The sequence below is a fragment of the Aquila chrysaetos genome, chromosome 6, assembly GCF_900496995.4.
Source record: "Aquila chrysaetos chrysaetos chromosome 6, bAquChr1.4, whole genome shotgun sequence".
In the NCBI taxonomy this organism is placed as follows: domain Eukaryota; kingdom Metazoa; phylum Chordata; class Aves; order Accipitriformes; family Accipitridae; genus Aquila; species Aquila chrysaetos.
Window position 1 is genome coordinate 39,443,196 of NC_044009.1, and position 70,875 is coordinate 39,514,070.

At 46.8% G+C, this 70,875-nt stretch overlaps 1 protein-coding gene across 3 annotated transcripts; it reads left to right on the plus strand.

Moving 5' to 3' along the window:
* The first annotated feature begins 660 nt into the window (after window positions 1–660).
* MRAS (muscle RAS oncogene homolog) lies at window positions 661–42,215 on the plus strand. Of its 3 annotated transcripts, XM_030018216.2 has the most exons (8): window positions 661–741; window positions 1,020–1,194; window positions 1,828–1,907; window positions 23,473–23,683; window positions 33,138–33,291; window positions 36,624–36,723; window positions 38,056–38,135; window positions 41,284–42,215. In XM_030018216.2, the coding sequence occupies exons 4-8, from the start codon at window positions 23,491–23,493 to the stop codon at window positions 41,381–41,383; spliced, it is 627 nt and encodes a 208-aa protein (XP_029874076.1). In that variant the 5' UTR covers window positions 661–741; window positions 1,020–1,194; window positions 1,828–1,907; window positions 23,473–23,490; the 3' UTR covers window positions 41,384–42,215. The 3 variants fall into 3 exon arrangements, with proteins under 3 accessions (XP_029874076.1, XP_029874074.1, XP_029874075.1); XM_030018214.2 differs by lacking the exon at window positions 1,828–1,907 and having other exon boundaries at window positions 23,470–23,683; XM_030018215.1 differs by lacking the exon at window positions 1,828–1,907.
* Window positions 42,216–70,875: the final 28,660 nt, after the last annotated feature.

The following is a 70,875-nucleotide window of genomic DNA, read 5'->3' on the forward strand; positions in this document are numbered from 1 at the left end:
TCAGTATGAATTTAAGTATGTGTGTGCGCGCATGTAGCGGCCGGTTCTCCGTGGCACAGCGTGTGCCATGTGGCACGAACGGCGTTTGTATAATCCCGTGCCCTTCGCTTGCTACCCCGTCCATCAAGCAGCGCCCGCAGAGAAGCGGTTCTTTACGTCCCCCACCCCGGCCCCCCCCGTTTGCTGGTGGCTGCACAGACCCCCGCGGCCCGGAGGGTCGCTCCGCTCCCTTTCGGCGACAACCCTCCCCCGGTGCCCGGGGTGCCGGGCGGGGAGAGGCGAGGCACCGGCCGCCCGAGCGGCTTAAGGTGCCGCCGCCCGCTCCCGCCGCCGCGGTCCACCTTAACGCGGCGGCGGCGGCGGACGGGCCCATTGCCGCGCCGGGGGTCGGCGGGACCGGGCCCCCCCCACCACCACCACCGGGAGCCGCGCCGCCGCCCCGCGCCCGCCGGCGAGCGGCATAAAAACGAGTCAAAAGTGAGAAATACGCGGCCGTCACCGAGCCGCAGGTGATGGCGGGTCCCCGCCGCCGAGAAACCCCCGCCGGCGGCACCCGGCCCGGCCCCCGCCGGCGGGGCCGGGCTATTTATAGCAGCCGCCGCGGCGATATAAGGGATGGCCGGCTGCAGGCTCCCCGGCCCGGGCCGGCGGGGAGGGAGGGAGCGGGCGGGGGCCGGCGGGGCTGCCCGGCAGCGGGCGCCTCTCGGCGGGCATGGGCGGGCGCTGAGGGCGCGGCCCCGGGTGAGCGGGGCTGGGGGCTGGAGGCTGGAGGCTGGAGGGCTCGGGGCTGGGTGGTGCTTTTGAGGCGGGGGGGGGAACGGGGACCCAAAAGCAATAAATCGCAGTTCGGTTTGCTTCTCCACACACACACACACCCCCCGCCACGAAGCGAGGGGGTGCGGGGTAGCGGCGCGAGGAGTTGCGGCGCCCCACGCGTGAAAAGCCCGCGGGAGGGGTGGGATCACCGTGACACCCAGCGGTAACCGCGGCGGGGCTTTCCCCTTCCCTCTTTCCCCCAGTAATTCCCGCTGAAATGCGGTGCCGCGCTCTGGCATGAGCCCCGCCAGGAGGAGCGCTCCCCGGGGCACCGCCGCTTTCCCTGGGCCGGAGATCGGTGTCGGGAAGAAAGGGCTGTCGCCGACTGTCGCCGCGGAACCGCCGCTTTCAGCAACGCCAGACGCCGGGCTTGGGACGGTACGGTCGCTTTGGGGCGCGGGTCTCGCTGCGCGGCCGCGGTGGGCTTTCCGTGTCCGGGGGGGCTTCTTCCCCTCCCTGCCGAACGGTGGAGAAAGGGCTTACATAAAGCAATGGTTTGCACCGCCGTGGGTTTCCCGTCTTCTTCGGGGTGCGTGGTGGGGAGGGGGGGTCGCTCTGAGTTACACTGTGTAATGAAAGATCTTAAGCTGAGGGTTTGTTGGATTTTTGTGTGTTTCTGGGGTTCCTCCCCCCCCAGCGGAATCAGAGCCACGCTAAGCTTCTACTTTCCTACCCCTTGCGTGTTCTGATCTGTGTATTGCAAGATTTCTTACCTTATATTAAAACTGCTCTTGGACCACTAAATACTTTGTGAAAGCTTCCAGATTCATGTGTTTGAGTTACTTGCTAGACTTTTAGAAGAAAGAGACAGATGGTGTCTTTAATTACAAAGAAACAAGGAGAGGAGGAGGGTTTGGGGTTTTTTTTGGTTTTATTTTTTCTGTGTTTTAAGAAAATGAACTGAACCACAGCTGAAGGACAAGGACTTTTCAGCTCTTGTGCTTGGGATTGCCGGGGTTTAGAAAGAAAACTTACAACTTTTTTTTTCTTTTTTTTTTTAAACGGCTCAAGAGCCCTAGAAACACTGTTTAGAAAAGCCTGCTTCCCCGACGAGAAACTAAGATAAAGCCACGCTGGCTGCAAGTTGAGGGGCAAGTTAAGAGTTAGACCTTGGGTGGACCACTCTCAGCATCCTGTGCTTGGCTGCTCTAGTAACCCTCCCTGTCGAGCTGGGAGGGTTTATGCAACAAACTGGGACTTCACACCGTGGCAGCTCAGAGTAGAGGCTGGGGTTTTGTTAGAGGAGCAAAGCGCACAGTGGAGTCCTGACCTGTGTGTGAGGCTCTCCCTCAGCACAGGTAGCTGCAGCCCTCTCGCACCCATCAGCGGGCACTTTTCCACATTAGTCGCCTAATATTATGAAAGTGTAAAAATCTAAGCCACCAACTCCTTAGGTATCTTAAGTCATCTAAGTTCAGATCTTGGTAGCAGGCTTAAAGGGATGCTATTGACTGGAAACGTTCTGTTTATGTCTTACCTGGAAACCGTTGTTCATACAATAGTTGGTACTAAGAACAAGCACACCAACTCTGTAGTCATACCTGGATATAGATGTGCTTTCTGACTTTCCACTGCGAAATTATCCGGTTAGCTCAGGCCCTTTCTGCACAAGAGATGCATTTCAAAGGCCTAAAACTGCATGGGTCAGCTGTCATTATTTCTCTTTATGAAAGGTGTTTGTTGCTCTGAATCTGTTAGGGGCATTGCAAAAATGGGGTCTATTAATTTAAGAAAAACTAGAAGATAAGAGAGAGAGCACGGGTGTGGCAAGCAAATTATGAAGTAATCGGTTCAAAAAAACCACCTCTCGGTAGCATAGCTTTGGACTGCCTAATAGAGACAGGATTTCTTTCTACGTACTGGAGTCTGAAAATACAAAGCTGACAGTATCTCTTTAAAAATAATAGTGCATGTAGAAAAATAACAGTTCTTCATATTATAGTTCTGCATCAATTTGTTTGACTTCCTTTGATTTTGGTCCTCCATTCCAGGAGATATCCCATACAATTGAGCGTGTAGCCCAGATTACAGAAGGCCAAACACCCCACCGGCATGACTCCCGAACCAGAGCAGCTGCACCAGGGTCAGAGCTGGCCCAGCATCTGTTTTCAGAAATTATGTGAAAGGCAGTTTCTATTTATTGAAGTTTTGGTGGTTTTTTTCACAAGCTCAAAATTTTTTGCAGAGGAACTAAGAATTACAGAAACAAAGCTTGCCTTATTTATGGGGGGAGTTTTTGGTATGTGTTGTGTTGGGTATTTTTTTTCTTAAACTAGGACTGAGGCTAACAAAAGGGAGGAATAAAACTGTATCATCTGGTGATTAGAGAGGACTTCTTTCCTTCTCTCCGCATACTTTTTGGCACTGAGGGAGACACGGCATTTGGGCACTGGAAGGAGGAGGATGAGCCCTGTACATGAGCCGGTGTTGTCATTGGCAAAGTAGTACACGAGGGCAACATAAGGACAAGTGGATAGAGGAAAAATGAATGTGATGAATCATTATTCTTGACATCATGCTGTGGTTCCTTAGAGCTGCTCTTTAAGTGCAGACAGGAACAGTGTCCGGTACCGGAGACCTGCATGGCCCTTTAGCTTGCACCATGTGCTACGAGTGGTGTTTCACTGTAGATACCATCAGGGCAGAAACTCTACGGCCTTCTGCTCTTAATTCTGGAGAGCTCCTTGAGGAAAGCTGTTTGGCTTCATTCATTCCTGCCCTTTCCTTTATAACTTCCCTCTTTGGGTGTGACATATTTTTTGTGGCTGGGTTCAAGCCAAGAGCCTCCACCTACCTCCTGCAGTTACCAGGGTGGGCATCCCTGCTGACCTGTTGGGTACAGGTGAGTCAGTTCATTAGGATGAATCTGTCTGTCTGAACTATGAAAGTTTTAGGCTCCAGACTTCAACTGGACCAGTCTTAATTTGGTTTTGCCTGTTTGCTTTGTTTGCTTTGCACTTCTCCAGCCATGCTGTCGCTCCTGGTGGCTCCTCGCTCCAGCCTCGCTCAGCCTTTGCAGCCTGCACGGGGCCTCTGGTGCGGTGTAGTGCCCCTACACGCGGGAGCTGCCCTTGCCTCAGCGTTGTAACTTCTCCGTGACTGCGCATCCCTTTATCTCTCTTACCTGCAGAGGTGGAGGCAGGAGGGGTTGCACCTCAGCATGGGAACATGCAGCCCTTGACACAGAGGGTACTCCAGACTCTGGAGATGGAGAATATTAACATGAATCCCCAGGAACGAAGAGGGGAGTGTTTTTGCATGATGGCGGTGTTTGCATAAGCTTTTACTGTCATAAGGAGATCAGGGTTGGGGGGACAGATTCAATATGGAAAATATGGAATTCATTTTCAGGCTTCCAAGACAGTACTATAGGCAGGGCTGAGGAAGAGGAGTGGTGTTAAGATACGGAAATGTGCCTTGAAAGTGACCTTTCCAAGATCATCGATATTATTCTTGGTGTATGAGGCACCCAAGTTTAATGAAGTATAAAGCAGAAGGGCTTGGGAGGATTTGGTCCAAGTGAAAACAGAATGAGCGTGGGACTGGCAGATGGGAGGAATGTTAGCCCACTCCTTGGTGGAGTTATTGCTTCTTTCTCCTGTTGTTGCCTACAGAGGGACTTGACAGAAGATACTTAGTGGGGAGGCGAGTACAGCCTTCCTGTTCTACTTGAACGTCACTGGCTGTATTTTTCTCCATGGGGAAACGAAGGTCCAGTGCTCCAGTGGGTCACATCCTGAGTGTTTGTATCCAATGTAAATCCAGAGCAGGTCCATCAACTTCAATAACATCTGCAATAAGCCACGACTGGCTCTTTCTGAACAGAGAGGAGAAATGAACAGCTGTAACTTCAGATGCTGAATTTTTTTGGCGTACTCATTTTTTTGAGATTTATGACTCTCTTATTCTCCATTTGAGAATGTAGTGGAGCAATTGCTGATCCATGCATGCATGTATATGTGAGAAAATGTCAGCGGAGGAGTAATACTTATGGAAGTCTTGCATAGAGATACGGCGAACTGGCCACCTGTTCTTAGATGATGAAATAATTATACAAAAATATGTCTCCTGAAATAATGGTTGAGGGAAGAGGTGGGGGCAGGGTTGGGGGAGGTTAATGATATTTTTAAGTGGTTTGCTGTACATATAGTACTTACAGTACTTATTACTGACTCTTCTGCTAGTTCTACTGCTTCAGACACTAATTCTTCAGTAAGTGGTGGTTAGTGCTTCACAGACATAGAGGTTTCGTCAGAAAGACCAGTCCAATGGCCGGAGCTAGCGGAAGAGATGAGAATCCTGCTCCCAGGTACCTTCTCTGTCACAGGCTGCCCAAAGGTGGGTTGGCTAAGGTCAGCAACTCTTATAGATACCCATAACTGTGAATCTGCCTCTCACTGAGCCCACTATTCTTCTTTCTAAAATGGCGTGGTAGAAGTTTCTTCTTTCTTGGGAGCATGAATATAGTAAATGCTGGGATACTTCAGAAGGCATCTAAGTATCTGAGATACCCTGGGATTGCATTCCCCTTCTCGCTGCTTCGCTTCTGGCCAGAACTGACCTGCAGAATTGCTCAGTGCTTCTACAACTGAGGTTTCTTATTAATTTTTGGCTAAATCATTTTTGCCTCAGAATTTGTTTACCATTGATGGGCTTGAGATTAAAATCTTGAACTACTTTCTTGTACTTTCTTCTACCACTACTACAGAGCAGCTTAAAAAGCGTGCTGATACCCCTTTGCCTTCTCCCAGACAACATAATGCCTGCCTTGCCTTCTTTTTCAGGTCTGCTTCTGGTAAGAATGTTGTAACAAGTATATAACTTTGTGCAGTGTGGTAAAAATGGTTTATTCTTTCTTCATCCCTCTCAGCCCTCCCCTATCTAAGCCTTCTTTGTTGCTGCAAATTCCACATAGTTTCATACAAAGCCTCTCTTTCGAATGTACAACAGTTCTCATTCCCATATTAACTTGCTAAACCTACCTGAAGTGGGCGCTTCATGTCATGGAGGGGAAAATCTATGTATTTTTGCAAAGGTGGGGGAAATGCCCCCACATGGTTTGCTGATCTCTGCTCTCTCTGTTTGGTTATTGCCAACTCTTGACTGCCTCTGCCTAGTTCTTGGTCTAGAGATGAGTGTCACTGAGGACTTCCTCAGCACTATTTTGCATCTGAATGGTGACTTGTCTGGCCCTCCATGTTTGATCATTACCACTGGTTTATGTAGTGACTGTTGTTAGTCCACTGAAGACCAACCAGCTGCTCCAAGTCTCCATCATCTCCAGTGAAAACAAGTACAACTGCATCAGCTTGCAGCCAGATAACAATAAACCTGCTCCCTGGGCTGTGGGTTAACCCCGCTAAGTATCTCCTGGGGTCAGGTCCGTTACTCTTGTATGTGAAAATAAGTCTTGGTGTGCTTTCTGATTTACTGGAGTGTAAATAAAGCAAGAAGGTCTTTCACTTACAGGCTCACTCATCGGCATATATTAGTAACGCTCATCAGCTTTTGACTGGAACTTTGATGGCATAATTACTCTAAAAGGGTAACTTATTCAAAACTACCTGTGTGACTTTGGGAGTTAGATTCCTAAGAGTCTTAGTCATTATTTTAAACAAGAATCAGCTTTTTAAGCCACACATGCTCCTGGAAGTTTTAAGAAAAGGCTTCTGTTATCATGTCTTTAAAATGATAGTTTCTAGGATGAGTGTGGCAGCTCTGCCACTCCACTCATTTCAGATATTAAATAAGGAGGTTGAAAAAACAATTAGAAAAATACTGTGGAAAATAGATTCTCATGGGTAGTCTTGCTAGAGAGGTCCAAGATGTAAAAATGAATACTCTTCAATCACCTGACAGCAGGATGGATGTGAGCATGTATTTTCAGCTATGTCTTTAGGACGGCTGGGAGGAAGACTGATGTCTCGGCCGTCACTGTAGACAGAGTAGAACATACGTTTCTCCAGACATGATTTGGTGCACTGAATTCAAACAACTTGTGACTGGAACCGTTCGAGTCACCAGGGCAAACATGGTTATCAGAAGAAATGAATAAACTAAGAAAACAGTCTTGCATACTCTACTATTTATGTTTGTGTAGGTAAGACTTAAATTTGCTATCAGTCTTGGGTTTCTTTTTGAGCGTGATGGATTAGTCTTGGTACTTGTGCAATTTTTAAAGCATTCCTGTAACACTTGTAATGCAAAATCCATTTCTTTTGCAACATACCTGTGAGATAGGGACCTACTATTTATCTCACTTGTACAGCTGGGGAACTGGAGCATTCAGTAAAGCTAAACGCAGCACACAGGATCACACAGGAAAGTCTGCGGCAGGACAGACAGGAGGGTGCTGAAACTGGGTCTCAGTTCCCATGAAAACCACCGAACTCTAGTCCATGCTCTTCCCATCAGGTTCCTCCTCTATTCTTCCGAGGCAGCTTGGGGCATTTCTGTAGCTGGGCAAGGTGGGGTTGGGCTTTTCTAAGGAGGAAAGCTCAGGCTTGGTGATGGAGGGAGGAAGATGATGTGTGTCTGGGGGTAAGATGGGGAATGGGGAGCATCTCCCAGCTAGAGATGCTGCCACCACTTCTTCAGAGAGCCCAGCTTCCCTGATGCTGGCACAGGCTGCTTCACGGCAATTGAAACTCCATTCCTCTGGGCAAATCTCTGCTCCTCCTGTGCCCAGAGCCAGCTCTGCTCTTTTTAATAAAGTTGACATGAGTGGCTGGGTTGATGATGAAGCCTCCTGCCCCGCCGCTGGCTCCACATCTGCTGCCACCGTGCCATGTCCCTGTGCTGCCTGGGCTCCCTGATGGAGGAGAGCTGCCTTCGCTCCATCCTGGCCTTGTGAGGGGCACCAGCGTTTCGGTTTTGGGGGAGGAAGCTGTCACAAAGCTGGCAGGAGGAGTTTTTTGGGAGGAATTTTTTGTTTTGGTTGCATGGTGAACAGTAACAATATGAGTTTTATTGCTCAGAATATATCCACATTTATGGGATGCTATATTTAAAAAGGAGAAAAAATGAGTCATGGGGAGCTATGCTAATGCTAAGTATTTATGTCTACCTCTTGTGAGGCTGAAGGCAGCGGGAGTTGAGCAATACTTTTGTGAAGTGTCTAGAGGATTTACGGATCAAACTAAAGCCCGCTGAAGTCAGCTGTAAGTCACGCTGTGCCTCTCTCGGGGCCCGTATCGTTTACCTTGTGCTGGTTACAGTGAAATACTCTTCTTGAAAAACCTGGGAGCGCTCAGTGCTGTCGACTTCCCTGGGCTCGGGCGGCAGCTCGCTGAGCCGCAGGTTGCAACAGAGGTCTTCCCCTGCCAGCGCTTACTGCTCCTCTTCTGGAAAGTCACCCGTCGGTCACAGCCAGGGGATGGATGTCCCTGTGCCTCCCAGGCTGTGCCTACAGCACCGCGTGAGCAGGTACCTGCACCCTGAGCGGGAGCAGGCAGAGCCTGGGCACGTCTCGGCTTCTGCCCTCTCCTCTACAAGAGCTGTAGTCCCAAAGAGAAGTAAGGTCGGGGGTCTGTGGCGGTACACGCTGCCGGAGCTCTCCTTTCAGAGCCTCATAGGGACACAGGGTTGCCAGGGCTCGGATACTTTCGCTTATGGCATGCCTTGACACTAATTCAGTTGGCTTGCGCTTAATTATGAAGTGCAAGTGTTGGGTTTTGTTTGTTTGTTTTATTTAAAAGTTCCTTAATGAAATAGTGTTCTATTTGAGAGTGCCAGTGAATTCAGCTTTCCAAGTGCCTGCTTGCCAGCATGGCTCAGCTCCAGTCACAGGTAGAGGAAGGTCTGGGACTGGGATTTCACTGCTGGGTGGGCCAAGAACAGAGGATGGAGACGGACTCACTGTGAACAAACCCAGACAGCGCGATGTGCCCGGAAAATGCAGATATGGTAACAGCAAGGTGTTCTGCAGCTCCTCTGTTTTGCCCACTTATTTGAGGAGTTTTCAAAGCGAGCAGAAAATAATTATTAAACTGAAATCTTCAGGTTTATTGGGCGTTTTGTTTTGTTGCTAGGGTTTTTTTTAAAGAATTGGTCATATCAGGATGAAAATGTGCGTGTTTAAGCTTCCTTCAATATATTTTTGAGGGCTACACTGGTAAAGAGAAAAGGCTGTAATAGTGTAAGGCTGGTTCTGGTTTGTGGAAACAAATACTTGCTCATCTTGCAAATGTAAGAGGGGTTGAAAAACTTTTGAGTAGGGATCTGTTATTTGCATTCCTGAAAGCACAAAGCTTAATGGTGAGTCCGATATACAATAGCTGGAACAAAACCCCACCCAACCCAAGTTAAAAGGATGTTGATGGACATTAGTGTAGTGGGAATCCCATCCGTTCTTTTCTTGAACTGGCGTTCCCACTATAGCATGTCTCCAGGCACCCAGTCACTCCAAAAAAGCATTTAGAGGATTTTCTTCCGTAAGTTTGTGAGCTTGAGGTATAAGCTCTTTACCAGTTGGTTGTTGTGACACGGAAAGACTCTAAAAAGGTATGAAATGACAAAAAGTAACAGGATGCAGATGGAATTTAATCTTTCAGGCACATCCAGACACTGTTATCGGGTCTGTCATCTGTACTTAACATACCCAGATGGCTCTTGAGTGGTCTGCATAGACAGCTGGCAATTTAGCAGAGATCATGATCTTCAGAAAATACGTAGCTAATGTCTTGTGTAAAACATGGTATGGAAGTATTAGTGCCACCAGTCTAAGTACAGGACTTGCTGGGGGGGGGGGAACATCTATCTATAAAGTAGGACTCCTTGGGAAGAAGTTATTCGGTACTCAGCACTCAATCCCAGAAAGGGTCATGAAGGGCATTCACACAGCTTGTGCTGTGGGGTGATGAACTGGGAAGGGGGAGATCACTGAAGGAATCCCTTTGGCTCAGTAGTGCTAGCAGCTGAGCTGCAGTTGCAGACTGGAGGTTGGTTTGATGGCTGCTGGCGTTTGGTGGGGACAAGAGTCCCCAGCTAACCTCAGAGGAGGAGGAGACATGCCCCAGTGCTCTGGGAAAACCCTGAGCAGTTGCGAATTGTTTTTGTGAAACAACGGTGTAACGTCAAGTAATGCCATCGTAGCTCTCAGAGTAGCGTGTGATCTTGCTGTCAAGGTACCCGCCTAGCCACAAGTCTATGTCTGACATAACCGTCCTCAGAGAACAAGGCAAGTATCGCCTGAGCCCATCCTCTGCATGCCCTGCTTCACTTCCACCTGAAGAGACCTTGGTGGTAGCTGGTGAAGGATCGTAACTCTGAATTAAATGTCCAAAGGTTACGATGAACCGTAGCAATGAGGTGGACTTGAAAGAGTACTTGCAGCTCTTCCCTCAGAAAATATTTTGTAGCTCAAGGGCAGAGCGCTTGGAGAGAGCCTTCTCTGTTTCCTCCACATCCTGTGGATGCTTTCAAATTTGATCTGCAAACAGGCAAAATAGCAGGCATGAGGAGCTGAGCAGACCATTTGCTTTTCTTGAGGTTTGGTCTGGTCTGAAGAGATACTGAATGCTCTGTTAAAATGCTCTGCTGAGCATCGTTTCCTCTGTGCATTCTGCAAAATGGCTCCGTGCAGCACAGAGATACTGATAAGATGCTGCATCACCCCTGTCCTGTGAGCAGCAAGTGGTTTGCTACATGAGATTTACCTGTGGAGTATTAAGTCCATCTTCAAAAGTTTGACTTGGACTGAATGGCTGTGGAGCATGAAAAGTCTTTCATGTTCATCAGCAAAGTTAGCTAAGGGGATATATAATTTCTTATTCTTTTTGCAATGCAGCAAGACTGTTTAATTAAGCATCTGGGATTTGAATTATTAAATAACAGAACAATTTCAATCTACTTTTCTGTTGGTAAAGATCTCCAGCAACCCATTTTTACTCCTTGGATTTTTAAATTACGAGCTTCAGAAACTCTTTGAACCTCGGGAGGACGACTTACTGCATCCAGGAGGGCAGAGAAATACAACTCTTATTCTAAGGTCTCCTGAGCACAGCAAGTTACTCCCTGTTGTTTACATACCAGCCTCACAAGAATATGTGAATAAATGTTAGGTTGTCGAAGCAAAGCAGCAAAATTGTGTTTTCAGGCATATCCTGCGTTGAAGCATCTGTTTGGTTTTGTGCAGTGTAAGAATAAATCCTTTTGCTGCACAAAACACTGGGAGCAATTCTCTGATTTGGAGGTCAGATTGTCTCATCTGTTTGGGGGTAAAAAAAATAGAGAAAAATAAGAGTAGTTGCAGTTTGCATGGGCTTGGGATGGCTCGCAGAGGTGGATGGGTCTAGCCGAGATGTGGGAAGGTACAAAGAGCAGTTGTCTAAGTCGAAGTGGTGAAGGGTTGCTGAACTTGGGCGGTGGGTGGAGGTCTGCCACCCTCAAGGCAGGGAATGAGGAGCTGGGGAAGGAGGTGAGGAAGTGCCTGCTAGACTCCATGCTGGGGGCAGAGGGGCAGGCAGCCCTGGGCAGGGTGTCCTCGCGGGCAGCAGGAGGTGAGGGACTTGCTGACAAAGCCGCTTGGCCCCAGCAAGCTCCCGAAATGTCTCCCAAGCTCGGGACCGCTCCGGCTCCCCAAGCCCTCCTGACCCCAGGCTAACGTGCTCTCGCTCCTGATTGAGACCGGTGCACTTCAAAAGCCTTGTTGAGTGGAGGGGTGGGTGGACATGGTAGGTGGAGCCGATGACCAAAAATACCATTTCCCCTTCCTAAGGCTGGGCGTATACCAAACTTGTGTCTCTGTGTGGTAAAAGAATATGAACCAAAAGTGCTGAGAGATGCAGTGGTTAAATTGAAACATGCTGTGGCAGGATGAAAGTAATCTTGTCCCTTACCAGCCCTTAATGCTTTGGGGCTTTTTTTTTTTTTTTTTTTCAAGTGGCTGCAATCCATGCCATCTCTATCTGTGCTTTTAATAGAGAGATTTTTTTATGCAGAAACATGTCAAGACACCATCAGGGTAAACCATCCCCTGTTGTGTTATACCTCACAAGGTCAAGATAAAACATAAGGATATCTACAGTTGTCTTTCTGTTCAAATTTTATTTTTGCAGTGTCCTTGAATGTACTGAAGCGTGTGAAAAAGACCTCTATGTGGAGCGAATGTCCATTAGGGAGAGCCCAGCAGTTCAAAGAAGGGCTAAATCCAAATTTCTTGCTCTTTCTGTGAGTCTGGTATGTAAAATATGACGCAAATGGGAGATTCACCTGAGTTGCCAAGACTAAGGCTAGCATCTCTTTGCTTGGCGTTTAAAAGTAATGGCACTACACAGGCATAGGAATGGCATATAAGATCTACCATAACGCTCCGTCCCACTATTTTTGAGGAAAGACCTTGATGTCTTGACTCCATTGTGACTTTGCAGCAGCATAGCTGTACTTCACAGCTGTGTGGTGGATGGAAGCTAAAAACAGATCTTCCCGGGCTCTGATGGCAGAGCCTAAACATTTCTATGAAGCTTCTCCGCCAACGTCTGTAGGGGGTTGAAACTCAGGAGAATATGAGCAAGGAAACCTGTTCAAACAGGAGAGCAGAGTAATTGAACCAAAACAATGCTCTGGAAGAGCTAATCAAGGACTGGGAATTCTTCTTTGAAAGTAGTTCTTCATTTGACCTCAATAATTTAGACTCGGAAACTTTGTCCAGTTACTTTGCTTTGTTCAGTTCATGCGTGGTCTTACCTGTGAAACGACCCTTCCCATTGCCAAGGTAAAGCAGAAGTCCTGTACACTTTTGAGACCCAGTGCTCTGTACCACTGCAGGTACAACTGCACATAGTACCACTTGCATTTAAGGAAGAGTGAGTGTGTCCAGCCCCAGTAAATGATAAGCAATGTGGTGATATCGCTGTTTAAACAACCTTTTTTATCCTCTTGTCCCATCAAAGGTCCTTATCCACCCCTTTGCCAATACCAAGTGGTGTGTTTGCTGTCCGCGATGCTGCGGGGAGGGAGGTCCTCAGTGGGTTGGCTGTAGCCCAGCACATCTCCTCATCCCTCTGGGACAGCATCTCTTTGGGGAATCCAACGTCACAGTTTCTGGAAATCTGTTAATGCCAGCCTGATCATTAGATGGAAAGCATCGTCTTTGGCATAGGGCACTGGGAGGCTGAGTACCTTGAAGGCTCTTCTGAAATCAGTGTAACCTTGTGTGGTGTGTTTCTTCCATGAATGGTAGAACCAGTTTACAGGGCAAAAGCAGAAGATGTTATTGTTTGGTGAAAGATGCTTTGTGGCAATGGCAGCGGAGGGTGTGCCTCTCCTTTTTCCTTTAACTGGGAAGAGACTCTGCTGTTGCTTTTTCTTTTCTTTTTTCTTTTTTTTCCTAAATGGCAATTGATTTTTGAGGGGGGTTTATCTTTTCCTGAAATTGTGAGTGAATTTCTGATGTGATTGCACACAGGTAGTGGCAGTTGGAGCCCTGCTGTTGCCTTGTTCATTGGAGGTGCTTCACGAGAGTGCAAAACACTTTTGAGGTATGATTTCCCATAGCATGCTAATCCGGTGAAGTGCTGTAGACTTGCTTGCTGGCACTGTTTAAATCCATAATGCAGCACCACCTGCCAAACCACGGGGCATAATGGAAGTGTTAATGAATGTACATATATACCCTCCCACGCAGCTGCAAGTTGAGTGACTTAAAAGTTGAGGCAGAGAGTTTAGACTGAGCATAGAAGGAACCAGGCTTAGGGTATCCTGATGCAGGTCTGTGCTGAAACTGGAGGGTGAGGGGTGGCCACAGGGGTCTAAAGTTGGGTCTACTGACCCATAGGGTGCTTTCAAAGATGTGTTGATTTTCAGCTGCTGCTTTCTGATATATAGAATCATCCACTCATGACACGTGAGAAGAAACTTGAGCATTCAACAGCAAAGTGCAGGTACTGAGCAGCACCGGCTGGGAGCCCAGTATGTCTTTTCTGGAGGGGTGTCCTCGTGGGATGCTTCTCTCCAGTGCTGGCAGGGTGAATGCACTCAATAGGAGGGAGGACTTGAGTCATGTGTGGGTAAACTCTGTTCCTCAAGCGTGGTTTTGCCAATTGCCCACAGGTCTGAGTGTCAAGGTGTGCGTTTGCCACCGGGAGGGCTTGCCCAGGCTGGCAGGGAACAGGAGGAGGACAGCAGGGAGGGAGCTGACAGTCGAGGAGGTTGCCAAAGATGAGGGCTGAGAAGAGGCGCCAGGGCTGGCCTGGCACGTGGCTGGGTTGCTGGCGGAGTACGGGCACCTTGTCCTCAGGCAGATTTGTGGGGATGCTGTGGCTTCGCGGAGCTGCCCGTCACCACGTGTAGGGCAGAGGAGGGGGAGGAGGGGGCAGTGCAGCACCCTCCCCCCCCCCCCCCCCCCCCCCCCGCTCCTTACCCTGGTACACGGCCCCCAGCTCTGCCAACACTCCTCTTTCAGACAAATCCATTGGATTTGCCAAGTACAGAGTCGCCTCCCCAGCACGTTGTATGTAAATAAGAGGCTCATGCTCTTGGCAGACACTGTAACGAGCCTGGAAAAAATTACTGCTATGGGTCCTGGGCCAGTGATGAGATCTTGGAGTCTTCCAAGTGACAGAGTAATGACATGGACCCGGGAAACGCCTGGAAAATAGCCTTCCACGTGGTTCTGGGAGTTAAGAGTCATGAAATTCTACGTAAAATCTGCCAAGTCCCTATTTGGGTAAACCTGGGAGATGGTGTTTATATGAACCTGGGAGATGGCTGTTCCTTCATCTTCTGAAGTCCATACTGGTGAAGCTCTACTAAAGCTCCAGCATCACAGACTAGCATGCTCTGTGCTCTTCTGTACCTGTAAATGAGTATTAAAGGGATTGCAGGGAACCAGAAGGACTGTCCTTGACCCAGGAGCCCGGGAAAATTGACGGAGCACCCTACAAGCCTGCCCTGTGCCCTGGGGTGTAGAAGTGTTGCAGAAACATCTGTGCTGCCCCACAGCTCACAGGTAGTTCCAGGGAACACTGGGATGCAGAGAGGGAATGGGTGATCTGTCTTTTTCCATAGGATATGGACAACAATAGTCTTTTTGCCTAGAAAGAACAGTCATGAGTCGAGTATTGGAGAAGATTTCCAGTAGAACACAGGTTTTGGAAATAGCCTGGAGATCCCTGCTCTTCTCACCTTCCTCCGTCTGCCCCAAGAGAGGGAGCATCAGCCTGGGACTTAATAGGATTCACCCATCCCCTCGTGGAAATGCTATTACCAGGGACCTTCACAGCCTTCAGCTCTTTACAGCTGTCTGAAGAGACGCAAAGTGTGTTTGCCAGCAGGGAAGGGAGTCTTTAAAAAGCCATTTACATCTCGAAAGACATCCGGTAGCAACACTGGAGATGTAAAAAGCATTAAATACTGAATTGAGCTTGACTGGAAGACAAACTTGGAGCCAAATGCATTGATTGATTTGCAGGAGGGTGACTGGAAGGAGATGGCCCAGTACCCCTTCTATCCGTAAACCATCTCCAAAGCATCCGTGGGTGCCATGGAGTCTGTGCATTGGCTCAGCCATGCCTGCACTGTGCCTGGCATGATGTCCATATGACCGCAGTGCAGTGAGCCATCAAAGAGCTGGGTGGAGGGGTGGGTGCACAGTGCGGTCAGGATACTATAAAGCACCGCTTGTTTTGGCAGGGGGATGCAGGGCTGTGGTGGAGAAGGCAGGGCAGAGCCTTGAGGATAGTCGATGCTGGGCAGTTCTTGGCGCTGCTCAGGATCGCCCCCCAGCTCTGTGCTGCAGTGCACATATTCGTCCCATGGACTGCTTCTGCCTGCCCAATGCTTGCTGAGGCCAGGAGGGCTGTGCCGTCCACATCTGGCTGTGCCATGCACATCTGGCCGTGTCGCCAGCAGCAGGGCCACGTGCAGGCAGCAGAACATCTGGCTGTAAACCGAACACTGCCGCAGCACTGGGCTATTGCTTCGGAAACCTAGCTGAGCAGTATAAGAGCAGCAAAATCACCGAGGGCAGTGGATTTGGGGTCTTTTTATTGGTGTGTCAGCAGGCTGGGATATGTAGGAGGGAAGCTGCCCATTTCCAGGGATTGTGTGAGCAGGAAGGGCAGCTATTGGAATTCGAAGGCGCTTCCTCCACTGTAAATTTGTTCTTGTTGTGTTATCTCTGGCTGGGCAGGGCAGGGGAACATCTTGGCCCTCTGATTTTTTTGCTACAGTATGTTTAGGTCAGCTTCATTGGTTCCATGATAACATAGGAGAGGCATTCCTGGCCTCACTAGCGAAGAATTTTCAAGAGTAATACAGGAATCTGTCAACCCCTGATGTCTCCTGAGAGCTTTGGAAATAAATGAGTAAGGAAAAGGATGGTGGATTTAAACACACAAGAGGTGATGGAAGTAAAAGTAGCTGAGCCATCCACTTTCTCAGGCCCCAGTTACTGTGCAGGGATGCTCTCATTTCATGCCTTGGCAAAAGGCTTGGATCAGCCTCCACTGGACACCCCTAAACTGGAAACCACACTGTTTTAATTGAGCTCTGAGAGATACAGGAATGCATCTCGCATAGCTGCTTTCTGGTTGCATATCTGGATTCTCCTACAAAAACCAGTAGCAGCAGTGCTGTAACTCTACAGATGACCCAATCTGACTTAAGTGTTGTTTTTAATTAAAAAAATAATAGTCTGGTTTCTGCATCTGTCTGTTGGCTTGTCAGAGGGACAGGAATCTTCTTACGTATTTTGAAAAGGGCACTACATCACCAAGAGAAACAGGCTGAAGATTAATGGAGTTGTTGTGGGAGGTGAAGGAGGAATTGGGGGAGGGAAGCGGAGTTTGTTTCGGATGACATTTGTCAGTATGATTGATGCATGCTGTGCTGCATTTACATACAGATCAGGACACCGACAAGCATGTGCTTCCACGTAAATGTGAGTGAGCCCCAGAGCTCAGCCTGGCCATGGGAAAGCTGCTGCTCAGTGCTACAGCAAGGGCTCCTTATCGCTTAAAGATTCGCAGCGGGGGGAGACGGGGGACCGCCTACCACCTAAGCAATTTCCAGTGACGTGGCTTTTTATTATTATTATTTGTTCAGACTATAATTCCATGTTTCCTGAAATAACTACCAAGTATTCATCAGGCAGCTACTGCCTTTAGCTGCCTTTTGTGCAAATCTGAAGTGCTTCATTACTCCCCCGGTGCGTTTTCTTTCTCTTACAGTAAATCTGAGCAGCATCTGTGTGGTGGGGGAGGCAATGCGATCTTGGGTTGAAAAGGAGAAAAGGTCTGGCAGGCACAGGAAGCCAGTGAGGAGTTCAGGGAGCACAGCCCTCAGGGTACAGCATCTTTTTGCACTGGAGGAGAATTTACGAGGCCACTTCCAGTACACACAGCTACATCCCTCAAATTCTAAACCCAACCGGTTGCAGCTCTTTATTGCTGGGCTGAGGATTTTATTTTTAAACAACAGTTGGTTTATGACTTTTTTTTTCCCCCTCTTTAGTAGCAATCTGATAGTGCTTTGATCGCTGCTCCAAAAGGAAATGCCTGTAATTTCCTGTGCGGGTCTTGCCAGGTGCTGGGCTCCATCAGATCTCCTGGAAGCTGATGGGGGTTGAGAGCGCTCTCACCTAGCAGAATCCTCCTTACTAGAAAACCTCAGAGAGTTGAAATTTCACTTGGGTTTTGAACAACTTAAGGCCAGAACTACAAAGGGCATCAGGCTCTGGCTTCCTACATGACAGATCTCTTCCATGCTGCCTTCCCACTGAAGACTTGCACTCGGTCCAGCTTTTGCTTGGTGTGTCTTTTTTGAGGCATTGACTGGGCAGGAAATCTGACAGACTGGAGGAAACCTGGCTAAGAGTTAATCATCTTTATTTAATAATAATTGGCGGTGGTTGTTCATACACCTATGGGTCCTTTAGGTCTCGAAGGTTTGGGATGCGGTCATGCCTTCTTGAGGGAGAAATTCCTGAAGTTCATTTGGTCCTGATCAGCATGACTCAAGGGAGGCGGCTGCCTCCTAAAAGGGCATGTCCCGTGTTTCAAGGCTTCTCAGTAGCTCCCAGTCCAAGGGATTGCCTGCAACACATAAAGCTGAACTATTTTGGTACCTGGCGAGCATCTCTGGGTGTGTCATGGTGGTTGTGTGGCTGCAGCCAGCAGTCTGCAAGAGGAACAGAGAGGGAAGTGTTCAGATCTTGCAGAGTTTCAGCCCTGGAGGCATTGCATGGAGCTGCTAATGCTTGCAAAGGGGCCAAGTAAAAGGGCGTAATCAAGTGAGCTGTGGCCAGAGGAAGAGTTATTAATTGCAACTGTAGGAGTAGTTGGCAGCCTCGGTGGCTGATGGTCTTCCTCGGCCTCAGGTGAGGTTGGTGTCTTCAGGTACGCAGAGCTCTGGCAGGGCGTATGTGAAGAGCTATCCATGGACCAAAGCAAGCCGATGATAGGAAAATTCCCTCGGCCATGGGCTGATGGAATTGGTCAGCATACATACATATACCAAAGTATATGCTAAATCTCAGCCTATTGCTATAGCGGCCACAAGCTCCCTAAAGTTGGCAGTTTTGGAGAGCTGCAGCAGAGGAGGGAGCTGGTGGTTCCCACGCAGACCCTGCTGCAGCTTTTTCTTGAGGTTTCATAACAGAATTAAGCAATTTGTGTTGTGTGTTGCCATGGAGACCGTAAATCACTGTCATGCTGGGCTTCTCTGTCAGGGAGCCAGTGTCTTTAATTGCACTAACCTCCCTTGCAAAGCCAGGGCTTGGTTCTGAGCTCATTTACCTGCTGTAATGGCTTTGCCCTGGGAGCTCTGCCTCCAGAAGAGCAGAGCTGGGACCGGAGATAGAGGTGCTAGCGCATCAAATATCTGGGGTTGATTTTATTATGGTCGTATGTGGCCACACCTTTGCTCAGATGAACAGAAATTACGATTTACACAAGCTGAGATCTGTCCCACATGCATTCAGGGCAAGTTTTGCAATGAGGATGGGGATTAGATATACTACCTACACATTGTGGTGACCTGTTCGGGCTTGGTGGTCCGGTTGCACAAACTAAACTGAATTTCTCTGTCTTTGGTGTTTTTCTATTACTTGGCTGCTCTGAGGGGATAGCTCAGCCCTTCCACTCCATCCCCATGTCCAGACAAGTAAATGGGGTTGTATGCAGTTTATTCTGCCTCCATAAAAAATCCTTTTTGTGGAGGAGGCTCAGCCTCAGTGACACTCTTGGGTCAGCGCTTCTCTTTTTTCCTTGCCATCTACCCTACAAGTAGCCACATTTCTGACTGTCTCAGCATTACTGGCTTGTGCTGTCAGGACACAGATCTTGCCAGTACATATGAAGATGATGGTAATAATCACCGTCCTTCCAGTGACTTAACCAGAGCCCTGACGGCATTCGTCAGCGTAGGTTATGGATCCTTCTCTTGGCTCCTTCAAAATAAACAACTATATAAATTGTAAGATGATTATCATCAGAGCTTATTAGCATATTACCACATGCTGCTTTGTATTCAGACAATAGATAAAAACGTCTGTGCTTCGTTTTTGTCAGTCAGATCTACAGCAAACACGCTTATTCTTGCTCCCATCTGAGCAGGACTGTGTCAGTACTCTTGCCAAAAACACATGAAAATCAGCCCAAGTCTTGCGCACTTGCCCGTAGCGACGTAACCAGCTGGTGTGGAGCTCTGCACACCTTTGGGAGTGTTTAATGTTTTCCAGGAGGTGACATATGTTTCTTTTAAGGTTTGATTTATTGGCTGGTTTAGATGATAATCTTGTCAAGGCATGAGCTGTCTTCTTGCTTTGGTTATCAGGGCAAGTGGAGGTGTAGAGGGACTGAAGTACTTGGCTTTTGGAGGGTTTGCATTGCGTGCCTGCGTGTTGGGAGCATGGGACCTGCCATCTCAGTAGAAGGAAGAGTGTTTCCATGAGCAGTAGAAAGAGCCCTGCAGAAACATCTAAACTTGCTGCCTTTTGACACTCAATAGAAGTATTCGTCTGTGCATGCTAGCATCACCTAAAATGTGGGGGGTTGTGCTTAACAAACCAGCCTACAGTTCTTGACCTTTCTTTTTTTTTTTTTTTGTTCAGTTCAGTTCATGCTGTTCTCCCCAGACTACACGATACTCAATCTGGTAGCTTAGATGTACAGTATGACAAAACTTCTGGAATTGGTGGGAAGCAAATGCCCTGATTCAACCCATAAGCATGTTGGTCAGAGTCACAGTTTGTACAATGGGCTAAATATTATCCTAGTACTTTGAGGAGTGTTCCATGCAAGATAAGCTGGAGGCTTCTTAGGAGCAAGTTAAAGGGGCTGGTACAAAATGTCAATGAAGATGTAATGCTTGTCTGCCGAGCAGTAGCTTGTGGTTTTGTGATGAGGTCAAAAATCGTGCACAAACGGAGTACGGTTTTCACATCCATGGCCTGTCCCCTGCCCTGTCAGTAACAATTGGTCTTTTATACTGCCCGGCTGGAGCCACTTCGCCGTGTAAAGAAGGATGGAGTGAAATCTTGGCCACGGGCAAAGCAAAAAATTGTCATCAAATGTGTTGGGAGGGACAGGGTTTTAGCCAGGGTCTCTGTCCTAAAGAGCCTGTGAGGATTGTCTGACCCGAGCAGGATTACGCAGAAAGAAAATTTGGTCTTCCAAGCAAAAATGAGAGATTTAGTTGAAATTTGTAGGTTTCTATGCAGCCAAGCGTGCTGCTTGTTGATGGTGTGATCTTGTAAATAGGAGAAAGTTGCTTACTCTCCCAAAAATGGGAGTAAGAAACTTTTCCTTGGGATTATGGTGAGGAACTGCAGTAAGACTGGTTGAGAGCTCAGCTGGTGCTTGGTCTCCTTCTCCCTGTCCAGCAGCTGTTGCTTGCAGTGGAAATTCTTGCTGTTCTCAAGAATTTCTCCAAATATAGTTTAGAAACAAGCAGACTTGATCATGTTTCTTCTTTCTCTGAAAATTTTGTTTTGTCTCAACTTGGACAAGAGGCCTTTGCAGTTCTTAGAAACTGCAGCGATCTCACCTCTGTGATCACCTTCTCTCTCCCTCTTAAGGAGTTTTATTTTTAGAGGAGGAACTAAGACATTTCCTATACATTTGGTTCAAGGAGAAACATCCAGTACATGACCTTAATTAGAGGTCAAGGCATTTAAGCTGTATACCATGTAGATTATGCATATGGCAAGTTATTCCTGTATTTGCAGAAGTTTCTCAAATGCAAGCTGTACCTTATCATACCTAACGTGGTGCTGGAGAGGATGGAGGAGAGGACATCCCCTCATTTTAAAAATTGAGGTTTTTTCTCTTTTCACATTGAGCTGTGACTGTAGGTGGGAATGTAACTCCCAGAGTTGCGTCCTGCTGGCACTAATTGGATTACAGTATGGCGATCAGAGGCAAGAAGTAGCAAGGAAGCCTTGTCCTCATGCCTACCTTGCTGACAGAAAAGTCATACAGTGAATCACTCAAGTTTCATCGTCTTGATATTGTCTTTGGGCATGCCGTGGTTTGAATGGTGCTCTGACAGCATGCCTCGGGTCACCTGCTAACACTGAATGTTTTGGAGGGTTATATTTTAGATTATGGCTCAAATTCCACAGGCTGCTTTGGCCTGAGGATCTTTTTTCCATAAGTAAAACTTAAACTCAGATGTGAATGTTCACAACTCATTTTATTTTGTCTCTTTTCATGCACTTACCTGCGTGCGTGGGAAGGTGGGTGTTTAGTGGGGGGAAAAGCTGCTTAGTAGAGCTGTGAAATGACTGTGAAAAGCCCTTTCTCAGGGGCTGAGGTCTCCAGCATACAGTAAGGAACGTGGGACCCCCAAGCAAGTGCCTTTATGGTTCAATAATTTGGATTAAACTGAAACAGTGACTTAGGAGAAGGGAACTAGAGAAACTAGCAAATGAACTTGGAAGTCTGATATCTTCTTCAATATGAAATCAAACCATTAGGGGGTTATGCTCTTGTCTGTTTGAAAAATGGTCCAAGTTGGCTTTTGGGCCTCTTTGGAAATGAAGTGTGTTCTGTTTGGAAAATATCAAAATGAAAGAATTTCTGAGGAAAAAAAATATTCTATCCTATAGGCTGAAATAAAATTATATTAGTTGGTGGCTCAATTTGCACTGTACACGCAGCAGCCCTGCAGTCTCAGCTCCTAAGCACCACCTGGGCCAGCTGCAGCACCGAGCGCATTGGCCTTGCTCGGTGGTTTCTGAGAACAAAAAAAGTTAAAATTCTCTTCCTAATGAAGAAAAATCCCTACGGTTATTGGGGAGGCCTCCAAAAGCTTGTATGGGATAGTGGGGTTACAGATCGGGATGCCAGCAGTTTGCGGAGGCTTCCCCAGAGCAGGTAGTCCAGAGCAGTCCTCGTCCCCGCTCAGCTCTGACCCCAGCCAGCGCCTGCAGCCCCAAGGGCGCGAGCAAAACCAAAATGGATGGGAGCAGGTGCCTGCAGAAAGTGTCACCACAGTTGCTCCCATGCTGTACAGCTTGTGTCAAGAAAACCGATACCAAGGAAATCAACTGCCCTCTCTTGAGCCTTATCATTAATTAGGATGCAGTTTTTTATTTTATTTTATTTTTTGTTCTCTGAAAAACCTCCCCGAAAATGCAATGGTCATTCAGATTTGGGAGATGGCCACCCATTGCCTACGTGAGTTGAGCGAGCATCGCTGTTGCCCATGTGCGGCAGGCGGGTGGGGGGCACTGCCTTCTGCAGCATACGTATAAAACCTCTCACCTGGCTGCTTCTTAAATAATCAATCGCTGCTGGTGAGTGTTGAAATGGGCCGTTCAGCAATGGCTGCCTCTTGTCCTTTCTCTGCACACGTGTGCCATTGCCCAGTTGCACCCGGTGAATTTTTTTTTCTTCTTTCTTGAAAGAGTCAGTTCCTCTGCAGCTCACCAGAGATGAGGGGAGCGGTGTGACTGTGCTGCAGGGGAAGCTGCTCTCCTGGCTCTCCGGGCTGTGTCATAACCACAAACACCAGTCTTCCTGCCACGGCAGGGTTGGGGTTTTTTGTTGTTTTTTTTTTAAAAAAGCAAAACAAAAACACCTGTCGTTCCTGGCCTGCTGCCTTCTTGTTTTTATTTCTCAAACTTGAAAATGAGGGAGAAGAAAGCAGCTAAGTGCATTTTTGTCTGCCATTGGAGCCAGGATTGGACCTTTAACTTCATTTTCATCCATCACCACTGGTTCTGCCTGCAGATCTGCCCCGAGGACATACCGTGCCATTTAATGTTTGCTGTACCCTGGGTTAAGCAGTGAAGGATGGCAAGGCTCTGACCTCTCAATGGGATTTGGTCACTGGCAACTGGAAATTATCTGGAATTTGACAGCTGCGCTGACCTGGGGTGATTTTTGGCATGGTCACCTGGGCCCAGCCCCTGTAGGAAAGGTATTCAGATGATAAGTTTTGCACATGTGTTTGGTGTCAATTAGTGATGCTTGTAGATGAGGCAGGAGTAACCAAGCCAGAGCGGTGGGGTTGTCTGCACTTCTAAGTGATGGGTCTGAGTTGCGGTAGAGCTGTTGGGGATAGTAGGTGCTGCCGGTCCTGTCCAAAAGGACTTTGGATGTCAGTACTGCCTTCATCCTCACTTCTTGGCAGGAGGTAGAAGCTGCCTTGTGCATGTTGCCCTCTTTTCGTTGCTAACGAGTGATCAGAGATGATCTCTTTCTCCAGCAGGTTTAGCATACTGGAAGCATGGCTACAAGTGCCGTTCCCAGCGAAAACCTCCCCACGTACAAGCTGGTGGTGGTTGGAGACGGTGGCGTAGGGAAGAGTGCGCTCACCATTCAGTTTTTCCAGAAGATTTTTGTGCCGGACTATGACCCAACTATTGAAGACTCTTACCTGAAGCATACAGAAATAGATGGGCAATGGGCAATTCTTGATGGTAAGCAAGCGACTCTTGTCATCCCCCTTCCCTTCTAGTTCAGCATAAGCGCAAATAGACCTCAATGCCTCCCACACACAGCGTATTGTGCCCTTGTGTCCCTCCTACTCTGCTGTGGGCTGCCAGGAATTTGAGTGCAAACTGGCCTGTGAGTGGCAGCACGTGGTCTGCAGCTGATCTCCAGCAAAGCTTCTGCTTCCAGTTGCGTTGGTTCCAGTTCTGCACAGAAATGTTTCTTGCGGGAGTGTAAAAAGCCTATAGATCATCATAGATATTTGGGATTCTATGAAGGGTGAATTATAGCACTGTGAGGTGGCTATTGCTAATGATACTTGATTGTGGTTAGGCTCATCCCCTGGGAAATAACAGTGAGTGGGTAACTGAATGAGGGTTATAACCAGAAAGAACATTTAATTAAAACTGTCATCCACTGACAGTGAAGAATTGTGACACCTCTTAACTCCCATCATTCAGGCGTGATGTTTTCATATCTAGTTACCCGTTTCATTTAAATATGGGTAGGGTACCGGCCTAGAGAGCTGCTGTAATCAAGATCTTCAAGTTCTTTGAAGAAAAACCGCTTTAAACAAACAAACAAAAAGAAACCAAACCAGCCAACCCCCAAAAAACCAAAACCAAAAAATCTTGATTCTGCAGTTGAGGAAAAAGCCCTATATTACTTAAAGCTGCAACTTACTAGTTTGTGCTGCAAGAGATAGACTGACCACAGCCATAAGGGGAACCTTGCTGTTAAATGTTGTAAGTTTTGTTTGACTTCATACAATAATTAGGTAGTACATAAAAGCAAGCAAATATTTTGTGCCTTAATGACCCAAGTGCATGTATGTGGCCACTAGCACAACTGAACTAAATTTAACCTCACTTGCATCGAGTTCCTACCTCCACCCTCTTGTCACGAAGACGCTCAAGATCTTTGATGTCTCTGAGTATGTATCATTGGTGTGTGGGGACAGAAAACTGGGGGATTGGCATAAGTGGTGGAATGTGAAGGCTGGTGAGGTTTGCTGTGAAGACCATAAGCTTGGTCTAGAAACTCGAGATCTTAGTTGCACTCTTAAGGATTTATGTGATACAATTTAGTGAGTACAAATGGCCCCAAGGTCCTTAAAGAACAGCCTATACTCAGTATTGAAAAAAAAATAAAATGAAACAACTTAATCTTGCCAACATTTGTTCATTTAAATATGTTAGTAGTTGATAGCTGATATGAGGGAACATTTATGAAATTGGTGCCCGAACGTGTCTCTTGCTGTCATCTGCATCAGAGATACGTGCTCTCAATTAATCATCATGTAATGTACCTGTGCACCTTTATTTTTAAAATGCCAGTGTTGTATAAAAGAAAAATCCAATCCTGCTGTAAATGAAATCCATTCTTCCTTTTTAGTCCAGAATCTAGCCCTCTAAAACAAGCAACCTTTATCTTTGCTGGTATGCCCCGAGTTCTGATGCAACAGTACCAGCTGCTGTATACATTGGTGTTGGCTGAAACAGCCTGGGTTTGTAAATTATTTGGAAGTAGAAAAGGCATCTTTCACTGAATATTTGGAATTTTTGTTTAGTCAAAAAAAACAAAAAACAACCTTGACCTGGGTGGGAGTGGGGAAAAAGGTTGTTTTCCAACAAGCAGAAACTTAACCCTTTGTTTTAATGAAAAAGCCTTTCTTTTGCTCAGATGGAGTTTAGTGGCTGTACTCGGGCTGAGCTGAATTCAGCTGTGGCCTTGAATGGCATGTTGGGAATCCCTGACTTTCAGAGTTCATGTGCCCACAGATGCCTTGCGGCCACAGAAGTGAAACTGCAGCTTCTCTTTCTCTTTCCTACTGCTTGAGATTTTGAACAGTCAGAATTTTGGAAGAAAGGCAATATTCTTGCTTGGAAAAGCATGTGAGCCTTTACCATCTGCCCAGTAGAAACAGTGCATAAAGACTGACTATCACATGTGTCTTCTGCCACATCTTTCTGTCATAGGCTTTGGATCTAGGCCATCCTCGGAGGTCACCATATACTTGGACAGCTGCTCTTGTTGTGGTTACACGTGGTTGCATGAATCACTTACGGTATAAAATTAGGGGCTAACATGATAGGAAGGGTAAAGATGCATCATGATAAATTCTAGACTTTCCAGTTGTCCTTTATGACCAAATCCTTTACAAGCTGATGTTTCGTGCAGTGCTTTGTGGGAAGAAGCTGCCCACCCCCAAAATAGGAACTAGTTTTAGAGGATGAGACTACCAACTGAGGATATAGCCTGAGGGGCTCCATAAGTTTCTAAGTTTGCAGAAATAGTTATTTAAAAAAAAAAAGCCAAATACATTGGCATCCAACAACTTAAAAAAAAAAAAAAAAAGAAAACACATCCCACCCTCTTCCAGGCTGTTGTCTGAGTAGTTCTGTGCAAAGCATCTCTAGTATTTGGTGTCTGCACCAGCATTATGTTGTAAAAAAACCCTTGTGCTAGCCAGCTTGCATAAAGCATTTGGCTTCCCTCCATGAAGACCTCCACCCACATTTATTCAATAGCACTAACTGGCAGCACGATGAAATGTTTGACTTGCATTTTTTTCCTTTGCTGAAATCTCTCACTGAAAGTAGACTTAAATGGAATAGGCTTTTATTTCAGATTTTAGTCCTTGGAGCCAAACCTATGTTCAAACTTTCTTTTACATATTTGCTCTCTGGCTTGGGCATCTTTCTGTGTCTATTTTCTCTCCAAAGAAGAGTCTATGATAGTTCCCTGCCTCCCAGAAGCTTGTGGGACCTACGCTTGTTGTGTTCAAGTCCAACACTACACAAAAATACTTCACTGTTGGCCTTACGCCAACTTTACAAGACCATCGATGCAATGTTTGGAGGACAAGTGTTCTAGAGTGGAGCGGGACACTTAACCTGAATAAGAGATGCACAGCATTTTTTCAGTTGCTGCCACCCCAACGAGGCTTTAAGATCAGCCTCCAATTTTCTTCGCATATCTTATCTTCAATTATTCCCATCTGTTCATGCTGAAATCAGCACGGTGATGTGCTCAGTTAAATGCATTCACACGCAGGTGCCATATAGGCACATCAGGTCAGAATTAAGTGAGGGCCAGAGTTAATCTGCTTTGATTAGCTGTTGCTCCAGTTGAGTTGCTATCATTAATTTTGTACGCTCCTTTCTGTGTGCAGGCTAACTTAGAAATTAGCAGAGGATTTTTTTTTGGTGTGGCTGCAAAATGCCGGTCTGGAATTATTAATCTGGGCATGAAGCCAAAAGTGGAATACCTTAATATGGCAAAAAATTCCCAATGGTTCAAAATTCCTTATAACCACTCAGAGATAAAAAGGTGGTGAGGAAGAGGAGAGGAAGAGATGGCCGCAAGCACATAGCTTGGGCGTGTTGATGAATTGGGCTAAACTCTTAGCTGTCAGTAGGGCTGTGCCAATTGGTACCAGCAAAGCAAGGACTTGTGCCTGTGTGTTGGGTGAAAGGAGACTGTGGTCTCCCTCCTCTTCTCTTTCCTTCCCCTGGTATGATTTAGATGAAACTCTCACTGCCTAGAAGTTGTCTTCCTACTCCTGAGCTTCAGTTTTCCATTTTATTTCTCATCTTCCCAAGTCCCCCTCTGACTCCCTGGGTCCCCTTGCCTTGGGCTAGACCTGCACAGCCCTGGTGTGCACCGCTATGGAGTAACACCAAGCACCGTTCCTTCCCCCAGGCTCCCTCTCTGCCTTTTTCACCCGTGTCTCCCATGCTTCCCTTTTTGCCAAGGGTTTTTGCTCCTCATCATCCCAGGATAGGCTGTCTGCTTTTCTGCTTTTCTCCTCAGGAAGCTTGGGAACAATTCAGCCAGGAGGCCAGGGAGAGATCGAAGGTCGCTTCAGACTTGCAGGCAGAAGGGTTCGTTTGTGGCTCGCTTTCTTTTTTTTATTTAAACTTTGGGTAGCATCATTGAGAGAATTAAAATTCAAATTAAGTTTGTACTTTCATTCTCTTATTTGTGTGTAGAGTATTTTCCCTCACTTAATTGCTGGGATTTTGCAACTTTGAAAGAGGGTTTTTTGTCTTGGGTTGTGGGGATTTTTTTCCTGCCAGGAAAATTTTGATGTTGCAACATGGAAAACACAAGGCTTTGAATACTTGCCCTTTGTTAGAGAAAGAGCTCCTTTAAGGGCTCACATCTTTATTCTGTTTATTGATGTGGAAGCCTTTCTTCTGAAGGCCTCTCTTTTCTTTTTCCTTAAAGAAAGGGCAAGAATTCAAGTACTTGAGTTTTCCATGTTATAACATCTGTGTATTTAGTTAGGGCACAGAAGAAGAGCTCATAAAAGCCCCAGTGTTTCTCCGTCGTGTGTTTTTCCCCGAGGAAAGCTCTCATGCCGGGGGCAGTGTGGCTGTTATCTGAGAAGGAGCAGAAGCATCAGAGTGACCAAGCAAAGCTTCTACCTCGCCTTGCGCGCCGCATGGGCACCTCATACCTCTTCAGGGTGACTTGGGGTGGGGGAATACAGAATATAAGCCATGGCCCCTGCACTCCATCTGCTCAGAGCCCAGAATACTCGTTCCTCAGCTGAAGCCAACAGCTGATGGAGGGTGCCCTCTCCCACCACACTGCTGATGGAAGGAAGACAAAGACTGTGGAGATGGCTTTCCTCAGCCTGGGACTCTTTAGTTTGACTTGTCAATTCAAGTTAAGTTTTCCCTTGAGTTTAGCTTCCAAGCTGCAGGGCGGCTGGGGATGGAGTTTCTCTCTGGCCCCACCTTTTGAAGCAGAGCTGCCGTGCCGAGAGGAAAGCAAGACTTGGAGAGAGGAAAGCAAGACTTGGAGAGAGGAAAGCAAGACTTGGAGAGAGAAGCGCCATGAGGAATCCGGCTCTGTAACCTCTGGTCTCCTGACAGTGCCACATTCCCAGTTCTGCTCTTTGTTCCAGGGACTTTTCCTGTATTTCATATTAAGAAGTCAAAGAAGCAGAAAATGCCTGGAATCAGACTCTTTTGCGCTGCTCCTCTCCCTGGCGCTATGAACCCAGGTTCCTGTCTGCCTCCTGACCCATCCAGCCCCTTAAAGGCTTGCACATGTGCTGGACTTACGTAGCCAAAGGGATTTCACTGGAGACTGCTTGCAAAAATCAAGTCGTACGCATTGTGCTTGCCTTTCCGTGTGTGAGATCGAGGTAGGCACAAACAACTCCTGAGCTTTGTGGTGTGCAGCCACTCTTCTGGATGCTGGAAGGAAAGGTGCTCCGAGAGCCGCGCTGAGCTGCTTTCAGGACTGGCTGCAGCAAAGTGCAGTTGCTGCTTGGAACGGGCTGCTGGTGTCTGATTCAGGCAGTGAAACCCAAGGGCTGAAGGATGGAAAATGGGTTTGACCTGCCTGTCTGGTCACCTTTGGCCCCTTAGATGCCATGGACAGTGGAGAAACTCCCTGGAGTTGATCTATACACCTAGCTGCCCAGCAATGTAAAGATAAAGACGTAGGAGGGAATTTTGCCTAGGTATGAAAAGAGAAGAGGAACTCACCTGCACAACTAGATCTGAGCTCCCCGAAGGCTGGGAAGGCTGTGTTTGAATCTGAACTGAATCCAGCCTAGGCTCTAGAAAAAGCAATGCCATGACTTAGATGTCATAGTATGTCTCTACTCTTGGTATAGATTTACATGCCTGTGTCTCTGGATGGGCACTCAGAGCACTGTCAGTTGCAGAGACATTGCCACATAAAATACCTGGAAGCACCAAGTGCATCTATTTTGGGCCACAAATTCCTGTGTATCCCTGGGCTCCTGTGTCTGCTCAGAAGTGCTCTCTAAGCAGCCACACCCTCCTATCAGGATTCAGAGGAAAATGGTGTGGAGAGCTCTAAGGGGGCAGGATTCAATTAGCAAGGAGTTCATCACAACATTTGGGGTCACATCCACTGGAAAGCGGAAAAGGCCATCTCTTCGCTCAGCAACCTCTTACCTGCAAAGCCCTCCCTGCTGGGCTCTCACAGCCTAATTGCTCTTAGTTTAGTCTCTAGCTGATTGCACGATAGCTCTGTAAAATGGCTTTTCCCTCTTTGGATGTCTGTTCCTACATCAGACATAGTCCTTAGCTTCTCTCTCCTCAATCTTTACCCAAACGCTTTCGTTAATGCTCCTCCTTGCTTCTTCTTCGGTCAAGTTTGTGGGAACTTTGCCAAGTTGGCTGCTGGAAGTCCCTGACCATGCGCTGTGCAGCCTATGAATCTGATTTCAGTTTTTGGAAGAATGAGGTAGAGGAAACCCGCTGTGCTTTGGTCCAGCCTTGTTTCCACATTGGCTTTTATGCGCTGCCAGTGGGGCGACTGCCAGTAAGAGGCAACTGCTGTTTTAAAGTATACCAGGGGAAGAGAGACCTCACAGTTCTTCTCTGCTTATGATTATTTCTTTGTCTTCTGGCATCCCATCTGGAGAAATGGGAATTTTAAAAGAAGGTGAATGCTGGCCAACATCCCAAATCTCCTCACACCTTTGCGAAGCCAGTCAAATCACCTTCCCAATTTCATCTTTGTAAGGTTTCTCCTTGCCACTTTCCCATTTCTGTAGGTAAGAGTCTCCTTGAAGTTTTTATGCCACAAGATCATACCAGAAGCAAAGCCACTTGCATCTGGCCCTTTTTCGGCGCTGATGCTTTCCAGGATGTGGGCCCGTCTTCCCTACAAAGGATCCAGATCACACTCTCCTCTCTGACTGTTTACAATTCATGTAGCAGAGAAGCGTTAGGATGGGGGGGGGTGTCTTTATGAAGAGCACATTTAAAGTTAAAACAAGGACTTTCTCTGGCCATCCACATGGTGCTTAACTTTGCATGAACAACCTATCTGAGATTAACCTTAACCTTTACTACAGCATGTCTTTTACGCACATTTTCAAAGTGCCATTTTAAATGCTGCCTGGACTTGCTCGCCTTTCAACAAATGCTGCAAGTGAATTCCCTTAAATAGCAGCTGCTGACAGAGCAGCTCTGCCTGTGTTTAGTGTGAAGCCATGGCCAAGATCCAGGCGAGATAGGAGTGGCAGGAGCACAGCCCCATGCTGTCCCTTGGGTATCCCCACAGCCCTCTCACCCCAGGGCTCATTCCCTGCCTTCTCACGAGGGATGTAAAGGTTTGGAGGGGCAGCAGCTGGGGATGGGTTGACGGGTGCAAGAGCAGAGCTGGATGCTCCTCATGTGTTTCATGGGAGGTTTGCAAATGTGCCAGAGCAAGGGGAAGTCCCTAAGCAAATTACCATGCAGGATACGGCACATCCATCTCCACCTTCCTGCCCACGGCTTGTGCTCGGGCACCTGCCCTGTCTCGGGGGGGAGGGAGGGTGGGAGAGCCTGGCCCCCTGCAGAAGCTGTCCCGCTCCACCACAAGCTGGGTACGCGTGTTGGAGAGGGGAAGGGAGCGTGTGTTTGTGTGTGTGTTGGTTTTCAGCTCTCAGCCCTGCCCTGACATCGCGTCCAGCTGGTGCAGGAGTCAGATGAGGGCAGCCCAGCCTCTCCTTACAGGTTGGGCGGGTAGGAAGGATTAATTTCCTCTTCTGTCCTAGCCACGCAGTCCTGGCCTTATTCCATGGTAGCAATTCTGCCCAGGGCATAGAAATTCACCAGCACATGCAGTGTCTTTTGGGTTGTTTTTCTATTTTCTTTTTTTTTTTTTTGTACAGTCCCTAAGAATAGCCTGGATACCTTTGAGCTGAGACCCTTGTTTCCTAGATTTAGAGGGGTGAAGCAGGATAAAAGGCTGTGAAGAGACAGCCATGACTTTCCAGCAAGCCCCAGCTACTTGGCAAACAAGCCTAAATCTCAAGGTCTCTGCAAGAGCCTAGAAGCTCTTTTCACCTTAACGGCTCACGGAAACAGAAATTCAAGACCAGCTAAGGCAGGTGAACGAATGAGGCTGAAGGCTTTAAAGGGCCTGCCATCACCAAGTGAGGTCTCCAGGTCCTCCAGCGTAGCTGCCTTTCCTTCAGACACATAGTGAAGGTGTGCGGGCTGGCTCGTGGGGTGCGCTCTGACGTGCAGCGTGTCCGCCTGTGGCCATCAGTCCTGATTCAGCAAGTAACGCCGGCAGCAAAGTGGGCTTTATCCTGGCCCCACCTGGAAATCAGGGCAGCCTGAGTACTTACAGGGAACATCTTGCTAGGACTGTGGGCCTGCTCAGACTAGAAAAACCCATATCAAGCCCTGCTGCTCTGTCAGCAGTACGCTCTTGCCACAGTCTCCATCCACCAGTGCCCTGGGCTTTCCCCATCACTTGTGGGCAGCAGATGCTTATGCTGTGGCTGTACGGCGGAGGCGGAAACAGTTTTCCCACCCAGCCCAGTTGACTGGGATGTGAAAACATTCCCAGTCGTCATGAAGGTCCCGCGTTTGCCTCTAGGATGCAACGATGCATTAGGACTATTACTTCTGAGGAGCCGATGCACTTGGAGCTCACACCGCATTTGTACTGGCATAGCCTAAACTGATGAACTCCTCTTGTACCCTCCTCCTGCCAGTCAAAATCCTGGCAGTGTACAAAGCTGGGGCCCAAGAATTGGCATGGATGTGTGCATCAGTATGGGGTGTTTACCCAGAAGGCTGGTGTAGCTTGCTCCACGTGTGGTCCATGATGTAGGTGATGGGACCCCCTGCAAGGCAGAGTGATGGAGAAACAGTGAGTTATGGTCACATTAGAGAGGAGGTTAATCTGATGGGGAACAGCATCTGGGTTGCTGCCACAGCTGGGGTGTTTTAGGGTATTTGAGCATAGATTTAGGCGTTGTCAATGCACAGAAACATGATCGCTATATAGGATATGCAAGTCACTTAAAGCTTTTCCAGCTGTTTTAATTAGCTTCTCAATGTCAGCACACCACTTGGGACTAAATGTTTAAGGGTCGTTCCTCAAGGCTGTACTGTCTTGCTCTGAAAGCACATGATAGTGTAGAAATAATATCCAGGTATTGAGAAAAGGAAAATGCTTGTAGCTATTACTCTGGTTTGTCTCCCAGCTCTGCTTCACCATGCAGTTTGTAGATTGTCCCTGATGTTTAAACTGGCGTTTACTTACTCTTCCAGTCTTGGGTTTTTCCATGCAGGGAACAGAGAGAGCTGGGAGAGGGAAAGATGGCGGGCTGCGAAATGCTTTGAGCTGTATCGTGCCAGAGGAGCAACTCCCCAAGTTCAGTGGTCAGTATTTAGTACCGGAAAAGGAAAATAAAATCAACATAGTCTTCTTCCCCTCCATCTGCCCCCAGCGTAGTTACACAGTGATGAGTGGGGTCTGGGAGTGTTTTTTGTTTTAAAACAAGAAACCACCTTGTCCATCCAACTTGCTTTCGTCAAATCGTGCAGCCTGTGAGAGGACCAAGCCCACCAGAGGCAGAAAGGCCATGTAGGACACATAGCAGTGACAGCAGCCGCAGGTCCTCACAGTAACTAAAAGCCTTAATCTCTTCTGTCCTAGTTCTGGATACTGCGGGCCAGGAGGAGTTCAGCGCAATGCGGGAGCAGTACATGAGGACCGGAGACGGTTTTCTTATAGTCTACTCGGTGACGGACAAGGCTAGCTTCGAGCACGTGGACCGGTTCCACCAGCTGATCCTCAGAGTCAAGGACAGGTGGGTGCCATGGAGCCAGGCGCTGCCTGACCCTGCTCCTGCCACTCTGGAGACCGTGCCGTGGGGCCGGTTGCACGTCTCGCCCTGCCTTTCGCCTCCTGGGTGTCTCGGGGCACGTCCTTGTGTGTGGGTTCGTGGACCTACATGTGAGGAATAAGAAGTGTTTTACCACTTCTGAGAAGCATGTAGTGCTTTCAGTGTGGAAAAGTTCAGTAGTGTTATGATGGAGTGAAAATGGGTCTGGAAGGGAGAAGCTCCTGCCAGAACGGTCTGGCAGAGCAGTGTGAGAAAGGCAGATCGGACACCTTTGAAGGTAACCGGTTTGGCTCTGAAGAGGGAGGAAGGATGCTCTGTGCACAGTGCAGGCACTTTGGGAGCACCAGCAGGGAGACAGCAACCATTTGGCCCTAATCATTTTGTGTGTCCTGGCAGCATCCTTCTTTCCCTGCCTTCAGTTTGTGCCAAACAAACCTTAGAAGGTCCTGCATGATTTGGGCCTGTGAACAAGAGTCTTGAAGGGGAAGACGGCTCACGTTGGAAGGAACTGTATTTCTTACGAGGGGTGTAATGCAGTTAATGCATCGTGCTCTGTAGCGACCATTTCCAATGAATAAAACATCTCTGCATGACTGGGGAGAAAGCAAGAGGTCGCCCGCTCCCCTCCTTGCGCACGCATGGGAGAAGGTAGCGCTGAGAGTTGAATCGTGGTAAGCAAATGCATCCTGACAGAGCGAGGGGAAGCTGCCAGCTTATCTCCGAGATAACTCCCTCTTCCCATCCCGGTTCAGGAGGCGACGAATCCATCCTCACTGGGTGGGGTGTGAATTAGGCCCTTACATGTCTGCAGCTTTGAAACACTTAGTTTTTCCGTTCATAATGGCTTTTAATTATGGAAGTCATCAAGAAAAGCCACCAGAGGTTTAAGGCCTCGTTGCTGGCTTCCTTTCGCAGCTCTGAATAACTTCCCCACAGGAAGGGTGGACTCGTATCATGTGAGGTTCAGCTGTGAGAAAGCTGACAGCTCTTCCAGTAAAGCATCCAAAGTGGAGCCCACAAGAGTGAAAAGTAAAGGAAAAACCACCCTTTGATTTCATCTAAATGAAGAAAAACGTCAGTCACTCAGTCTGCCTCCCGGATCACGACAGTCTTTTCTTCACTGCCAGCTCAGCTTGGGGCAAATTAAATCTGTTTCTGAAAGCTGAAGAAGACAGGACAGCGTTTCCGGCAACCTGCCCCAAACCGATGTCGGTTTTATCTAATTGAACTTTGTGAAAATAAGATGCAGCATTCATTGTTTTGCTCTAGACTGAAACTTTTACCCCTCCGTACGCCGTGCAAACTCCGCAGCCGGCGTGTGAGAAGCAGGAAGTGAAACAGACTGGTGAGGTTGTTTTTGTTTCCCCGCTCAACGCCACCGAAGCGCAGTGCGCGAGGAGCTTAACACTTCATCCAAAACCAGAAAATCGCAGCAGTAGGAGCAGCATGAGTAAAGAAACCGTCCTGCCAGACCCGCAGGTAGCTGGGAGCAGAGCATCGCCCTGGCTTTCAAGCTAGCAGTCAGTTTTGGCAACTTAAAACCCAAAGAAATAGCAGGCTGCCGCGTTAGCAGAGCCGTTCAAAGCCTTTCTCCTGTTTCTTTCCATAACCTTCATTACAGTAAAACTTCCAACTATAATAGCTTTGTCCAACTAACAATCGTAAGGCTTACAACAGGGAGCAAAGTCCCCATAGAGTTTTATGCCTGATGTAAACAAGGCAAATGAGATACCGTCCAAGTGTAATCCCTTTCTTATCAGTGTGCTGCAAGCCAAAAAAGAATCAAATAATCCAGACAAGCAAGCGTTTTGCTCCAGAATGATCAGAGTCAAGATATATCAATGCTCAGGTATTAAAATTAAATCAAAGCCACATTATCAGAATGAATAACTGTAAGACTGATTTAAAATGCAGAGTGCAGCACGGTATTTTTCCAGCCAGAGCAATGGGGCAGCATGCCAGACAGAAGATGGAGCCCTTATCGTCTCGATGAAAAATTACACGGAACCACTATTTGAAAATCCAGAGTTACTCAGGGAAGTGTTTTATGCAAAAATGAGTATGGCCAGCTGCTCCTTTCCCCAGTAAAATCTGCTCTGTTACAGCAGAGAACACTGGAATCATTTTAGGAGGGTTTAAAGTTAAATATAAGAAAATAATACTGCAATAACTGTCAATTATCAGAAGGGACCTCCTCCCTCCTAGCAGTGGGTAAAGCCCTGCAGCACGACTTTGCTCTCTATGTCATGCAGCCGGAGGAGAGGCTCCATATGGGAAGTGGGGTGGGGTGGGCAGCAGCTGTGCTGCCAAGACCTTCCGTGGCACGAGCTGCCTTGGTTCTGTTTAATCACTGGAGCTACGGGGATTTCTGCTGTGGGAGAACCTGACCCACACACCTCATCAGGAGAGCCTTGCACTGGACATGCCGTGGAGAGATGGGTCTCTTCTCGGGTGGTGGCTGAAGACGCTCACTTACATGCCTGGTAAAGTTAGAGAAATACTGGGTATTATTACAGAGGTAGATGGGTTTGGTACAAAAGGATGGTTGTTCATCAGGTTTTTGCTCTGGGATTAGAAGCAGGAGATGGTAGGAAATAGCATCTGGAAGCTTAGCAAGACTTTTTGGTTCCCTCCAGCCTCATTCCAGCTACCACTGCCAGTCTTCCAATTTGTCTTGGGGTAACAGCTGATGGGGATCTTTGCTCCCTGTCCTTTTCTCCCCGATTTGATGCCCCTCTAAGCACCAGCTCCCAGATCCATCTTTTCTTCCCCCACGGTTGCTCTCAGTGAATGACCAGGACATAAACTGACACCAGTTCCTCCACCATACCTCATTACCTTGCAATGATGAGCAGCTGCCAAGATATGCAGTTACTGAGAAGCCTTAACTGTTACAAAAGAGTCCCAGTCTCCTGTTCAAGATCTGTCTCTATGTCTCAGTTAATTTCCTGACTAATTCTGTAGTTCTTTCTTCACCTAGTTGGGTCTTCAGGCTTAGCTATTACCAGGCATTGCAAAAAAACGGTGACACTAAGTCCCTGAAGTGCCTGCAAATAAGAATGAATGTGTGCATGCATGCAACTTGTCAAGTAAATTTTCACAATATGAACATATGGGTAGCACAGTTTGGGGGCTCATGTGTGTTCGTTTGGTCTTTCTTTATATTTCTTTACACGTATGTGGTGTGTCTGAAGCTGAAAATGTTAGATGATGGCAGCATCAAAAAGTGAAACTTATGCTCAGCATTTTTTATTGTAGTCTGCTAATAATTGGGTGGTGGTTTTGATTTTTTCCAGAGAGTCCTTTCCAATGATTTTGGTGGCAAACAAAGTTGATCTAATGCATTTACGGAAAATTACAAGAGAACAGGGAAGAGAAATGGCAACAAAACATAATGTAAGTTTGTGGTATTGTTTAATTGGTTGTTGTACGTCCCATTACAGGCATTCAGAATTGAATTCTCTGCTCATTTGGAGCTGAATTAAAGCATTTCTCTTACAATCGAACATTTGCAATTACATTTTCGACTACTACTAAGTAGTGGCTATGCAGTTTCCTTTCAGTAGGTCCAGTTCTTCATTGAAACTAGACCCTCTACTGTGCTCCAGGCTGTAGCAAAGCTGTGGCCATGACGAAGCCATGTGTACAAGGTGTCTGCAAGTGGTGAGAAATGTGAAATGTTCAAAATGAGGGAAGAAAGTGCACTCTCCTGGAGTGAAAAGGCGGAGCCGGGCATTAGGAAGTAAACCCAGGTGTCCGCAGGAAGGGAGGTTGTTAAAGATAATGAAGTTACAGGGTTGTTAAGCCTGTAAAATCTGGTCCACCGTCTTAGCTCTGCATTACTCATGCCGTAGTTTAGCCTGAGAAATTGGTCTTGGATGGGTGCAAATCCTGTGCTACTCCACTAATCACCTCTAAATGCCAGCAGTCCTGAATACCCAGAGGGAGACAACTCCCGTAGGAGGAACTGAATGGAAGGATAAAGGCAAACAAGCCTGAGACCTCTTGGCAGTTTGCTGTGCCTAAACAGCAGGCAGTGTGGTGTTTCTAAAGAAGCCATGATGGGAGTTTGGCAGGACAGGTTCACTCCCTCCCCTCCCCAAGGAAGCTCGTTTCTGTAGGAGCCAGGACACCTAAACTGCAGCACAACATGTTGCACCCATCTGTACATGCACGCTTTGGAAAAGGCCATGTACGAAAATACCTTATCAGAAGCAGTTTTATAAATCTGCCAGCGTGCTGGACGAGCGCTCTAGGAGGCCCCATCTGGCTGTCAGACTTTGAAGGAGAAGATCATTTTACACTGAAGGGGAATTGTAGTCATGAAATATTCATGCAGTAGTCCTAATAAAATGTGGCAAGCAAGAATTTTTGGCAAGTGCTCGTCTTTCAACAACCTTCGGCTATTTTCATGTCTGCAAGCACAGCTTAGGGGGAGAGAACATCTGACGACATGAAGTCTATGATTATTCTTCCCCAAACCCGGAGCCCTGATAGCAGCTGGTTTGCCTGGTGCTTATTCCGGACCTTTTGTAAGCATTAGCTGACCTTGCTGTGAGCGTGAATGTGTTGATAGCAGTGCCATGACAACGCTTTGTTTACCTCTATTTCCCTGGTCTCTTAGGCACCCGATTTCTCTAGCCTTTAGGGTTTTTCATTTTGAAACTGGTTTGCTACCAACATGTAGGCTGTTACTAATCTCTTTCGTGATACGCTTCTCTCCTCCAGATTCCCTACATAGAAACTAGTGCCAAGGACCCACCTCTAAATGTTGACAAGGCCTTCCATGATCTCGTGAGGGTAATAAGGTAAGCTGCAAACTCTTCACTTGCTCACTGCCCGTGGACGGGACGTGCAGGAGTCCTGGCCCGGAGAGCCAGGAGCCAACTTTTGGGGAGCAGGGGCCAGGTGGTTTGGTTGGGGGTGGGAGATTTCTGGAGTTTATTAAACTTCCTTGTCCTGTGTCTGCGTAGGGATGTTACTAGTACTTAGTTACCCTTGCAGGACATGAGTGCTAGGCAGCATGAGAACTAGCTGTGGCCATGATGAGAATATATTATTCAATGAACAGTGCAAAGCCTATGATAACGATCAGCTTTAAAAGGCCTGTATTAAAAGCTCTGGACCAGTAACTTGGGTTTTCATAGCTTTGTTCTCTCAGGGTCTCGTGTTGCCAGAGGTTAAAAAGGACTGGCAAAAAATTCCACAAAGTTCTAATTTTGTAGGTGACTGCTAACATTTTTTGCTCACTAAATGGAAAAAATTAAGCCGCTTTATATGAGAAACAGCATGACCTAATGGCTAAGCCACAGGTTTCCTCCTCAGACTGCAGAGGTTTGTTCCTAGTTTTGGCATGAGCTGCCTTTGCTCGCCTTGGCAAATGCCTGCTCTCGGGGCGAACCCCTGCTCCAGCTGCCGGCAGGGAGAGACTGCCTTCCAAAGATCCCGGCTGCCCTGCAGGAAAAGAGCTGCATGCACATCTCAGCATCTCGGCTGATAACCTCAAATCTCTCTCAGAAGATTTGTTTTTCTGGCACCGGTTGTTTGCCAGATTTTTCTAGGCCCTCATTTTTCATGTTTTGGGAGGGTGCTGAGCTGAAATCATGCTCCTCCCCGCCGTGCAGTCAAAGTGCCTCACTCGGCAATTAAACCATGAGGCATTTATTCACAGCATATCTGTACTTGTGAATATCTTAGCGCAGCCTCGAGTCAGCCTCTATCAAAAGCAGATGGTACTGCCCACTCTTCCCACATGTCTCAAAAGCAGGGGGCAGAAAGTCTTTGGAGAACTACAGAGCTGAGTTGGAAATGTCCCAAGCTATTTCCCAACTGTTCTGTAACTCAGCATTAGCTGGCTAGATATTACTTTCGTGTTACAGTGAGCACTCACCACCATCTATTCTACTCTGAGGGAAAAAAAACCATAGCCAAAATAAGATGGTGAGGCTCTGTTTACTTTCTCTATATAACACGACTCCAGACAGGCTGGAAGGAGCGTTGTAATGAGACATCACTAAATTCAAGCCCTTAAAATGCTCCCCATAACCTCAAAAATAGGTGATGCACGTCAGTTCCCCGGGTAGTCACCATGAAAGTCATTGCCAGCCAGGTGAAACCGTCCATGGCATCAAGGGCACCAGAGATGTTCACAGGAGCTGGAACTCAGGTTAATTCAGAGAGCAGAGAGGTGCTGTGTGATCTAGCTGGTCATTTGCCACAAAGCAGCTTTGCATGGTCTTTGGATGTTGCAAACTGTCCGCAGCCATAGGATGGCATCACCCACCAAGTATTGCTTTTCTTTTTTAAAGTGAGCTTTTCCAAATAAAACGTAATTTTACAGCTCCCTACTAACTGTGTCATTCCTGGAGTGCTTTACAAATGTAGAGGCTCCTCAGAGCCACTATGAGTTTGTAGGGTGAGGACGCTCCTTCAGGGTTGGCGCTGTTTGTACTCCTTGCACTGGGCTGATTCCTAGTTTATTTAGCTTCATCCAAGAAACTGTTGTCTGGAAGTAATCCAGAAAGGAGTGGGGTGATTGAGTCTGCCCGATAGATCTCTTAAATTTGCTGATAACCCTTTTCTGCCGCAGCAGTGCGTACACAAGGACTGCCACAGCAGAAATCTTGAGTGGGCGTGGGACATGGTTTTCTGGATCTCTAAAACAGTTCCAGAACACTGTGAACAGCTTGTGGCCGCTTAGGGTGTATCCAAATTAACTTCAAAAAAATTTTTTTATTTCAGCTTACTAGTTTTGAGCTTTAAAGTTTTATGTTTTTCATGCATCCAGCCTTCATCCTCGCTGAAAAAGATTCTTATTAGCCAAAGCTGAGTTTTTCAGGTGGTTGCAAGCATTTGGGAGCTGAGGCTGTAAGAAAAACATCAACTAAAGCCATAATGATTTGTCCCCCACCTATGTCTCATCCTGGTCTGGATAGCTTGGTCTAAACACTCAGTTTTGTGCCTGGCATATTACATAGCGAAGAGGCTGGTTTTGAACTATTCAAACTCTCAGGTTGGTTATTTAGACACTGTATGCATCTACGGAAGCTGCCAGTGTTTGTATGGTTTATCTTGCAATAAAATCTAAGTCTACAGGCTGCCTATCGGGTGTTTGAACTACAAAGCCGCCTTCTGTTGAATTTGCACCGCTGGGGTAGCTGAGTGGCTGCTGCAAACAGGCACAGTTGCAAACAGGCATTTGGGCAATGCCTCATCTTAATGAAAAGAGAGCAGACCTCAACGTCACATTTTAGAGGGTGCCCACAACCCACCTGACTGATGGCGTGCAGGAGTGCTCTCAGCTGCGTGTTCCTGGTGGCTGTGACTTCCCACAGCCAGGGACATCTTTCTGGGGTCAGCTCGCTCTCCGTGCTCTGGCGCTCTCCGCAACTTCCAGGGGAGGCCAGAGCCCCATCGGCAGCAGACTCTGTTTTTTCATTATTATTTTTTAGCCCCCTTCCATAACCAAGTCCACAGCAGTGCAGCTGGCTAAGGGCAATGCCAGCTGAAAGCAAATCTTTCCAGGAGGGTTTATTTCTCTGCACTCTGTATCTCTTTCATCCTCTTCCCTAATGAGCCTTAGCAGCAGTGCGATGGATGACGTTGCATTGCTTAGAGCATCCCTGTTTCCCGGAGCAGCCCCTGGCAGGGGAAGAGGCAGCAGTTCACCCAGGGCAACCGGAGGCATAGTGCCCTGGCAGGACATACGTCCCTGCCGTTAGCCTTAATGTTCACTTACGGCTTCTTTCCTCCTTCCTTCAAAATGCAGGCGGTTGTCTTGTTAGCTGTGTGGCACGAAAAGCCACGTGGTGCTGGCAGGGTATATGGAGAGGTATATGCAAATATACATATGCACGCCAATCTGCCATTCTGCTGGCTGCCCAGAGCTCTGGATGCCGATGTCCGACCCAGCCTCGTGTCTCACCTGCATATTTCCCTCTCTGTCTCCCCAAACAGGCAACAGATCCCAGAGAAAAGCCAGAAGAAGAAGAAAAAGACCAAGTGGCGAGGGGACAGAGCCACGGGCTCCCACAAACTCCAGTGCGTGATTTTGTGACGGGACCGCCTGGGAGTGCCTTGGATGCCTCCCTCCTCCCCCCTTGACCCACCGCCGACCCAGGCGAGGAGCAGCAGCAGCCCGCCGCCCCCTCGGGCTCCCCACGGCGGCTCGGGCTCGGAGGAGGGGGCTCGACGGGGTCCGGACCCCCCCGGAGGGGGGCTGCGCGTCGGGGCCGGCGTGGGAGCCTGCGCGAATGGGAGGCGGAAGGGATCGGCAGGACCTCGGCTCTCGAACATCCCCAGCGCCTTCCAGGGGCCTCCATGATGTTTATTTAAAAAAAAAAAGGGGGGAGAAAAAGAAAAAAAAAAAGTGTTGGTTTTATCTGCAAACATTTCTCCTTGTGACCCATTTCTGAACAGCCATGAATAGCCCCCCTGTTTGGTACAGTCATCTGTGTATGTGTGGGGGAAGGGAGAGGGCTTTTCTTTTCTTTCTCTAATTTTTTTTTTTGTCCTCTTCTCCTTTTTCGTTGTTTGCTCAGCGAGTGTTGGGTTGCAAAGAAACACGGCCGGGGTTAGATTTTTTGCACTGAACTCTCTCTTAGGCGGCAGTGCCAAAACACGACTTCATGTGAAAGTGCATAGATTTGGAGGAAGAAAATGAATTCCAGCTGCTCTGGGTGCTCCAGACATTGTGTCAGACTCTGGAGGGCAGCCAGCTCGCAGACCATAAACTCCAGCTTAGGAAAGGAGGTTTGGGCTTGGATTATATTTTTTTTTCTTACCCTTTGTCAAGAGGTTTTGTTTCTGTTTTGTAATTTGGGGCATGTCAAAGTTAAGATGTTTTGTTAACCTGGAAGTATTTAAATTAAAGTAATTTACAAATGGAAGGGTATGTCATCTTTAAGGGGGGGGGAAAGGGAGAGAGGAAGTAAAACCTGAACTGAATTTGTTATCTGGGTGTTGAATTTCTCCCTCATAAATGTGTGTAAAGCGGTGTGATCTAAATCCCTCTTTATTATTCCTTAACCTTTCCCTGCAAAGCCATTCTTGGGTAGATGAATTGTTTTGCTTTTCCCAGGCTCATCTCGTACACAGAGAAAAAAATCTGTTTATGGGCTTTGGCTCAATGTTTCTTCATTTCTTCTTCTTCCTCCTTCACTGAGAGTTGGTGACTTGAAAGGAAGAGGTGGTTTGAAAATGATTCAAGTGGGATGTGTCTCTTCATAAGCTTACATTACTAAAATGTCTCCCTGAAAACAGCAAAGGCTAAATATCTTTATGCCTTATGAAAAGGCAAGGCAAAAAACCTGCAGCCATTCAAGCCACTATCTGTAACACCAGAAATACGGTTGTGCCCATCCTGAAGGGGCCACACGTTCTTTCACACCTGTCCTGGCACTAAGAATTGCAGTGGCAAATTTTTCTTTAATTTAATGGATTGTCATCTGCTGGACTGAAGCCATTGGCTCCATTCACAGGGTCACCAAACCCCTTTAAAAGTAACAACTTGCTTTTCATCAGCTTGAATCCTATTCAAATATGCTTTATAGGCATGACTTAAAATATTGGCAGAGTATGAATGCTTGAGATTTGTGTGTCTGAGCGCAGAAAATCCTAGTACTGGATATTGAAGATCCGTTCAAGATGGTGGATCATCACAGACTTAGTTGTTTACGTTTGTCTTTGCAACCTGTTTGCCACCAGATTTTGTTTCTTGACTCTTTGCCGGGCCACCTTTTAAAACGGGAGTTGGCTGCTGATTATTTTTCAGGTGAGTGAGGCTAATGAAAACATTTTCCTAATTTGTCCAGTCTTCATCACAGCCAGAAGATGGCAAATGCCTGCAGCTGGCTCAGCGAGCTGTGATGCTGGCTCCATTGCCTCCGTCCCCTTTTGTGTGATGACAGATGCTGGAGATGGATTAAGGAGGGGGATATTGGAAAGAAATATCTTTCGTGGACTCTTAACATTGGATGTGGGCCATACGCTTCAGTAAAGTTGCAACACCCTGGGTCAGCCGAGATCTGGCTCCAGACCATCGCAGCATTTCTCCCACTTTATTGTTTTCTTGTTGGCTGAACCGTGGTGACTGAACCCATCTGGGTCAAATCCTGGCTCTTGAGACTTGCCACTATCTTCTGGAGGTGAAGAGCTCCCTGTAGGCATCTCATTTGTTCTGCCTTGGAAACCTCTAGTAAATCAGAAGATGTCTGATATTTGCAACCAGACCAATTTGCTGTAACCCCCGTTGCCACTTTCCTGCCAGAATCCTTGTCTAGCCTGACTACTGGCTTAATTTTTTTTAATTAACACAACTAATGCTATGGAATCCCCCACACAAGAAGATGATGGCATTTTCAGGGAGCCCTGTTAATACCCCCTAGAGCCCTTCCACTTAAAAATAACCTGATTTCTGCTGAAACCCCTCATCATTACTTTTATCTAAACCATTGGGAATACTTGCCTGAAAACAGCATGTGTGTATCTTGAGTCACATCTGCTGGGTACTCAGCACTGCGTGTGAGAAATTACCTGCTTTTTCTGAAGCATCTTAATTGTTTCTTCAGCTTCTTTAGCAATTAACAGCTATTGCAGAATAATGGGGAGGAGGGGAAAGGAGCAGATTAACAACTGAATATGGATAGTGGCAAATGGGGACAGCATGCCCATTTCCTTCCATGTGCATCAACTTGTTTATAGCAAGGAGTGTTTTCCAACAGGGATCGCATCTCTAGCAAGCCTAGGGTGCTCAAAATAGCGAGGTATACAAAGCCTACTGCCATCCAATTTACCCTTTCATATTCAGGGCCATTGGGAACCCAAGAGCACCTTCCCTGCTGTACGCAGCACCTAGGGACCTGGGTTGTGAGACACCGGTTGGTGGTACTTACGCTACAAAAAGCACTAGCTGTGCTAGTGGGTTGCTTATTTTTTCTGTGGAGCATCCAGTGGATAGGCAGTTTTTTGCTGTGGTCAGAGACAGTCTGGAGAAGGATCCTGTAAGGGTGTGCTTGGGGCTTATTTAACAAAGAGCTGATGGTCCAAGTGACCTAAAATTTTCAGCCCCTGGGTTAATCTGCATTCACTTGTCTCAGAGCAATCTGGTTCCTCTTCTACTAAACAGGAATTTAGAAGGTAGAGCTGGCCATAGCCTTACCTTGCTTTCAATATACACTTTCAAACAAAATGAAAAGAGAAGAGGGATAAAACCTTGCAGAGTTACTTGCATTTGATAATGAAATGGCCTCCTTTTTTCATTTTAGACACTGAACAATATTTGTAAAACAACAAAAAAAACCTTAAGCTATATAAGCTTTGGCTTTGTAAAGGCGTAATCACCTCCCCAACGGGGGATCTCATCCCAGCTGTACCACTGCCTTCAGGTGAATCATGTTGCTGTTCACTCCCTCAGGTCCTTCTGCCTATAGCAGACACTGGCTTGTTTTCTTACTGGCTTTTGAGATGTATGGCATTTATTGTACAGGCAAATTCATCTGTCTGTCTATCTTTGTCTCTCATTTAAGGGAAAGGGGAGGTGGGAAGGAAGAGAAGGAAAAGTACCTGGCTGAAATAAATACATTTTCCTCTGGTGTAAGCAGAGGCTTTAATTGTCTCTCTCTGCCTACCAAATCTAAATGGAACAAAAGCCTGGTAACAACAAAAACAAACCAAAAAAACCCCACCTGAGCAGGCCTGCAGGTGGTGGGCTACCTACAAACCTGCTTTCTTGGCTGTCTCAGCCAAGGCCAGTGCTATTGCTGGCAAAGCTGCTAAATGACAGTCTGGGTACATCTGAGTAAGCCATTTTCAGATGATGGTGCTCAGCAGAAAAACACTAGAGATGGTGAACAAGACAAGGAAGAGCTTAATGAGGGGCTGAAATTGCTTGGTTTGGATCAGATGTTTCAGTTTAACAAGAGGCCATTGCAGTATGTTGCTCTGTTCCTTAATCTGTCATAATTAATTTTGGCTGGCTCTTTAAACATACAGCTGTACTAGAATTTGTAAATTGGGATAGGCTGAGGGTTTTAGACATACATGATGTGTCTCGTCTCGAGAGGAAATGAGTATTATTAGGCACGGAGAGGACAACATTGTGATACTGGCTCAGACCTTTCCTTTTTTTTTTTTTTTTTTTTTTGCTTGTTACCATCCTAAGGCCAAAACAGACTGCTCAGAGCCTTGTTCAGCTCCAGTGATTTCAAGGGATGGTTGTTAAAAGCTGAAGTGCTTGGGAAGGAGGCGATCCGCCCAAAGCTCTGCTAAGAGTAGAATATAATGAAGAATATAGACTATAATGAAGAATACAGAATATAAGAGTGTATTAAGAGACAACAACAACTTGTGGACTACTACAAATGTCAGGGTCCAGATAATGTATTTCCTAATGAGAGAGAGAGAGAGGGCTTGAGAGAAGTTGGGCATTAAAGAAATAGCCAAGCCCCTGTGACAACTGCCACATCAAGCTCTGTACCTAGGACTGGACGGAAAAGCGCTGTGTCTGGAAATCCAAGTTCTGTGAGCTGGGGTTCAGTGGCCAATCTATCTGCTGTAGGTTGGGCAGAAAGGAGGACCTTTAGTGCACTTGTGAAGTACTGCATTACAGCTACACAGCAAACATGACAGTAAAAAGGAGACGAAGGATGCTGTGGCACAGGGAGCGTTGCAGTTCTTGGTCACTGCTCCCTGTGCTGGGAGGTCTGCTGGGGCCAGCGGTCACATAGGCTCAATTCTGCATCTTGTATATATGTACTTAATGCTGTCTGAGATGCCTCGGGGTATCCAGGGTGTTTGCCTGGGAGTTTCAGATGTAACACAAGACCTATGGGAGATCCAGGTAAGATTCACCTGAGCATCTGAAATGGCTCCAGATGTGTGTCTTCAGGCAGCTAGCTGAGCAGCTAGTTGGCTGTTTGAGAGCTCTTTCCTATTTCACAGCAGCGCTCTGAGAAAAGTCTGTGGATATTTCAAGTGTCTGGATATTCTAGCTCTTCTCCTGCAAAGTGATCTCACCTGCTTTTTAGGGACTCACCAATGCATCAAAACAAAGTCTGAAGTAGAAGTCACCAATTTTGCAAAATGTATTAATTGCATCATGCAGCCTAAGCAATCTTATGAGTATCACTTGCACAATTAGGCTGTAAATAATTCAATATTTGGCTATCAGGGATTCCATCGATATTGTGCAGGCTTTTTGCTTCTTTTTCTCTTGCATGCAAGGGAAATAAATATTTCATAGATGATCTCACAGACACAGTTTCTGGGATGACATGGGACTTGCTTGCAACGGAACAGAGCAGGGAGACAAATCTGCGTGTGCTGGATCCCACAACGGGGAGGGATGAGGAGGAGCAGCAGCACGGAGGTATGCTCTGGTTTGGGGGCTTTTACCCACCACTGTGGCAAATCCCTCCAGCTTGAAGAAGTCACACGTAAGTGGCCAGCAGGTCAGGCAGACCAAGGCTTCCCGAGGCAGGAGAAACGTGCGGGTGCTGCGTCGCTGCTGTGTGCGGTGCCAAAGGGAGGGGGCCAGGAGAGGAAAGCTCACGCTCAGCATGTGAGACCTGCCAGGTCGGTGAGCACAAGGGTTAGTGTTCCCCGCAGTGATGGGGATGTCCAGCAGTGCTGAGTGCAGAGTAGAGACAGGCAAAATCACCTAATCCTTCTGGCAGTTTTGGGACAGCTTTTTTATTTCTTTTGAATTGAGGGCTCCCTTTGCCAAATCCTGGGGGACCAGCAACATCATGCTAAGCCCGGCTCAGCAGTCTGACTTGCCACGAGCGTTACTACTTCTCTTGTTTCCATCCCTCCTCCCAGGTCTCTTCTGCAGACCAGGGCATGTACAACATAGTCTGAGAGCTCAGACTGGGCATGTGGTCAGGTCCAGGAGCCAAAGAGGAGGGACTCGGACAAAATCCTGGATTTGCTCAAAAAGAGAGCAGGAGCAAGAGAAGGAGGAAGGACCTTTGTGAATTGGGAGCCTGTTCTATAAAGCCAAATCCTCTGCAAATCTGGGTAAGAGACATTGTACAGTCTGTGATTAAGACAATCTCTGCTGAGAAGTCAGCTCAGCTGAACAAGTCACGAGCTGGTCCTTGGATGGCTGCACGTGGGGGTGGTTGTCGTGTGGCTTCTGAGACAGCGGCTCCTCTAGACTACCGTAATCAAGCCTAACCAGCCTGAGACCCAGGCAGGTACTTGGCATGTCTCTTTGCATCTCAATAGCCCATGTCCCCTCAAAGCAGGAGCCCTGGCGCTGGGAACCCACTGAAACGCCTGGGCACATGCTTGTGGGGCAGGGGTTTCTTTTCTGCTAGCTCCATAATAAGAGCCGCGTTTCAAACAACAGTCCCCGGGATGCAAGCCGACAAAAAGCAGGAAATTCGAAGCGAAGGCTGATGCACCGGGCTCTGCTCACACAATTGTGGGGGTCGAACAAAGCACAATGGCCTGAGCTGGGGACAGGGTGCTGCTCACCCTCCCCCCGGGAGCTTCCTGCCTTGCCTTGCCCTCATCCCCATCTCAAAACCTTCACAAGAGCTTAAGCCGGTTTCTGGCATTGAGTTTCCCACAGAGCTGGTCACAGAGTTTCATTCCCACGGGTTTTTTTGGGGTTTTTTTTGCTTGGCTTGGTGAAGTCTCTTTGTCTCCTCCAGCACCCTTTGGCCAGAAGGGTTAGCTTGCTGATGGAGGGGGTGTTTGGGCAGCCTTTGGCAGGAGGTGCTTCATGGGGAAGAGGAGGTGCAGCAGGAGATGGGGAAAGCAAAGCAGTCACACCACCAGCATAAAATAAAGTCAGAGGTGGCATTCTGCTAGGTTTTTGGTGGGTTTACTCTAGCATGTAACAATTCTTCTGGGAAAACTCAAGTGATACCTGCTGCCATAAGAATAGAGAAGTAGCACTAAGGATTTTTTATTCCAGGATCTTAAAGCATTCACGAATCAATCCAACCACTTTGCAGTGAGGACACTCAGAGGTGGCAGATCTCGTTCTGTAGGCCACAGAAACGAGAGCGCAGCGATCTGAAGTGTGGAGAAAGAACGAGCTGAAGTTGGTGAGGTGCCCGAACACCTAGCACTGCTGGGACTTGGGCTCAATTTGCTTCAAGCTGTGAAACTACAATTAGCATAGACTTAACTGAAGATAAATATTACATGCTGAAAGAAGAGGTCTAAGGCCAGCTATCTTGAGAGGTTCAGTCCCTGATAAAAACTGTAAATACCTACTAGATACAGACTGCTTCCAAAAGTGGTGTATTTCTTAGTATTTCCAATTGATTTTTTTTCCTAAACAATCCATCTCCTTCCTAATTTGGGATTCAGCTTATCACATCCTAGAGATAAAATAAAAATGGAAAAGATCACAAGTTCACTTCATTTAGGAAAAAAAAGGATACTCTTTGTAAAATGCCTTTGGACTTACTTACGTGACTGCTTTTGTTTTTCTTACAGAACAAAAGCTTGAATCCTGCTTGTCCCATGGAGCCCCCAATACCGGTGACTGTATCAGCAATGGGCTGCCCTAGGAGAACAAACCTTGGTGCTCCCTTGTGAGCACCAAGCATGTGAGCCCACAGCTAGGTTGCTGTTTCAAGTTTCCAAGGGGCAGAGGCTAATGCTTATTTTTAACATAACAGGACCTTTGGCAATGTTGTCCTAAGGCAACAACAAAGAAACGATGGTATCTAATCTCAGTGTGGCTGTTCCTCTTAGCATCCAGAGGACCTTCAGAACTGGCCATATAAATAATGTTACCAATGCCTGTGCTGGATAAACTACTTCTGCTTCTTGGGCCAGAGTTAGCATCAGCCTGACCAATGCTACAGGGAGGAAGGCTGCCTCTATGTTTCTTATGTTTTATTGCCAACTAATGCCAAACTGCAGGCTTATTCAGCCCTAGCAATGGTCTCAGTTGGGTTTCCTCTTACTGTGACCAGTATGGGACGTGTAGCACTGAAATATCACTGGAGAGCCAGTTTGGCTACGGCACAGTATCTTTTATTGCCCAGCTGCCTCTTCTCTGCAACAGTCTTTTACAACAGGCTCTGTAACGGTGGGACAGAGGTGGTGCTCCTCCCTATAGAGAAGCTGGTACCTCGAATTTGCTGGTGTGGGCTTGGGTTTGTGTCTACTGCACAGAGCAGCTTCAAGGACAGGGTCAAATTCGTTGCCAACCTGCTAGTCTTACTATCTCTTTGGAGCAATTTGGCTGTTTCCCAGAAGTGAATCCCCTGCGTCAACCAGCTGAGGACAGGAACAATTTGTCTGTGTTTTCACGTGATATCAGGATTAGCTGTTTTATATAAAGATTAGACCCCAGGAGAGCATCTGTGATGAGAGATGGCCTTACCTGCCATGTGGACTGGTCTTGTCCCAGCGGTCTCCATCAGTCCCACCTGCCCCTTCCAACAATGTCCAGCAGCAAACGCAGACAGGGTGGGTGGCACAGGGTCCTTCAGAAATGGCCAGCCTTATGGTGTCTGGTGCAACCAAAGAGGTCAATTTGCCCTCAGGACCGCTTCATGTGTGTGCAGGGTAGGTACTGCCAGCAGGACTGCGGGGTGCTGGGCACCACTAGGGTTTTTGGTGAGGGCATACTACACTTTTCCAGATCCCTCCTGTCCCCTTCTCTTGCCTACAGCTGCAGAAAATAGCCCAAAGAACAACTAAAGAGCAGAAACTCTAACACCTTAGTCCTTCGTGTCCCTTCTAAGTGAAGGTTGGGAGTAAAACTGCCCCAAAAACAAGGTGAAAAAATTGTTGAAGGGAGAGAATGTAAAAGGGAAACTAAGCAATCTGCACTTGTGTTAGTGGTGGATGTTTTTATTATTACTGTTATTGTCTATTCAAACACTTACCCAAAAAAAGAAAAGGAGAAGTAGAGGCAGCAGCCTCAAATCAAACAGAAGATTTCAAACAGTTCACAAACTTTTTCTAAATACAGTAATCTTCCAAAGACTCTTTAGTTTGTTACTTAGACTTAAATAATCATGACCTAGTACTTACTGAGTAACTAAAATCTTTTGAGAGTTCACGTTTATTCTCCAGGAGATCATTGTAAAACAAAGGGCTGAAAAAATCCCATTTGGATGTGAATATTTAATACGGCTGTTTGGAAAGCTGCTGCGCTGACATTAATTTGGGCAGATAATCAAATAAGTATGAAAACACATAATTATGCAGAGATAAAATTAGAACAGTAAAAAGCCCTAAGTTAAGCCAAAAGAAAATGGTTTATAAAGACCATTTGACTATGGCCTTTCAAGCATAACTGGAACAAAACACCAGAGTTGTTACTTTATATTCAGGATTACAGATCAGCAGCAGTACCAGTAGTACCTGGTATGTAAATACAGGATGGATGTTGGGTTTGTTCCTCAGAGACCCGCTTCAGAGCCTGTGAATGTTAGCCAGAGCCTTTCTGTTAAGTTGAACAGGCTTTGGATCAGGCTCCATCACTTTCTGATGAGGGAGTCCCACAATTCCTTTAATTGGCAGCTTGCAGGAGAAGCAGAAGTGAAACATATTGCAAAAGCCAAGGTCCAACAAGAGTTCTGTTCAATTATGTCTTAACATTAAACTGTAGCTAATGTGCTTTTACCAGATGTCCTGATGAAATACTATTAAGAGCCAGTGCATTGCATTAATTAAACTGAAATTTCATAATGAATTCTTTTTGCAAGGCAGCAGAGATGAATCGGTGACCTACATAACCTCCCTTCCCTCCGAAATAGCTTTCTGAACTAATGAAATGAATCCCCCTGGTTGTGGAAGGAGAGTGGAGGGAGCCGTGCTTTGCATCCCAGCTACACGCTGCGACACGAAAAAATCCAGGCACTCTCCGCGGAGATTATGGCTTGCCTTTCATTGTGTCTAGCAACAAGAGGGAACTTTCAGAGGCAGAAGGACTCTCCATTATGGGCACCTTGCGTAACGAGAGGCTTTTGAAAGGTCCATTAAAATTCTTGGACAGTACCCTCGCAGAGAAGCCGGGGGATAAGCTGGCTGACCCTCTACCTTATAAACCGGCACGAACGCACAGACAGTTAAATGCACATTTGTTTGAGCGTAAGAGGCTTAGGGTATGTCATTAAAATATAATCCACAACACACAACAAACATACACGCAGCTGGCAGGCTCAAAGCCGTTTTTGCAAGCGTGTTAGGAGAGAAGCGGGAGAATAAGCGTTACATAGCTCGTGTACGCGGGGAGAGGGTGGGAGGAGGGGAGACCTCTGTTCCCCGGCATATGTTTTAAAAAGAGAAAATATGCCTGTGAATTCTGATTATGCCTGTGTTAGTACATTTTTATCCATGGTGGTTTGAGATTAAAAGTGATTTATGATGTTCCTAAGTCTCAGCAGTCTACGTTTCACTAAGCCATTGCAGGGCAATCAAAAGAGTGCCTGTACCAATTGTGCCAGTGAGTCCTAATTGCCTGAAAGATAATGGTGTCATTAAAGTGTCTTGCCCCTGTGAGCCTTGTGCTCCTCGACAGAAAAGATGCTTTTATTGTTGGTTTCAAAGGAGCCTTCAGTCACTGCTAAAGCACATTGTCCATTCAGAGGTACTGGGAAGCTGTACTCTGTAGCTGCTTTATTTCTCTGCTCTTCTGTTCTTAAGCAGTGGACAGGGGAGGGCAACGGAGAGAAATGCAGAAAAAAATGTTGACTTTTCATCAAGAAAGCCAAAATATAAATCAGATATTATTCAGTTAGACACGGTGAGGGGAGGAAGTGGCTGAGACCTTGCACTGGTTAGGCTTCTAGCAATAGAAATGAAGAGTGCTTCTGTGAAAGGAAATGTGCTCCACAAAAAATGCCAGCTTCACCAATAATTTTCAATTCAGTAATCATTTTGACAGAAAAGCGGTGACCAGCTTCTTTATTCATACAAAAGGCATATGCCTCTGCAATTACGCCTTAATTCATAGCCATCCTTCTTACTGGACAATTTCAATTAAGAAATGACCTCTCCCTAAAACATTTAATTCTGCCACATAATTTATTCCTGTCTTCATCTGGTAACATCTTTCTAAAAGGCAGAAAGACACTTATGCAGGTAAATTGATCCCTTGCCAGTTTATGGGTATGAGTTTTTTTAAACAGCAGTTTATTTTTTTTTACCTGCACTCTGAACCTTGCTAGTTCTTGTGCTTTGAGAATCACCTTTCTGTTTGCTTTGCACAGTGCCCTGCTCAGTCAAGGAGCCTGTCTTCACTGGGTTTAGCAATACAAGACCACATAAAAATGACAGCGACATGCAGACGTAGCCTATTAACAAGTATTTTCTGCATTTTTGCCATACAAAACTGAACAGATATGTATTTAAGACCTAGGACAAGTAATATCTGCTGAGTACAGTAAGAGGCTTGGTTTGCAGAGGGGCTGTAGTCCATCTGACCTGCTACCCTCATAAAACCATTGCAGTTAAATGTACACTCAGTTATGCTTAAAAGACTTATGGCAGGCCATTACAACGTAATCCAGAGTGCTTACTAAATGCATGCATTACAGAGAAAATGCTTTGTGTTGCTGGTGCAGGGTACTTTCAAGCAGAGCATTTGTACTTTGCAGCTTACAAGAGTAAACCAGCTCTCCACAAATCAGCACTCAGATCATTTTTCCTTTCATATTTTCCTTCTTATCTGCCTTTCATTCTGTTAGTTGTTGCCTTTACTCCTCCATCCATATTTTCCTACTACCTTTCCATCCTCCCTCCATATTTTCTATCCACCGTAGGTGGTATAAGAGCCTTTCTTCATTGCTTCATCCTTCTGGAGCATTCTCTGTTGTTAGTTTTTGCCACTGATTCTCCATCTGTTTAAGGCTTTCTGGCATCTAATGTTTTTTCTTTGCTGAAGCCCTTTTGAATGTAGGATCTAAAATGTAGACCCGCTGCTCAGGGCTGTGCCTGTAAGGTGGCACCGGAGCAGGGGCTTCATTTGAACCAAGAGAAGTTTCGGTCAGGTGGATGAGTAGAGGGACCTTATAGGTGGAGGGGAGGCATTGATTAGACAAAGAAGAGCTTAACGCTGCTTGCCTGAAATGTGAGTCAGGGAGAGAGATTGTTTAAAACCTGAAAATAAATTTGGAGACCTCCCCATGCATATCATGCAGCAGCCTGCAAGGCGGGGGGTCCCAGCAAGCCAAAGGGGCTCATTCACGACCACGCTGGAAAGCCCAGGGCAGCGGCGTGGGCAGCTCTCCCCAGCCTCCCGGACTCCCTCGTGCACACCGGGTCCTGCCAGGGACTCGCTCTGATGCCCAAACCTTGCAAAATGTGAGGTCAGATCTTAATCCACTGTATTCAAAATAGACACTGGTTTAGTTGTTTTTGTAAAGGAGCAGAGCACAAATGGCAGTAAATCCATAAGCCTTTTGGCTTAATCCCGTTTCAGACACAAAAAAAGAAAACCCTGCCTGGCAGCCACAAGCTCTCTGGGAAGAGTCGGCTCTTCCTATGCTTCCCTAACTATAATTTTACTCAGTCATGTGCTGTCATCCTCCAATCCTCCTCGAGTGTCACTTGAAAAAAAAAATCTGTTGTCAATTATAATGACAATACACTGAAGATGGCTTACAGCAGAGAATGGCGCTTTATAGCAGCCGGCTGTGACAAATCTGGGTTGGGAGAGAACATTGTGTGTGTCCTAGAGATTATAGCTTTTAAAATAAAAACCTCAGTCTCGTTCCCTGGGGCTTTTTAATGAATTGCCACATGCAATAATGCCTTAAACGAAGCATCAGTGATTACCCATCTGACTGCAGCTCTCTCAGTATTTACAAAATAAAAGAACAGCCAGCACCCTGAAAACCCTAAGCCTGCTTGAAGAGCTCTACTGATGCTAAGGATAGCCCCCACTTTAAAGGCAATCGAGTAATAGTCACCAAAGGAGCAAAAACTTTCAGAGAGGTGGGACATCTTACCATGGTTGATGTTACTCAGAGGGATGATGCACCCACCTCTGAGCCATGTACCAGTTGCACCACACACAGATGGATGGCAGTAGGTGCCAGTCAGATCCCAGTATGATTCAGACACCTGGATAAAGGGAAATCATGTTTTACACTGGTGGCAAGAGCTAGAACAAGACCAGGAGCAGCAGTCCTGCTGGTATGAGCCAGAGGCAAGTGGTTCTTGTGGGACCATGAAGATAGGGTCCAGTGAGCATTACGGGTCTTGTGCCTAGGGCCAGGGATGTCCTGTACCATCCAGACATCTGCTTAGACACACAAGCACTACGGCTTTTCCCTCTTGGATAGACGTGCTCCTCATGGCATTTAATTGCATTTGGTTTAGGTGTGCAAGTGAAAAGTCCAAACTACCATGGCTCCCTCTGCAGTTGCTGGATAAGATGGGCTCCTCGCCCATGTAATACAGCCTCTGCTGTAGATCACACCGCAGGAAAGCCTGCCTCTCTCCAGTGATACACGGGCCTCTGGAGACCACAGTTCTAAATTAGACACCTCATTTAAATGCCTCAGGTTGGGTTGTGCAAATACTTGCCACGGTACCAAGTATTAGTGGAGACCTCCAGCTCCCCTGTCCGTCCTAACCACCCTTCCATGCCCGTGCACTCACCCTAGGCCCTCTGGGGCTACAGCCTGTACACACAACCCCAAGAACTCCTTTGGGTCCAAAAGTATGTTTTAAAGCATCCCAAACTGGATTGCTCAGAACAGCCTCTGCACGTGTGGAAGAAGGCTAACGCATTCCAATGCCTCAGACTTGCTGCACATGGGACACAGTGTCCCTCTGCATTTGCCCAGGATCTCCGGATGCCCAGCAGCCCGGCTGGCAGACATCCAGATATCCACTAGCTCATCGCCCGCGTCGCTGTGGAGCTGGCAGGTCCGCACGCTTCCTTGACACCCACCCTGCATTCATCTTCTGTTGGTCCTGGACTTGGCGGCTTCCAGGGTAAATCTGGGTCAACATCTTTCCATAGGATTTCTGTTCCCTTCCTGCCGTGGCTGGCAGAAGGGGATATGCCAGGACAGTACTGAAGGGCCATTGATTGATGAGGAAGGACAGGCAGGGAATGAGGGGGTTTGGTTTAACCATGTCGAAGCTGTGCGTGAATGCACAGACTCACAGACATGCATCGCTAGCAAATGTCAGTAAAAATCAGAGGCTGATGTAAGAAAATCTCTTGTTTTCTCCAAAAATTGCACAGATCCATTTGAATCAGGGGGAAATTCAGTGTCTGCTTTTTTTACTGTGGCTAATAGCTACTCAGGTTCTCATAATTTTAAGCCATTATTCCTAATATATGTAACAACATGTTCAAAACCATACTTAGACCAATGCAACTCTGACTATTGGGAAGCCCATAGAAAAAAAGTCTCAGCCCTATTTCAGTAAATGTGCAGGAGGATCAGTATGAGTAAAAGCTCTTGTTAGTTCTCTCACGCTTTGCTCTTAGTAATTGGTTGATATTTTGAGGATGGAATAATCTGTAGAAGTTGCTTTCTGTAGCATGTGCTGCTAACCCTCTTTTCTTTCAGAAGATCCTTTTGAAATTAGACACAGCTTCTGGAATCAACCCAGACAGTGCTTTTCAAGCCAGAAGCATTTGTATAAGCATCATCAATCATGCCACTGGCTCTTAATGCTACTGTATATTCACTTTCTACCTGGTTTGAATTCCTAATCAGCCCTGCTGCGCAACTTAAAGCCCTGAAGAAAGCGTGAGGGGAGGTGGGGGAGAGTATGACTTCCCCAGCTGGGATTGGGAGGGTTTCTTGCAAATTACACTGATAAAGTCCGTTTCCTGGAGAAAATAGACAAGAAGCAGTTGGCAACAGGGTGAGTAAGAGTCGGATGCAATGGGGTATGATGTACAAAAGTATGTACAACCGGCTTGATTATCATCAGAGCAGTTGGCCTGGCAGCTGCTCATATCATGTGTTTCAGGCTCGTGTACTGTAACGCAAGCACACGAGAAGTCATTTGGACAGGAAGGGAGCAGAGAATTCAAGAGACAAGGCTGTTTTTCTGATTTAAGTACAGGAGAAGCTCTGAAAAATGCAGGTGATTTTCTGTGCCATCTACAGCAGGATTTCTCTTTCCCTGCCTAGAAAACCACTGATGCTCTCCCTGTCCTCTAGCTCTCATTTATAGCCAACTCTTTGTTACCATAAGGTTCTCTCAAGCTGTCTAAAATGATGTTAAGTAGGTGGGAGCACCCCCATGGGCCAGTGACCCAGAGCACGGTGATGGGTCTGGGCTGTGCCAGGGAAAGGGCTGCCCCCTCCATGCACCGATGGTGGGTCAGATCCCTGCACAGCCTCAGGTGCAGCTTGGAGCTACCTCTCCGTCTCAGGTGCAGAGTAAGCATGAACGGGAGCTCCATTCGCATATAGTACATATATTTCATTGCTTTGCATCCCCTACTGTCCCCCACCCTATTCCTATTAAGCACTCACACATGCTGCTGAAAGCCAGGGCAGCTGTACTCATCTATCAAAGCCTGTCAGCTTGAGAGCATAGGCTCTTCCCATTAATTAAGCAAATGTAATGTGATTAGCTAAGGCTGTAAATGTTTCTAGGCCCACTTCGAAAGCTACAAAACACTGAGCATCAGAGCCTCTTATTTTCATGCACTTGTGTTATCTGAGATGCTCCTCTGGGGCTGAGATTTTTGTTCTTAAATTTATGTGTGTAAGAGAAAATAGGGAGATGTAACAGAAAGCACTAGGAATGGGTCATACCTTGTAGTCCTTAAATTGCTGTTTGAATTACAGGATTCTGAAGAAGAAATTAATTTCTACACTTTTAAAAAACTCTTCTGCCTACACCTTTTTTAAAGGGATATAACAAGAACTGCTGAAAGCTGAAATTTTGGTAAGAATCTATACCTCATTTAAGATTTCTACTTGCTTTGATGAAAAAATATATATTTCTTAGCAGTTCAGGATCTAAACTGGGGTGCTTTAGGCTGTCAACCTGAAAGCAAATGGAACAGTCATTGGGAAGCTGCACATAGAATAAGAAAATTCTTGAACCCAATTTGAGTGGTATGAACAAGATCTACTTAAGGACTTAAACCTAAAGTGGAATGGAGGTGCCTAAATCTAATATTGTGATGCTGACAAAACCCTATTCAGCTTTTGACAGACTTTCAGCCTGTGTAAACTCCAAAGGCACCTCCCTGTTTAAAGTTCCCCAGATGTTTACAGACATTGTGATCTCTGGGTCTCAGAAGTGCTCCCATCCCGTCCCGGCTGAGCTGCTCAGCACGTCATGTGCGCCTACAGCTCTTTGGGATCCAGAAATTTAGCATTCCTTTCCCTAAATCCCTGCAGCAGCTCACCCTGGTAGGCATGCACTAAGAATACCTCAGACAAAAGGGCTGTGCCTCCGCAGGCAGCTTAGGCTGCTCTCAAGCTCCTGAAAGGACTTCCTAGCAGCTTGCATCCACACATGGTTCACAACAAGTTAAGCCCGGTGCCTGATGTCTCGCCCTCTGTGGGTTCTGTGCCAGCGCTCAAGATCAAAGTCTTGGCACATCACATACCTTCATGTGGATGTAAAAAATAGCCAGGACTCAAATCACGAGAGTCCTTTCCTGAAGCCAAATTAATTTAAATGAACCATTCCACCAAGCCCTGACATCTTCTGTGCAATCTTTTAGATGACCCAAATTCCCAACTTTGTTTCAGAAATCTGCTGGGGCTTTTTCTCCATGAGAGAGGAAGAAGCTACCATCACAGCAGGCAAGGCAAGAGGAGGGATGTATACCTGGTAACTTCCTCTCCTGCAAGGCAAAAAGCTTTAGGAAGCCTCAGGTAAGAAAGTGCTCCCTGCAATCCCTATCTCACTGCTCTCACAAATGTCCTGGGGGACACAGGGAGGAAAAAGCTACTTGAAAGCACTTTAACTCCCTCCCTGAAACGGGACAACACTGCAGATAGCTGCTGCTCTCGGCAGGCAGAAGGAAAGGGCCAACAGATGCCACATGGGAGGAGACCCAGCAGTAGCATCTCACAGCCTGATGTTTTCTGAGGGCTTGGTACTCTGACTGCCCCAGCCTCTTCCCAGGGAGCGCTTCTTACTGCCGAGGTAGAAATGGAAGGGGGAAGAGGGCTGTTGCTACAGTTATCCTCTCGTCTAGATGAATACGTGATTAGACGTGAGGTTTGCCCTTATGGTAGGTCTGTGGTGCTTGAGACCAAGACTGGGCTCAAGCCCAATCACTGTCGAGACCTGTTTGTACACATGGAGCCACGAACATGCCTGGGCCCTTCTCTTATAACACACAGTCGCAGCTTCTGGAAGGCCAGCGGCAATGCCGCATTTTGTGTAGTTTCCTAGTGCTGCAATCAGCAAGAAGCAGGAAGCCAAGGGTTAGGTCACCCCTTGGCTGAAGGAGATTCAAAGACCTCTCTCATCAAGACAGTGTCTCAATGCAGGCTTGTGTGAGGTTTTGAGTGGAGAAATTCCCTGTCTCTCCTGGACCAAAAGCAGAAAAAAAGGACTATCAGACCTATATGGCCAAGGAGCACTTGCAGAATAGGATGCAATGATGGAGCTTCATGTTTTGGGCCTTCACCTGGCTGTTAGTATATTTGAGAGTAAACAGGTCTATCGTAACTGCAGCCTCTCCTAGCGATTGCTGCAGATGTTTCAAACCCACCTAAGGGGCACAGATTATCTTTTCTTATGCAGTTAGACCCAAGCCATCAAAAGTGATTCCAGTGACTGTAAGATACCAAAACATCTCCAGGAGCCTATGACTTGCTAGCTTTCAAGGAAGAACAGGTTATTAGCCTGATTTCTGAGGGCACGTCAGCACTGGAAGAGATGTGGGGGAAACCTAAGTGGCATTCTGACAAGTTCTTGGGTACCCAGGTCTAGTGAAAACCACGGAAGCCTAATGCACAGGGTATTGTGAAACTCTACTATATGTCCCTCTGTTTCACCAGGCAAGATCCTCTGTAGTGTCTCAATGCTTTTTTAAATCAGTGGTGATGGCTGAATAGATGGCTGAATGCTTTCAGAAATCTGGCCTCAACCTTTCTCAGAAATGGGAATTTTTCCCTACAATTTATGCTATTGAGGTGTAGCCTTTACCAATAATAGTGGAAACCTAAATATTTTACTCATAGGACACAAAGAGCCTTTTTCGTACCTCAATTTGATGCTGGCATTCAGTTAATGTTGATGTAATGTCTCCTTTAAAAAGACTGTAATTATATTTACCAACACAGTCACCAAAGAACCATTTATAAATTGTATATATAGTTGCAATTCAGCATGTGCTGTGAGTATTTCATTGGGTTAGTCCTAAGATCACAAGCTAATAATACTGAAAACGGGGATATGGGTAAATCACAGAGGACACTGCACTCAGTGTATAGCTAACAGTGATTAAGTAGTCTCTGCTTTCAGAAGAAAGATAAGGGCCAAAAAGAATAGGTCCCTCGATAACATCAGGTAATTCTTATATATGGTCCTTCATGACACAGACATAAATCACAATAAAACCCATCTGCAGATCTAAGGGGTGAAATCATAAATCCTGCTTTATAAATGAGACCTGCACATCCGATAGTGTACATTGTTCCAGATTTACGGCAGCTGTAAATGATGTACTAAGGTTCACAAACCCATTTGCACTCTCTGGCTGGGAAGAAGGGAGACAAGATTTTTCCAGGGAGGAGAATATATTTCAAGATGTACTCAGAAATAAGAGAGACCGTGCGTGCGAGTGAGAAACTGATGCTTTACGCAGAGTTGTCATATCTTGACTTTACATTTGAGACTCTCTCCTCTGGCCCCAGTTTCTGTAAATCCATGGCACTGTGTTATGCCTGCCTTCTTGCTCCCAGGTCTGATGGGGTAAATGCAGCTGATGGGGCCAAATGCCCAGTTTTGGCTGGTTGCTGGAGCACACCAGGCTCAAATAAAACTTTTCATGCTGGCCAGGAGCCCGTGCCCTTTCCCAGGCTTCAGCTTTGCATGCCAGCTTCTCCTGTGAGCAGCAGGCAAAAGCCAAGTGGTCATTTAAGCAAGTGCAGGGCTGGATGATCCAGCATCTTGCCTGAGTTATGGCTCATCTTCTGGACCAAGCTGGCCAACTTGGCCGTCTTCTCCTTCTCCTCTGGGCATCGGAGGATGCATCTCCTCTGGGACAGGCTCACCTTCCTCTGACCGCAGAGCTGCCTCGCGTTTGTAACCCCTGCGCCCCGCTCAAGGCCACTCACCGTCGCATTCCCAACATGAAGCGTCTTCCAGGGGCTGCTCTCACGACAGCAGGTTTGGGGTTTTGGCTCACACTGCTCGTTGTGTTGCTGTCGCTCTCCCATGACTGCATTTGGCAGTGCGTGTATTTGTCTTTTCTGCTGTCAGCGTGAGACAGATTATTTCTCTGGTGCTCTTCTGTGGTTTGACAATGCTAAACACAAGGTAGAGGCTGACTCGGCACATTTTCACATATGTGGCATATTCTTATTTGGACCCGCTCTCCTTCACATTGACTTGTCTGCAGGGGCTAACGAGGAGTGACATATCCGTGCCTGCTCTTCCCTCACACACACTGCTTAAGCCTCAGCCTGTTAAACTGAGGTATTATCTAAAGTGCATGACAGACTATTTAATTTTGTGTTCATTGTTGGGACTGGGACCTTGGAAACAACCTAGGTTTCTTAAAACATTTACATTTCACATTCACTAGGATGTTATCCCAATGGTACTCTCGGACTTTGGCTTCGGACAGCCAGAGGAAGGTGGTTCTCCCCACGCAGGCTTTCACTGCAAAAAGTCTTCTCTATTCTTAGTTTTTAGCAACTTTACTGTGAACTTCCAGTACACTTTGCAGCTGAGGTTAATGCAATCCAGCGGCACTAACTTCTCTCCCTGTTTTGGTATTACTGCTACACCAAATTTACATTTCCATATAATTGAGTCCAGCAGCTTTGCTTCTTTCAAAGCAGTTGGAGCTCCCAGGCGTGAGCTCTCTGTGTTTCCAAACGGCATCTATGTAAAGTTCAGTACCTCCTGAACAATCAAATACGTTGCTGTGTTTTCCTGTAAAATGCCTCAGGGAATGAATGTAACCAAAATGTCAGTCTGAGGAAGAAGTGTCTCCCAAAGGGTGAACGGAGCATGTAGAAATACAGAATTTGTTTCTCTAGGGGCACCTGCCAGGCATCTAATGATGTACATAAAACTATTTGCTATCTGTCAGCTCCCCAGAAATCTTTCTTTTGAAACTAGTAAACACCTCTTTTATTACAGGTTTCTTAATTTTTTTCAGGTATACATACATATAGCATTCCAGCTTTTTAACATAGCTCCCTAAGATGACTGCATCTGTGCAGTCCCTCTGCCTGTTTCTCTGTTTGTGGTAATCTGAATTTCTTGGCCATATAAGCATACTAGGCAGACGAATAGAGGCCTCCAAGAGAAAAAGTTTCCATAAGCTCAATGTAGAAATCCATGGCTGGAGAAAAGAGAAAATTATTAATGCCTCTACTAAGGGAAAAGCAAAGGCCATCTCTTCTGCTTGGTGGCAGCTGGTGGCCAGTTAGGCCTGTGTAGCTTCAGATTAGCCACATCCCATGCTGGCTTTCGACCTGCCAAGAGGCAAAAAAGATGATGGAGGGCAGGGAGGTAGCTGGGAAAGTGGCTTAGAGGCCACATCATGGAGTGAAGGGCCCAAACACATGGGAAAGGAGAGAGAAAAACGTGGGAAAGAAATCACAGAGAGGGGTGAGGAGCTGGCTGTGCTCTTTGGGATGTCCCAGGGAACAGCAACAAGGAGATGGATTATTGTGGTGGGACAGTGCAGGGGTTATGGACCATGAATCCCCAGTGGGTTTGCTGCTCATGGAAGACTTATTTCAGTGGCAGTGCACCTCTGTTCCTCATTAGCCTCTGTACCTGGGTTCAAAGCGCAAAAGCTAGCAATGTCCCAGCTGCTTTTAGGCAAACTGTTTCTGTGATCCTGTCTGTGGCTCCTGGGAGGAATTCCTGAGTGCTACCGGTGCTCCTCAGTCTCCTCCCTGCTGTGGGCACCTGGTTGGCACCTGAAAAGCCTTGTAAAAATGATGGTGGGGGTTTTTTTGTGTTCAGAAGTATATTTAGTATGTTTAGTATGTTTGTCTCCTTTTCACACTCCCGTATCTCACTTCAGCATTTCTGTAGTGTCCATAGCTTGCCTCTTTGCCCAAGTCAGCTGAAAACTATTAGAATTGTCAAGCAATTCAGAACCAGTTACTGTTACAAATAAAGCTGCTTTCTGACTGCTGTCTTCATTAGTTTTGCTGGCACTTGCAGCTAATGGGGACAGGACAACATAGGGTCTAAACCAGTTGTCTTACATACTCCCAGAGTTTAAAATATAGGTGGGCTATTAACTGCTCCTTTGCTCCACTTAGATGATTATTTTGTTTTGTTTTATTAGCAAGTACTCCAAATGGCTCACTCAGGGCCAGCAGCTGTGGCTGAGGCTTGCCTTACTGCCTGAGCTCTTGCGGATCGGCCCCCTGCAAGGCAAACCATTACCCAACGTAACAGCCAGCCTCAGCTTGCTTGCTGCAGTGTCTCTGAAAGGTCCCAATCTCAGTAATAACCTTAATGCTTTCAAGACAACATTTCGTAGACTAGTTTTGCCAATAGTCGCCCAGCTGGAATACATGGTAAGAGCAGCAGGGCTGGTGCAAATGCTATGCTGAAAGGGGCAGCAAGTGCAGTGGGGTGGCTCTTTGATGAGCAAAGTGTTGCTAATATTTCTAGTAGGGCCTTGTCATGGTTTCTAGGACGTAAAGGAGGAAGGAGTTGCGTCCTGTGGATTAGGAAACGCAAGGAGCAAGACGGAGGACTTTGCAACTAGCTGAAACGGCAGCTGGCAGAGGCGCAGGGCAGGTCCTGGTTGCGTGCCCACGAGCAGCGCTGCTCTGAGTCACGGCCAGGGACTGTTTGTTTAAGCTGCAGTTCAAAGTTGGCTGAGGGAAGCTGCGGGCAAAGCTCTTTTGTTTAGATGCTGGCTCAAGGTCTGCCTGGACCAGAGCTGAGAAAAGAGCTGGCTAGGGAAGCTGAGCAGCCTTTAACCACTTTGGGGGGGCCACCACCTATGGCTGACGGGCATCACCTGTGCTCTTCAGTGCTATAAAGCAGGGGAAGGTGAGCTCTGTGGCCCCAAGGGGGCTATTACTTCCCACTGGCAATTCTTGCTAGAAGTTAAGAGGATAGTACGTATTGTGCTTTAGGGGCCTCTTATTATCGAAACCTGAAGAACAGTGTTTCCTGCTCATCCCCTTTGGCCCCACATCTCTCCCCAACACTGCTCTTCCAGTGCAGCAGGATAACTCCAGTTGACACCTGTTGGGACTTCTTCACGTTAAAGTTAAGCCCATGGTTTAGGACTTCCTCACCCACCAACCTCTCCATCCATCCGTACATGGCTTGCTGGTGGGAGTCACTGCTCATCCCCCCCCAGCCAGGAAAGGACAGCTGGAGGTGGGATGTGTTACAGATTCAGATTATAATTGATCTTCAAAGTACACATTTAACACTGCTAACCCACTTAACAGAGAAGCGGTACCTTCCAACCACCCTCCTACATAGCATCTGACAGCTTGCTTGCGCTGTTTTTTCCCTGAAGATTCGTTCCACAGCCTTATAGGTGTGTTGAGCATCTTAACCCTCCTGGATTTCCAGGGTCTCCCAATCTTCAGCTATCAGCTGCCTGAAACACGCCTGACCTGTGGCTTGGCTCCCATGCCCCACACTGATGGATCTGTTCAGCTTGTCCCTGATGACTTGGATACAGTGGTTCTTCCTAATATTATGAGCTGGCCAGTATGGGAGCACCGGACCTGACAGCTGTGGGCACTGTGATTGTGATGGAATAAACAAAGACTTTTCTGTTTCGGAGGCTGCCAGGCTGTCAATCCTCAGGCGGGGAAAGGATCGCTCACTGTTTCCTTCCCCTCCTGCTCCTTAAATGAATACAATACTCCATTTTAGATGTGCAAAACTCGCCTTCCCCCCTACAATTGAGCATCTGGGAACTTAAAACGGACTCCCCTAGTAAATAAAAAGAAGCAGCTTGATTAGTTTTATGGCAGCAAAAGTGGGTTAATCGCCAAAACTGCTTCTTATGCTGTCATGGTTCAGATAAATGGGTTTAGCACAGCAAGCAGCCAAAGGGCACGCATTAGTGGCTCCTTCTGCAGCAGAGGAGAGCATGCTCAGCGGATCACCCCTCGGAGGCACCAGCCTGCTGCCTGTGAAGTTGGTGGCAGACTTCCCACTGACTTCAGTGGAGCTGAGATTGTGCTGTAAATAAATATATCTGCTTCCAAAGGGTATAAGAGACAGACCAAACATGAGTGAGCTTTTCTTGTATCAAGTAAGATCTTTTTCATCTATTTCCTCCGTGGATTTCCACAGCATTAAAGTTTCATTAAAAAGAAAGAGCCTCTGACCATATGCAGCCATATTGCCACATAAAAAGCATGCATAATCCCAGCTCCTATTGGAAGTAAAGCTACTGTGCTTCAGTTGTGGTGTTTATAGCACCTGGGTACAGCAATATCCATTCTGGCTCCATCTATGCTAGCCCTAGATCAAAAGCACCAGCAACTGGTGGCCAGAACCAGCTGGCTGTTTGCACCTTAGAGCCACAGATAATTTAGGATAATTTTGTTAGTCTGAATGCAGGACTTATGTTAAATCATCAGGTGTAGCCTGGATTTGTTCACACAGCAGTTGCAGCAGTAAAAAGGTACAACAGCCCTGGGGAATGTGAGGAAGTCAAGGAGGAAAATGAGTATCACCTCCCAGGCAGGAGAGAAAAATGCACAAAGGTTTGGTGTAATCTCTGGAGTCTGGCTAAAACTTTTGGGGGAAACTTTGAAATATAGAACATTATGAGCTTTTTTGATCCCCAACCTATTGTTCGTATTAGGTAAAGCTGTCATACTGTTTGGTAAGTTGGTAAATAGTTGGTAAGTAAATATTTGGAAGTATTGCATTCCATTAGCATATTGCTACAAGCCCTTCAAAAGCAATTTTATGGAGCATGAAGAAAATGCAAGGTATTTTTCCATTTCTTGAGTGAATAACTGTACCAGCTCCTCTAGAACAAATACTTGGATCGATAGATATAGGATTTGATTTCTGACATTTCATGTGCAACAGAGGCATTCACTCCTGCAAAGCAGAGTCACTGTTCATGTGCATTATAAACACAGCAGAAACTCATAGCATTTTGCTGCTTATTGGTTTCAGTACTGGCTTCTGTTGTGTTATGTTATTTATCCATTGCTCTGGCAAACTCTCGCCTAAAAACAATTAAGATGCACGAAACTATTACATTGTGATTCTCATCTCTTGTCAGTTCACCACCGAGTCAGCCACCAGCAGCCCCTTTCCTACTGCTAGCACGCTGCTCCCTCGGGAGGTTTTCCAACCAACCCTGCCTCTGCTTAACTCTGGAGACCTCACCAAACCTGGACAGGTGGCTGTTACACAGCCACACTGTCCTCCCCTTCTTCACAGAGAGCAATAAACGAAATCTCTACTTTCAATTGACTGTAGCAAACAAGCAACCTCACGTGCGTGAGAGAGAGAAAAGCCATTTAGTGTGGTTTTTCGCTTCAGCAAAAGTGTTCACACCAGCTGCAACCCTCAGCGCTGCTCCTGAGCCCTGCACAGCTCTTTCCTCGTCCGCTCCTTTTGTAGTACTGGTGCTGAGCAGGGAGATCCTGTGTATATCTGCTGTCAGAGCAGCTCTCCGGGCTGGCGGGAACTGACAGATGGTTGCTCTGAAATATTTCCAAAAGAGGGAAAAAACAAGAGCCTCCCAACCCACTGCAAGTCCCTTGTTATGGCTGCATCGGCCGCAATGAGTGCTTGAAGGAACCAGGGGAAGCAAATGAAGCAAAAAGTAGTGTTAGGTTAAAATAGACACTGAGGTCTCAAGTCAGAGACTTCGAGGCAAATTTTTGTGTAATCTAAGTTTCCTTTCTCTTCCCCAGTTGCTCAGCTGTTGCCCATTTTACGAGGGGAGGAGACCCAAGCGAATACGAAGCAGAAAAGCCTTGGGAGTTTTTCTAGGAATCGATGTTTCTCTTTCAGCCGTGGCATTTGGATTTCTTATTTCTTCATTTACTGTTCGGTTGAAACGAGACAGCACATCCTAGCAGTTGGCACAGGAAATGGGGAGGCCTCATGTCTGTGCTTCAATTTCTCGCTTTTTAATTGCATGAACACCAGTGACACTGTTAGACGCCTCAGGTGTCGCAGGGACTCTCACGCAGGCGGCCCTGGGACAGCAACACACTGCCAACAGCTTTCAGAAAGGCAGGTGGAAGAAACAAAGCTGCAGGGTCCAGGGTGGAGGCGACCTGTAACAAAGCTAGTGCCTTCCCACCTTCCCCAGTCTTGCACGCAAAATGGCAGTCAGGGACTTGAGGCAGGCTGCAGTAATTATGATGTCCCCCTGAAGTGGAATGTTCAAACCTTCGCTAGAGGTTGGGCAATAAATATATTGTCAGGGCCAGTAGCACCAACCTGCTCCCTCTATAGGTAACATTTGCACTCCCTGATATATGTGCATTCCCTCTAACAGGCTACATGTACTGGCCAGAAAAGGCCTCTACATAGGTTTCCCAGCAAATGCTCAGTGCACCAACCCTCTCCCTCCCACCTCTATCATGCTGTAGGTAAATCACCCGTATTCACTGGATGGAAGGAGGGCAGAGCAGAGGAAGAGTGTGAGGCTCCACCGTTCCTACTCAAACCATTTCTTCCTCCATATGCTCATCCTCCTTTGCTCCCCAGCTCTCTCCAGCATCGTTGGTTCAATACCCTGACATCTGAGCTGGCCTGTTTTCTTCTAACATCCTCCTTGCACAACAACACACTACATCACGGATTCCTCTAGGAATACACCCTTTGCTAGAGCATGTTTTTATAGAGAATACAGGGCAGTCCAGGTGAGGAATCATGTGTGCAACACACACATCCAGGTCAAGCATCCAGAGAGCAGCTCTCGCTATAATCAGTAATGTCTTTAATTACAGCACCAGATTGCAAGATCTTCAGAGAAAGAGGTTCTGGACCCAGTTCTTCACTGCCTCCTATTTTTGGGTAAGCAAATCAGTGTAGCTCAGCATATTGTGCGACGCTCATTCCATCCTGGTAATCCATCCTAGTAGCAGTTGCTACTCTGCTCACTGCACAAAGTGTGCACAAAGTGCTACGTGAGGGACAAAGTGTGTGTTCTGGGGTGGACGGACAGGTTTGGGGCTTTGAAATCCTCCAGCGCAGCTGTAATCCTGCCTGCTGGTGACCTGCAGGCGATGGTCCCGTTTTGGGCTATCAGGGCAGGTCGGGGCCACACGGGAACGTGCCGCTGACCTTCGCACGCAGGGGCTGCTGAGCACTCGGCACCTGACCCGGCTACAGGGAGGTGGGAGTCCGGGGAGCATCCGTCAGAGCCGCCGGACTCTGCTGTAGGAGTAATAGTATTGTCGCTCTTAATTCGGGTTGGTATCGCTGCTTCGTGGTGAGCATCCTTACCGTGTCCACACTGCTGCTGCTTTCATTGTCTCCTCCCTGGTCTTGCTTTTCAATGTATTTATTCATTTCTCTCCATTTTTAGAGCATAATTATACTGAACATATTCCAAAGCTCACAGTAAATCCCCCCCCCCCAAGGCTCCCCCAGTGCTGATCTTCCCAGCACTTTCCCTGGCCTCGGGTTAACCCCTGCACTGCCAGAATCTCTAGACCACTGATGAAGGAAGTGCTTTAAAGACTTCATGTCCCTACTGAATGCTTTGCCTTCCAGTATCTGTCAACTAATTTGAAGTGGATATGGAGCTATTAGAGCTGTTATAGCTCCATATAGCAATGAGAAAAAAGGTTGTTAGCGGGGGGGTGGGGGAGGGAGTGTTAAGGAGCAAATATCAAAACATCGTGACTTTCTAGCCCTGGGAGATACGAACATGTCACAACTCTTTGGGAGCAGTATTATGCCACAGAAAAAAGCTATTTTATCTTCTCTTTCTCATTTCTTAATGATATTAAATAGCATTCTCTCTCTCTCCTCAGTGTACATTCTGACTAATTGATATCTTACTGTAAATCAAAAGCATTTCCACTAATCTCAGCAAAGACCATCTTAGTGGAGAGTAGGATTTTGGAGAGGTAATTAGGGCATGAAAAATAGTATAGTCATGAGGCTTCAAAATTTCTCTCTAATATTTTCGCCATAATCTCTCTGCAAAGGTGATTAGGCAGCAATGGAACCTGCTTAATAATTAACTAAAACCAAGATCCCTCCCCTATGTAAAAGCTATGTTGATACCCAGATTAAATAACCAAAAGTCACTCTTAGATTCACTGCTTTGTTATACTGATATTTGTGCTGATAAAAGCATGGTCTATTTCAACATGTTTTTATCGTGCTCCTCATCGGCAGAGGTTTGATGGTGTCTTCTGATAATTAACAATATAAAACACCAGACTGCTCAATTTTTAATCACGTTTCCTTTTGAAAACAGGCTTATGCAACAGTACCGTCTGTCATCCATGTTCTTCTCCTCCCAGTCCCATCTCTGTCAGCTGCATCACCCAAATTTAAACCAATTGACAGGGGGAGGGAAATAGAGACCTGAAATGTGTTGAGTGTCCACAGATTTCATTAAATGAGTGGAGAAGACAAATGCTATTAAGGACATCAGGTTGCTGCATGGGATGGAGGGAAGGGTGGGATGAAGATGACCCTTCCTAAACCTGGGAGAGCCCACGCTGGAGCTCTGCCTGAACACAAACCCATGGGAACAACACATGTGTGGTTTCACCACTTGAGCTTTGATGTCTCTGTGCATGGCTTTCTTCCCATCCTGCTTAACCTATTAGTTGAGAAGGCATCCTCTTAATGTGGGCTATAATCTCTATTATTTCCACAGGTCACCGATGGGAGCATGGGTAAGTAAGCGAGTCCGTTCCTCTGGGTCTCTCTTCGCCCACATTCCTCCCCCTTCAGAGCAGCAGTAACAGCCCCTTCCTCCCTTCCCTACCCCACAGCTGTGAGGAGCATAAACACAGTGAACACTGTGAGCGATCCTCACCTACCACCTCTCCTGCCTCCAATCCCAAATATATTTCTATGCTGACAGCAGAAATGTCCAAATACTCTTTCACTATATGTCCTCTTTTATGAGGTAAAGTATCTAACGGTGCCTGAACTAGCATGCACACCCCTGCACAGACCATGTTGTCCAAGCATGGATATGTTGTCCCATGCATATGCTGTGGGCCTTTTGGGACTTATCCTTTACCGAGTAAGTGCATTTTATATGATGCCTATACATGTCAGCACTTCACACTTTCCCCCGCACACACATTAGTTAGTTCAGGTTGGTAATTCACCATTGCTTTGACATCTGGCAGTACAATCAAAGCAGAATCTCACTTACCGAGGCTGCAAGGCAAGCAAATCTGTGTTTCCGTACAGCTTTGTCACCTCATCCTGCTTCACAGCAGAAAATTTATAGCTGCCCCTGTGACAAGGCTCTTCTGCTACTAAGGGCATGGTTCCACATCAGGATTGCTCCAGCAGCAAAGCCAGTGTAAGAGGTTTGTCTGAGTTCAAGCCCCCATCTACGGGTGCTTCACCCCTTTCAGTGCTAACTTAATTTTTTCTACGGTTATGTTCTCAAGCGCCTTTGAAATGGATTTGCTGCTGGGGAAACTGTAATATAGCATGTCACACAGATTCAACTGCTCTTGCTAAACATGTAAAAGTACCTCTTACTCTATGCTATAAAATACTAATGAACGCAGTGAAGTCTGGACTTTAAAAATAATTAGCAAAAAAAAGCAAATGTGATGTGTCATTTTGTATTTTTTTGGATGGAAAAGGGACTGATCCAGCTTCTACTAAATTAAGGTTTATTCCTATGCTTCCTACTCTATAATAAAGTATCTTTATTTCCAGACCAGAATGTGCACACAGGAACTTACTCTGCCAAGCACAGATTTATCAAGCTGAGAGGGACGGGAGAGGATCTAACGAGGACTAAGCTCAACCCTTCCCCACCATGCCCATTCATAGCTGGGTTGTTAAGTGGCACTAAGTCACAAGATGCAGTTGTCCACTAGCACGACCACATCTCACCCTGCCCCAGGAGCTATCCTGGTCAATGCCTCCAACAGGCAAATCCTTCATAGCAATACAAGAAAGTCAGCTGGGGAACGAGGCAACGTATAAAACAGTTCTATATCTGACAGGTGATTTGTTGGGATCTGCCATTGCTTTTGTTGAAAATGAAATAGTTACTTTGGCAATAGCTGCTCTATCACACTGTATGAAAAAAAAACCTTGAAATTATATCAGAAAAACAAAGCTAGATAAATTTTAAATTTCCTCCATTACCAGTCTTTCTTGGGATCTGGCTGATTTTAATTCCTCCTTCTTCCCCATCCATGCCATGTCTTATTTCAGTCTGTTTGATATTGAGCAGCGTGGTACTCCCACTAAGGGGTAGGACCAGGCTCTTATATTGGCTGTATAGCTGTCAGT

Coding starts and splice junctions, on each gene's coding strand:
- MRAS (XM_030018216.2), top strand. CDS start 23,491: ATGGCTACAAGTGCCGTTCCCAGCGAAAACCTCCCCACGTACAAGCTG. Junction 36,724..38,055: donor AAATGGCAACAAAACATAAT/GTAAGTTTGTGG, acceptor TCTCTCCTCCAG/ATTCCCTACATAGAAACTAG. Junction 38,136..41,283: donor GATCTCGTGAGGGTAATAAG/GTAAGCTGCAAA, acceptor CTCCCCAAACAG/GCAACAGATCCCAGAGAAAA.